The sequence below is a fragment of the Dipodomys ordii genome, unplaced genomic scaffold (assembly GCF_000151885.1).
Source record: "Dipodomys ordii isolate 6190 unplaced genomic scaffold, Dord_2.0 Scaffold5, whole genome shotgun sequence".
Lineage (NCBI taxonomy): Eukaryota > Metazoa > Chordata > Mammalia > Rodentia > Heteromyidae > Dipodomys > Dipodomys ordii.
The window spans coordinates 17040800-17112888 of record NW_012267221.1 but is presented as its reverse complement, the minus strand read 5'-3'; the positions used below and the strand labels follow the sequence as shown (position 1 = coordinate 17112888).

The 72089-nt window shown below is 36.7% G+C and overlaps 1 protein-coding gene across 2 annotated transcripts; it reads left to right on the top strand.

The window, feature by feature from the left end:
* The first annotated feature begins 25182 nt into the window (after positions 1 to 25182).
* On the top strand, positions 25183 to 62896 carry Galnt3 (polypeptide N-acetylgalactosaminyltransferase 3). Of its 2 annotated transcripts, none has more exons than XM_013030710.1 (11): positions 25183 to 25444; positions 38658 to 39281; positions 43140 to 43312; positions 48664 to 48813; positions 49541 to 49775; positions 50242 to 50359; positions 52300 to 52500; positions 56504 to 56635; positions 56846 to 56947; positions 59797 to 59949; positions 61155 to 62896. In XM_013030710.1, exons 2-11 carry the CDS (start codon positions 38767 to 38769, stop codon positions 61275 to 61277), a joined length of 1902 nt encoding a protein of 633 aa, XP_012886164.1. In that variant the 5' UTR covers positions 25183 to 25444; positions 38658 to 38766; the 3' UTR covers positions 61278 to 62896. The 2 variants fall into 2 exon arrangements, with proteins under 2 accessions (XP_012886164.1, XP_012886166.1); XM_013030712.1 differs by lacking the exon at positions 25183 to 25444 and adding an exon at positions 30342 to 30411.
* The last annotated feature ends 9193 nt before the right edge of the window (positions 62897 to 72089 follow it).

The following is a 72089-nucleotide window of genomic DNA, read 5'->3' as shown; positions in this document are numbered from 1 at the left end:
TGTTGAAGAATAGTTGAGTGGGTTGTTAACTAGCTTTTTAGTTTTACTACAGCCACTCTCCTATTAACAATAAACATAGAGAATATGTCTGCATGAATAACTCTGCATAAGTTAGATACAGATCTATGTATGGAATTACTAGAAGAAGTCTGTATTTCATTTTAAAACTCTGGACAGGAGATTTGGACAAAAACTTTTTACTAGATTAATTTTACAATAAAATTCTTAAAGTTAGCTAGATAAAATAGCAATACCAATGGGCAGCAATTAAGGTCAATAGCACACTCATATTTGAATCCAGCACCGAGATGTAATTACACCAGAAAGAAACACCACAAGCTTATGCTTCTTTCTAAAAATAAATCAAATTTCAGTTTCAGAAGGAATTTGTCACCAACTTGTAAAGTTGTGCCACCAAATTGGGGTGGGTTCTACAGCATTTAAGATCTCAAAGCAATTCATTTCAATTCTGTGAGTATGTTTTTTTTTTTTTTTTTACCAAGCTCTCAGGGACAACTGCACAAACCTGATGTTTAATGAAAGAGCCCTGTTTGGACTTGGAGAAATGTATATATTTTTTGGGAGGGGGGTCTGGTTGTTGGGCCTGAACTCTGGGCCTGGGTGCTGTCCCTCAGCTCTTCAGCTCAAGGCTAGCACTCTACCACTTGAGCCACAGCGCCACTTCTGGCTTTTTTCTTATGTGGTGCTGAGGAATCGAACCCTGGGCCTCAGGCATGCAGACAAGCGCTCTACCACTGAGACACCTTCCCAGCCCACTTGGAGAAATATTAATCCTATTGCTTCTGACATGAAAAAATGTATTATACTAGAGCTGATAGGAAAATTCCCTAACATCACTTCTCTAGTGATAAAGCTTAATGATAAAAGGAAGGGCACATTTTAATACATTGTAGCTAACAATAAATATGCTTAGGAGGAAGAAAGTAGGAAGGAAAAATAGGAGAAAAAGAAGAAAGAACATAAAAAGCAAGTCTATGTCATTCAAAAAGACTTCTTTATATTGCTCTCTGTCATCTGATGACCTCAATCACACATCATATGATCCATCTTTTCTAAATGGTTCACTTTTCTTTGTAACACACACACACACACCACACACACACACACACACACACACACACACACACACACACAGAGTCATTTCATGCTTTTGTGTATTTGAACCCATTGTTGGTTTTACAAGGAATGTCTTCCCTATCTTATTTAACCCAGTACTATCTTTAGCATCATTTTTCTTCTTTTTCTTCCTGAGTACTTATTTTTAGGAACTATAAAATACAGCAATGCCTGTTCTTTGCAATGGGTATCATATACTACTTTTATTATGATCCCTTGTCAATATTACTTATGACTAAGCTACATTTTCTTTCATTATCATTCCTAAAATTAGTAGTTTATAAATCCCCACAATATTAAGCATAAGGTATTATACTTAATAAAAATACAAGGCATACATGGTCCAGAAAATATACTAACTGAATGGCCTTCCTTACATCAATAGGCTTATTTATTTACTCTTTTAAGCATTTTATAAAATTAACTTTAATTTTTGTAGCAATAAAAGGTCAGTGTGTTTTATTATTATTTCCATTTTCCGATGGGTAAATGGAGGCACTGATAATTTTAGTAACTTGCCAGAGTTTAATAGATAAATGTTGGCAGCAGCCTTCAAACTCAGTCTAGATTAGCAGTTTGTGTCTCTGAGCCATTGTGTATCTGCCAATGAGCAGATATACACATCAACACTTCAGGCTGAGTGCCCCATTCCTACCGGAGGTGTGAGGCTCCGGGAAGTAAAATAACCCAATCAAGGTCACATAACTCATTGCCAAAGATGGATTCAACATTATATCTAATTCTGGAATCTGTGTGTTTTTTAATACCTGTGTTTCAACTTCAATAGAAGTCTTATTTCTTCCTGAGACATCGGACCAGTCTCAGTTTGCATCTTCCTACAAATTAGTTCTTCCTAGCACATGGTTATTTCTTCAAGAATATACCCTCTTCTCACTCTCAGTCCACCAAGGCAATATAAGAAGTATATTGTCGTTTTCTCTACGTGTTTCACTTAAAAGTATATGACGCTCCTAAAAACAAGAATTTTTTCTTTCTCTTTTTTCTTTCTCCTGAATGAAATGTCTAATGCATGAGTATTGTAGAGTTGAGAATACTCATTGGAGTATCTTTTCTTACACACGATACTTGAATGCCAATATTTATGCAATGAACTCTGTGGAATTGCATAAAAATTAAATAAATATCACAGAAATGTTGGAATATTAGTAGACAGGGAAAGATCAAATGTATGTCAAGCACACATTTCATTTCCTTGTACCATTCAAAGGCCGAGTATTTGAGCCACTAGACATTTCTAAGGCACACTTTTTTGTTTCTAAATTTAATTTTATTGTAAGATGTTGTATAGTGGGGTTACATTTACATGAGTAAGGCAGTGAGTACATTTCTTGTCGAGCATTGTTACCCCCTCCCTTGTTGTTCTCCCATTATTCCTTCCCTCCCCACTAGAACCTATGTACAATACTTAAGCATAATATGACTTATTACTTGTAAGAGGTGTGATAATACTGACAAATGCCACATCTTAATGAGTATTAGACAAAGTTGGACACTTAGAGTTTTAAAAGAGTTAAGAGTGATCACACCATCAATCACCCTTCCAGAAGTATAGTTAATATCAAGAAAAAAGCTTTAAGCCAAAAATCAATGTAACAACGTTCTGTGAAATTCCAATTCTCAACTCATGCTTCTTTCCTTAAAATGATCAAATACCAAATTCCACAAAAATGTGTTTGACAGAGCCTGCTCTGAAGCAGTTTAAGAACCACCTTAGTGTTTTCCTTTTTCTTTGGCTGTTGTATGCTGCTCCTAAGAAGAAAGAGATAGTGATGCAAGACCTGATACAATAATGAAAGGAGACTTTATTTTTCTCCTGGTGTTGCACAGTCACTCTGACTTGAGAACTGGTAAAGATAACTTTCCTTCTTTTTATTCAATATTGTGAACATACATTGTGTGTGTGTGTGTGTGAGCATGTGCACATGTATGCATGTGTGTATACATAACTCACTTTTTGTTCCCTATTATTCACAGTAGCATTGCTCTGAACATTTTTTTTTTATTTTGTCGGTTGTGGGGCCTGAACTCTGGGTCTGTGCACTGTCCCTCCGCTCTTCAGCTCAAGGCTAGCGCTCTACCACTTGAGCCACAACGCCACTTCTGGATTTTTTCTTTTTGCTTATGTGGTGCTGAGGAATCGAACCCAGGGCCTCATCCATTCAAGGCAAGCACTCTGCCACTGGGCCACCTTCCCAGTCCTGCTCTGAACATTTTATAAATATTTTAACAGATGGAAATACAGATGCAATATAGTACATGGATGCTTTGAGATCATTCACACACAGGCTGCTGTATCTCATCCATTAGGAATATCATAGCACACTGGTTATTATATATGGGAAAAGATGAACATAGTGATATTAGCTGATATTGTGATGCCATATTTATTATTAAAGAAACAAAAACTTTAAAAAGTTAATCTATATAGGACAGGTAGATCAGATGACTATGTTTAAATTATTCTTTCTAGTTTCATACCTGCTTTTAACCAAAAATGCTAATATTTCTGTTGGTTACTCCTTAGGCTAGTTAAGGATGAGTCTAGTTAAAAATGGCTACATTTGTCATTATGCTTATACCCAAAATTGTAGGAGTGAGAGTGACAAATTCAGGGACAGTGACACGTAATAAACTGAGTATTTTCCCAGAAAAAAAATGAGCATAGGTCAAACAGTATCTCACTATACGGACATTGAAGTTTCTTCATTTTCTAATTTTCATTTAAATTTCCCATTTTCTGTCTATCTGAAAGAACAACACAAAGAGAACCAGACTTTCAAAAGAATTAGTTTTAATAATGGATAATATTTTCTTTTTTCTTTTTCCTGGGGCCTGAATTCTGGGCCTGGGCGCTGTCTCTCATCTCTTTGGCTCAAGGCTAGCACTCTACCACTTGAGCAACAGGGCCACATCCAGATTTGTCTGCTTATGTGGTACTGAGGAATCGAACCCAGGGCCTCATGCATGCAAAGCAAGTACTTCTCAGCCCCAATATTTTCTTAATGCTTAGAATGGATTTATGGTGTCAAAATTCTTATCTCATTAAATCTAGTGCACTTTAATGCACATAGTATTGCAAAGCTGAGTTTAAAAATGAGGAAATGAAGACTTACATTGTTTCTAAAAAGTGTGTCAAAGTTGCATAGCTGTGCTGTAATCAACAGCCTAAAGTGACAAATGGGTAATCCAAGTGAAATAACCTGAGTTAAGTGGATGATTGAGTGAAATGGTCTTGGTCCAGGAATAACAAGGTTGAGAATGAAGTCTCATTTCCCATTTAACTTTCTGATTCTGAATGTTTCATTGGCCTTGTTACTCTTTTACAGATAAAGCAGAATACTTAGAATTAGGAAGTTCCCATCAGAAAAATGGAAGTTCAGGAATCCAGACTTCTTATGAGGGAGAAGAAAGTTGCCTGTGTGTTGAGATATTCCGATATTTGTCAAAGTTGGGCTGACAGAGCAGGGTACTTTCCAGAAAAATTAAAGAGGAATACCAAATGAAAGATGAGTAGGTACTAGTTGATATTGTGTGAATTTGTCTATATAATAAGCAGGAGAAAAAAATGAGAAGTTGAGTATAAGCAAGCAAGAGAGAGCAAGTCCAACCCACAGCTAAAATAGTATTAGGGGAAATAAAGTAAATGTTTTCTGACCACTGGATTTTCAAATGTTGCCTTTGTGCCTACTAAAATAAATATGTATGCTGAAAATCAGAACTATATTCTAATTGTTCTGAATATTTGTTTGGGAAACTCAGGATTTTTTTTCTTTTCTCCTTTCCATCTTTGGAGAAGAAGTTATGAATTTGAATTTGAGCATTTTTTCATCTTATAACAGTGATCATCCATTTAGTATGCATTAGCATTCTAGGATTGGTTCATAAAATTAGCAATTAAAAATAGAATATCAAAGCTGGGTATCTGTATCTCACCCCTCTATCACAGATAGGAGACTGGGATCTCAGGATCTCAATTTTGAAGCCAGCTCAGGCAGAAAGTCTGTGAGACTCTTTTCTTGAATTAACCAGTAAAAAGTCAATAATGGCTATGTCTTAAGTAGTCAAGTATCAGCGTTAAGAGAAAAAGCTAAAGGAGAGCACCCAGGCCCTGAGTTCATGCTCCAGGACTGGCAAATACAAAAAAGTGTTAAGCTAAATTTAAATATGAAATAGGCTGTAATTATTCTGAATATTTCAAGAAACAGATATATTAAAATTATTTTCTCTGAAATTCAAATTTATCTGTGTATTCTATATTTTATCTGGCCATCATACCTGGGGATTTGTTAAAAATGTACTGTTTCTATTTCTTGTTTATTTGTTTTTTTTTTTTGGGGGGGGTCCGGTCATGGGGCCTGAACTCTGGGCTTGGGCGCTGTCCCTCAGCAATTCAGCTCAAGGCTAGCATTCTACCACTTGAGCCACAGCACCACTTCCAGCTTTTTTCTTTCTGCTTATGTGGTGCTGAGAAATCAAACCCAAGGCCTAATGCATGCAAGGCAAGTGCTCTACAACTGAGCCACCTTCCCAGTCCCATACTGTTTTTATTTCTGTATTCTAATTCTAACATGGGTTTGAAATGGAACCTTGAGATACTCCAGATGATTCACTGTAATATGTTCTTAAACCTCTAAAACTATATTAATAAAACTTGGAAAATGCAGAATGGGGAATGAAAGATTTCAGGAGTACAAGAATAAACCCAGGGAAATAAAAGGGTTAAATGAATAGCTGTAGTGATCTAAAGATTTGTTGAAGAGCCTCATCTTTGATTGCCAGCAGAAATAGCCTTATTGAGTCCCCCAACTGTGTCATTTTGTCCTCTCAACAACCACAAGAGGAAGCTAACTCATCATCTCCATCTCTCTAGAAAAGTTAAAAGTCAGGATTATTCAACTTGTCCAAAGCCATAAAAGGAAATTAGGATTTGATCCAAGACCAATAATTATTTTCAATGCCAATGTTATTCTGAACCAATCTTAGGCAACAACAGTTGGTTTGAAGAATTTTGCCAATACATTTTTTTTCTCCCATTTTAGCTTTCCAAAGGTTTTCAGGTTAATTAAACTAATGGTCAAGAATTTGCCATACACCTTCTGAAAAGTGCTCAAAGACTTATTTTTAAATACATAAAGTATCTCAGAGACCTCTTTTGTATATAATCATTAGCAAAGATATATACATATATTTGAAAATATAAAAATATTGGCAGCTCAAAAAGTTGCATAACCTCTTAAAAAGGGCTCTATTTAATGAAAGCATTTTTGCCTCAGCCAAACCTTTATCTTGAAGGAGTGCACATCAAGAGATTCTCGTTTGGAAAATAGATTGGGGCTGGGAAGATGGCTCAGTGGTAGAGCGCTTGGCTTGCATGCCTGAGGCCCTGGGTTCGATTCCTCAGCATAACATAAGCAAAAAGAAAAAGCCGGAGTGGCACTGTGGCTCAAGTGGTAGGGCACTAGTCTTGAGCTGAAGAGCTGAGAGACAGCTCCCAGGCCCAGAGTTCAGGCGCCATGGCCGGACCCCCCCCCCAAAAAAAAACAAAACAAACAAAAACAAAACAAACAAAAAATAGATGTACAGGCTTCTCCCTGGATGACCAAGACAGGTGAATATGCTCTGGAAAGGATGCTGGGTGAGGCCACTACGTGCATATAACAGAGGAAGTGGATGAAGCCTATTAGAAAAAAAATAAAAATTAAAATTGCTGATGATTTGTAGGGTGGCAAAAAATAACAACGAACATGAATCATAGGTTGACTATTAGTCGGATAATGTGTTGAATTAGTGGATAATTAGTTGAATATGTGGCAAAGTATGTGATTATTCCAAGTATCCTCTGCCTTTCTCTGGATTGTCTTTTCACGTGTTCTTCCTTATGAGAGGAGACCATGTGACTTGTTTTGACCAATGAATGGCTGGACAGAAATGTCTTAAGTAGGGGCTTTCTATTCAGTCCGAATCCCAGAGGGAAGAAAAGGACTGCAATAACCACATAGTGTCATCAAGAAAGTCTTTTTGATTTTATGTCACTAATATTTCAGTGACTTTTTTTTTTACTATGGAAATGTTTGCATTGCACTCTATAAATTTCAGAATTGACAAAGGTTGGAGAACCCATTCCTCTCTCCCTACCCTGAAGGAATGAATTCCCTACACTGGAAATGTTCAAACACAACTACAAGACCACTTTGGATCTCATCAGAACAAAAATGAGTGGAGAAGTAAGTGTCAATCTTGGCTGAGTATTTGAACCTTCATCTTTCCAGATACGAGATACTATGCTATTAATAGGTGGTAAAGACAGGTACAAAATGAGCAAGGCCAACTTTACATATCCATGCTTCCAGTGGTGACATTAGAGTAGATTAACTCAATTTGTGGTTGGTGAAACTGAAGGCTAATGTGTTAGTGTTTGAAAACAAGCTTCTGGAATGTAACTAAAGGGAGAATTAAATATTTATATGGTATGAGATTAACCACTAAAGACTTTCAGGGGCACTTTAGAATACAAGAATTGCTGGAGAGGGTGTAAGTCAGTCACTAGCGTGAGCTTCTCCCCTGGAACGATACTAAATGTAGAGAGACGATGCCAAATAACATTATTCTTGGCAAGAGACCTGCGATCACATGTTCACAGTAATATCTTACTGTGAACCAGGTCAGTGCACCCAAGGTAAGACAAATACCCAGTGGTCACTTTCAATTTTTTTCCCTTCTCTGTTTATATTTTTCATAATCTCAGGCTTTTCCTCTTCTCTTCTAACCTTTTGTTTACCTTTGACTTTTTAACCTTATCTGTCTTCATAATCTTAATTCTTCTGAGGATATATTCAGTGGTTAGGTGATGCTTAGCTCATGTGAAACCCTGAGTTCAATTTCCAGGACATACACCAAAAAAAAATGTCTGAGATGATCTTGTTGCTACCTACCTATTTACCAAATTCACCAAGGAAAATATTAGAAATATAAAAGGGTCAAATGCAACAGAATATAAAATGAAGGAAGGTTTTTCTCCTATGAAATTATTTACTCAGTACATAGTATTGAGTGTATGGGCAAGTAGGTCTTTGGGAGAAAAGAGAATTTGTCCAAATTTTAGCTTCATGGCTGAAGGTCTTGGGTGATCTGAAACAAATTACTTTGCCTCTTAGTGTTTTGTTCCCTCATTCCTTGTGTGTGTGTGTGTGAGAGAGAGAGAGACAGACAGACAGACAGACAGAGACAGAAAGACAGAGACAGAGCGAGAGAGAGCAAGAGAGAGAGAGAGAGAGAGCAAGAGAGAGAAAGAGAGAAAGTGTCCTGGGGCTTGAATTAAGGGCCTGAGCACTGGTCCATGAGCATTTTTTGCACTTTATTGCTTGAGCCACAGAGAGCCACTTCTGGTTTTTGGGTGGTTAATTGAAGATGAGAGTCTTATGTACTTTTCCTGTCCAAGCTAGATTTAAACCGTGATCTTCAGAACTCAGCTTCCTGTGTAGCTGGGATTACAAATGTGATCTACCAGTGTCTGGTGATTTCTTCATTCTTAAAGGTATTAAACATCTAGCTTTGTTATTGGGAAGATTAAAGAAAGTAGAATATGCTACATTAGTAATACATAACAGAAGCCAGGTAACAGATCAAAGTTAATTATATAACACTTGGTTTCTCTTTGGATTTTATTTACAACTTCATCTCACCTTAAAGTAGATTAGAAGCTCAACTACCAACTTTCTGTTGGGAGTTATCAGTCTACAATTTTGGGTGGGGGGTTACAGGAAAGTATAATAGATGCCCTACGGTATGGAAGCAAAACCTACTCCCAGGCATATTCTGTATTTCTTTTAATTTCTTTTCATCTATATTATATCTTATGGATGAAAGTACTTGCATCCCTTAAATTACTATGCTGAGCCCCTAACCCCCAATATAATAGTATTTGAATGTAGGATCTTTGAAAGATGATTAGGTTCAGATTAACAGTGGAGAATGGGAACTTCGTTATGGGATTGTTTTCTTTATAACAGAGGAAGAGAAACAAGAGTACATTCTCAGCAATCATGTGAAAACACAGCAAGAAGGACATTGAAAATTAAGAAGAGGACTTTCACCAGAAATGGAGTTGGTTAATACCTTGATCCTGGATTTCTTATCTTTTAGAACTCTGAGAAAACGTTTTCTGTTACTCAAGCTGCTCCATTGGTGATATATTGCTATAGGAGCCTGGGTTGACCAAGAATATGTTTATGTATAGACACTTTCCAGTTTTGTATAACACCTGTCATATTAATGCAACAGAGTGAAATCTGGGACCCTTGGAGTTGATATATAGCATTTGTAGTGTCAAAATTTTTTGTTTTGACCTAAGTCGTGTATATAAGAAAGAGAATAGACACAATCCCAGTCTTTAATATAGTTTCATTTGAGGTGAATTAGAGCATTTTAAGAAAACATCTTTATTTTTCTTTCTGCTTTCTACCAAGTATATCCACTCCTTTGTCTTTGCCAAAATGACTTAATTTATTTGAATTGTCAGTATATCCGTCCCTGGTGATGTCTCACAATAGGCTAAGTCAATCACAAGAACCTTGTTTCTTGCTTTCCCAGTCTCCTTTGAAATTTGTAGTGGCTTTGAGATGTACCCATCGCTAAGGGTACTTGTGGGAAAGCTTTTACACATCTGAGAAGAAGAGAGAGATATGGCAAGCAGCCTTTCTTTCCTTCTCTCCTAGCTTGATCAGGCTCTCTTGGCTTGATCATGCAAGAATGATACATTAAAGACAATAAAGCAGAAATATAAAAAAGATTGTATTTCTGAATTTACTGAACCAAAGGCAGCAACCCCATATTTCAGAATTGTTACATTAGGTGGGGGAAAACCTCTCTTTAAGTCACTCTTAGTCAATTTTGGGTGTAAATTTCAGCCAAATATAATCCTAACAAATATCAGATAAGAGGATATGCATAGCAGAATTGCTGCTACTGTAAAATTTCAGGACATGAAAACAGGAGGTGAAATATCATTGGCATGGAAACAATAGAAAAAGAAAGCTTCTCTAGAAGCTTTCTTGCATAAGCATACATTTATTTAAGCAAAACAACATCCTCACATTGCTAAGAAATAGCGATGTGTGGATTCACCCAAGTGGATAGTAGCATTTAATTAGGGCAATAATTAAATCTTCAACATTTAGAATAGCCTTAAACTAGATATATTAGGGAAAATAAAATCTGCTTTTTAATTTTGTAAAAAGAAGGAATATAGAGTAGCTACATTAAAAAAAACAAAACATTCTGTAATGCTAGGTGTGTTTGGTTATCTGATGATGAAAAATGTTATTTTGGCAAATTTTTACAGTAAATATTAGTGAAATTGTATTGTCAATTAACATAATTTTACTGTCTCTCCATTTGTCAATATCATGTGTTGAGGTGTTTAAAGGAAAACATGCATCAGTATAGTCCATTTAAATGTTTTTACATTTAATTGCAGTCTGATTTCTCATTTCTAACTAATCACTCCCATCTAGTTATGTGAGCTTGATTTGTTCTTGGGATGCTTTGTGTACTGATAATTTCTACTGAGACACTTTATTTCAAGATTAATTCCATGATTTTTTTGTCTCTCTTGTTTTGTTGTTATTATAAAGGCGATACAGTGGGGTTAAGGTTATACAAGTCAGGTAATGAGTACATTTCTTTTGGGACAATGTCACCTCTTTCCTCACTCTCTTCCAGATTTTTCCCTCCCATCTCCACCTACCAACTGTATAGTTCGTTTTCAACATGATATCTAGTGAGTACCTTTGCTGCATTTGTTTACTTTTTATCCCTCTTTGTTTTTTAAGTTTACATTTCAAAATCTATAAAAAAAACCTTTAATATAAGCAGTTCTCATAGGGAATTTTAGTGGAAGGGCAATGTTAGATAGTAAAAATAGATAAATAGATAGATTATGGAGAAATAGACAGAGTGATATAGATACATTGTATATTATACATTGTACTATATTAGATATATGATGTATACTTGATATCTACTATCCATTTATGTATATTTGTAGCATCTTTTAGATTGGGCTTCTATATTTTTAATGCTTATTTGTTCATTATAGAGCTTTGCAATTCAAACACCCTTTGCTATATGCATAGAAATCAGAGCTGAATTCAGATCTGTGTAGTCACAGCATCATTTTTGATTGTGCAGCTAATAATTAATGTGTATATGTGTTTCCTTTCTGAAATTGTTCAGAATTCTATCATGGACTGGCACCTTAAATAATCAAATAGAAATTGTGATTGATTAATTATTAACATAGTTCTGAGGTTTGAACCCAGAGTCTCTTACATTATGGTAAATACAAGCTCTACCACTGAGATTTAGCTTCCAAACAACAATTTTAACAGTATTGAGGGAAGTTTTCTTTATTAGAAACCATTGTTGGGAAAAATGTTTTCAACTATGAACATTCTTAATGAAATTCAGGTACATTAAATTATTCTTTGAAAATATATTATTTAAAGGCAGATTTAAAATGCTAGTATAAACAAATTATTCTGAAATAAATGTTTACTTTTAGAATATGGATGACAGTACAGGACTAGGAAAGGTGTTAGGGATGTACACAAGTATATGTAAATGTATTAACCAAGACATTGTATTTGGAGGGAAGAAATCAAATGATGTAATTTCTTAGAAGGGCCAATTCACAGTCCAACAAAATGGGTACTTGATAAGTGGGGGGTGAGGTTACAGGGAGAGGGGTAGATAAAGGGAGAGAGGAAGGGGAAATGCAGTCATAAAATTTAATATCCTACAGATTTAAGAAACTTGAAAGAAGGGGTGGGGAAGGGAGGGATGTGGAAAATGATGAAATGAGTAACATTGATCAAGATGCACTGTATTCATAAACTGCTTTTGTGAATGGCAACTTCTTTGTACAACTATTAAAGTGGGGAGGTGGAGGAAGAAGAGGAGGAAGAGGAGGGGGAAGAGAAGGAGGAGGAGGGGTGGAGTAGGATGATGACGAGGAGGATGAGGACAAGGAGGAAGAAGAATAATTATTACAGTATGGAAAACTAAAACCAATCCACCAAATTCTTTTGCTATTCTGAATTTTTGTTCCTTTTTCATATAAATATACTTCTCAGGCTCAGGGAATATTAGTCTTTTTTCTCCCCATCATCCTAGAAGAGTTATGTGGAAGTGACATAGATTGGTCTCGACTCTGTCCTGTCAAAATCAGAATTCAACAGACTGTATGTAAAACCTATCTAAAGCTTTTTGTCCAGAGGACGTGCCTACTGCAAAATCCTGACTACTTCATCCTTCTCCTAAAGATTCATAGTATCATCTTTTCAGAGATTCATCCCTTCAGCCAAGAGAGTTTCTACCTATATACATCAATATAGTCTGTCTCTGATAACACATATGCTTTTGATTGTGTTTACATGCATGCCTTATTCCCCAGTAAACACTGTAAGGCCCCTGGGGAAGAATAATAAATGAGACCTGGCACTACTTGCCCATGGCAAAGTGAACATGAGGGCAGCTCATTTGGAGTCACATATGTAAGTGTTGCTTATTTCTTAGAGTTCCCAGATGTGAGGACAAGGCACTAATAGAATATACTTCCTATGAGAGTTGCACAGGGTGATTAAGGACACAGTTTCTTACATCCGTCCATGTGGGGTAAATTCTCACTCTGCTGGTCAATGGATTGAGTAAGTCACATAATTTTCTGAGTTTTGTACTTCTCCTCTGTAGCATGATATTAATATTATCTATTTCTGGAGCATTTTTTGAAAATTACATCAGATAAAGCATATAAAATACTTAGTATCCATAAAAATTTTCATTAATATTCACTCAATATTATTATTTGAGTTTCAGGTCTTTGATTCTTTAATGGCTGATATGCTTGCTTTGCAATATTTGATTATAGATTAGAAAGCATGGTTTACCCGAGTAGCTCTCCAAAAGCAAAGGAATAACAATGACCAAATAATTAGAACCCAATATATTTACTTAGAAAACTTAGAAAATTTCTGTGATTCTCCATTTAATTTGCAGTAGATATGTTTGTATTCATATTATTTAATATTCAATAAACTCCTTATTAAGTTAGTAGCAATGGTTGCTTACAAATGTCTCTGGTTACTTATTCAGTATGTATGTAGTATATGAATGCATGCACAGTCCTACTGAAAGGAACACAAGATGAAACATACAAGCCACTATATCTTAATTGCAGGATAAATTAGACCATTAGGCACACACATACTAAAAAGCAGAGCACAAGAATTAATAGGATACCACTCAAGAAACTTTCAAGATTATATTAGCATTTGCTCAATTCTAATTTACATGATTTGGGGCTCTTATAACATTGAGAAGTTTTGAAAAAATAATATGTTTACAAAAAGGAAGTATAATAGACACCCTTAAGTTATTTTTTGTATTTTGCAAAATGTTTTTTTAAAGAACAACTCATTCTTGCTAGCCTGCATTGATTAAAGAAATTTTATTAGATAAAAATGAAAAGTGTGTGCTTCTGGCGATATTGTACCCAGAGGACTTTAAGTAAAGTCTAAGGCTTTAGAGTATTTGAAATATACCCAACAGGCAGCTCATGAGTCTTCTTTAACTTCAAGTATGCAATTTTGTTAAAAGAGAATAAAAGTACCAAAAATTTTATGGGGTGATATACAGACAGACATACAGATAGATATTTAGATAGATATAGATATTTAAGCGATTATATACATAATATATCTATATATTTAAACTATTCTCCATTGTTCCATTACGGGTGATTTTTAGAAGTTACAGTTGAAGAAGTGCAGTCCATCCCTGAAATTGGTTTCTTGCATAGCACATAACTAAATGTGACCAATCAGCCTTTGAATGTATTTAGAAGACCAATGACCAAGATTGAAATGGAGTGATGCCTATGAAATGAAGACATCAACAGTATAATAACAGCAAGTGAAAGATAAACGCATTTGTTTTTCCATCTGTTAAGATACAACCAAAACATTCTTCCCATTTCTCCCTTATTTTGTTTCCTGGCAACAAATGACAAAAATTCCTAATCAACCACAACTTTCACAATTCTTGTTTCTGTGAGAAAGTACCTATAATGCTGCTATTTAGATTTCTGGTATATAAAATCTTTTCAAATTTTTGTTCACATACACATGTGTATGTAGGTGTATGGTTGTAATAATAAATAAGCCATTAAAATCATAAGAATGTTTTATATAACCATACTGGAAAACAACTGAGCAATATCTGGTGATATTGCTATAATTCAGCAATTTCATTCCTTGTTATTTTATCCAAGAAAATCTCTTTCATATGCTCTTTTACCAGAAGGCAAGCATAGCAATGTTCTTAACAGTACAGTTTGTAATATCTCTCACTTGCATGCACCTGGTAAATTTCTAAATTTCTAAATGCTCATCAAAAGCAGAATTTGCACTGTATTTGGCGACATATAACTATAATTGCAATACTATGGAGGCTGAGACAGAGGATATTGATTTTTGAAGCAGCGTGGGCAGCAGACACCTTGTCTTAAAGACTAAAACAGCAACAACAACAACAAAAAGAGCATGATATATAAACACAAGATGGTGTACAAAATAAATAATTACAGTCACATACCACAACATATATAAATCTTGTGTATATAATGCTGAATTTTAAAAATCAGGAAATGAACACTGGATGCTGGTGACTCATAACTAGTAATACTGTCCACTCAAGAAGCTGAGATGTGAAGACCACAGTTCAAAGCCAGCCTGGGCAGAAAGTCCATGAGACTTTTTTCTGCAATTAGCCACCAAAAAGCCAGAAATGGAGCTGTAGTTCAAGTGGTAGAGTACGAGCTTTGAGCAAAAAAGTTCAGGGACAGCACCCAGACCCTGACTTCAAGTCCCAGAACCAGTAAAAACAAACAAAAATTGAATAATAAAACATTGCTAATACACTACATTTGATTAATACACAAAAATTTTTAAAATGTACAGAGCTAACCAGTATATAAATGTATGTGGAAAAAAGGAAAGCAAGAGAATGATTAAAACACAACTCAGAATTAGGAGTTAATAGTAATGAGAATTGCTCACAGGACATAAAAAAATCTTTTACTTTCAGCAGGCCATAGATTTGTAGATTTCTATTGCATTACAATTCTTAGTATATTGTACGTATTGAATAAATGTTCCTTTTAAAACTGCTCAATATTTGGCAAAAACAATAGGAGGGGAACTAAGCAATCACTATAACATCTAAGCAAAATATTTAAAAAGTAATGCATCTTTGAATGACCTGAGAAATCATTTCCTCATTTCTATGATATTATGACAGTATTTAATTGCTGTGAAGAAAAACAGCCAAAGACAGGATTGTAAAACTAGTAAGTCCAGTTCATTTTGGTCCATAATGCTGTGAAAGGTCAAATTCCATAAAATATGGTGACAGGTTTTCCCAGATGTTTTGTTTTTTTAACAATCTTTAGCAGTGAAAAGCTATTTTGAAATCTCATGAAAATTTTGTAGAAACATTTCTATATACAAGGATCCTTTTCCTAATTTGATCTATTATATTATGGGATAATTTTTATATTAGATTCTTAGAGAATCAAAGGCCATCTTCTGAAATTGCACATATCTAGGAGTTCTGTATGTGTTTCAATAAAATTATAAAAGTCACCATTCCATCCGTACATGAATTAGCTTTATCACAATTTCTTATTTCACAGTTTTGTTTCTGTTCTGAAACTAATTAAGAATAATTGGAATAATTGGTCCAAACCTTTTTACTCCCAATATTTATATATTATTTTAAAGAAAGATACTTATTATAACAATCTATTTGAATTTTTTATTTCAATTTTACTAGTTATAACTTCATGTACAAAATTATGCTATTAAATATCATGAAATATTATATTGAAGCATTTTATGCCTTACAATACCACATACTGCTTTCTTATATACTTATTTCAAGATAAAATCATCTGGGAGCCGGTGGCCCACGCCTATAATCCTCCCTACTCAGGAGGCTGAGATCTGAGGATCATGGTTCAAAGTTAGCCCAGGCAGGAAAAGCCCTGAGATTTCTTATCTCCAATAAACCACTCAGAAAACTGGAAGTGGCACTATGGCTTCAAGTGGTAGAGTGCTTGCCTTGAGCTGAAGAGCTGAAGGACAGCACCCAGGCCCAGAGTTCAAGCCCCATGTTCCACCAAAAAAAAAAGAAAAAAGATGCAGTCATGTTTACAATCCTCGTTATCCTTTATTTATACTATTTACAACACTACAAAATGTAATACATAATATTTTTTTGGTGTTGAGGATCAAATCCAGGACCTTGCACATTCCAGACAAGTGCTCTATTACTGAGTTATGTCCCCTGCCCGTAAGTTACATTTGGGTACTGAAATGAATGAACATGATCCTATTGTTAAATGGAACATTGTACTCATATATAGTTTTTTTACTCCCTTTAATTCCTCTGAGTTGTCTAGACATTAATATGTTTTTCAAAGTTTTTGTTGTAGAAATCAGTGGTTTTACATAGGATCTGTTTCATAGCATCTTACAATTAAAGGACTTTCTATATGGAACACAATTAGCAATTTTCATTTACTATGTTAAATGCATTGCAAAATTTATATGCAAAATCAAAACCTTTTAATTGCCCATAAAATATAAATGACATAACAAGTGTGAAAAGAGAAATTGTCAATGAATATCTAAGAATGAAGTACAGATGATAATTCATCTACTCATGGATTTGAGGGAAAATTACAACTTCTGTCATACAGCTTGTAGTGTATGATATTTTAGCTGGACACATCTGTTTTCACATTCCAGCTCTGCTAGCTGTGCATCTTTGAGCTTGTCACTGAGTTTCCTCACTTGAAGAATCACACAGACATGTTGTGGAGACTAAATGAGGTGATATAAGAATCATTCCTGGCACAGTGTTAGTGCTCAATGAATATTCTTGCCTCACATCACAGATCTAAGTAGGAAATGATTTTTTTCTCAGAATATGAGCTCATGGAAAAGTATTACAAGCCTCTTCCTTATTGTCTAAATCTCTTTAAAGAGACACACTGAAGACCTCGGGATATTTTCCCTGTGGTTTCCCCCACTTTTAGATTTGTTTTTATCCACTTGTCTTTTTTATCTTCAGAGTTTAGAACAAGAGAGAAAAACAACATATTTAGAGAATATAAAAGGGCACATGGAAGAGGTTAGATGGAAGAATCAAGAATGCATCACCATCATCACCATCATCATCATCACAAAGTTTATATGAGAGATGAGTGCAAATGACAATGCCATCATGAAGTTTTCAAGATAACAGAGGAAAACCCAGTATTGAGGCCAAATGTTCAACATGCATTTCTTTGGTACTGATTTTCCATTTATCACTAAGGGAGGCCTCAGGGTGGGTACTAGTTTCTGAAGGCAAAACTGCATATAAAAATCTTAATGTGTTATTACTTTCTATGCTTATAGCTATGATCAATTTATCTAATTCTATTGCAGCAATTGGAAATAATTAAATCTTGGTAAAAATCAGGGACTTGTTCTATCACTAAGGATGTACCTACACTCCAAAGATCCTCCCTAGAGCAAAGTATGCAATGAGATTGATGGGATGTATTTCATAAATACACTGGTGGCAATTGGGACCATACTGCATTCTGGTTCTAATGGTATGCCTTCTGATCACAGCCTAGATAGTTTTAGTTGTTTGGTGAGCATGTATGTGTGTGTATGTGTGTGTGTGTGAGAGAGAGAGAGAGAGACAGAGACAGAGACAGAGAGAGACAGAGAGACAGAGAGAGAATGGGGCAGGCTGGAGAGGCGGGGACCGGTGATGCAACTCAGGGCTTTGTACATGCTAGCAAAGAGTTGAAGATAATAATGAGCTCTATTCTAACCTGCCTTATTTATTTCAATTTTGTGTATCACACAAGATGTAAATTTTCTCAATTCTCTCTGTTTTATCTGGAACACTATTGTCTTTTTTCTGTAAAGAGCCACCCAATAAATATCTTAGGCTTTATAGAGTAAGAAGTCTCTGTCACCACTACTCATCACTGCCACTGTCATATCAAAGCAGTCATAGGTTAATGAAAGGGTGTGAATCTCTTTGAATAAAACTTACTTTACAAAAATGTGAATCTAAACTATTTTCCCTGCATTAGACCATGTATTTGGAGGTTACTCTGGCTGCTGCTGGATTATTCAAGATCTATCTGCCTCGAGATCCCATTTAGAAATATTCTTAGCACTGGGCAAAGAGTTCTACTTCTTGCCAGAGTAGGAAATATATGACTAAATTCTGTTTGGATCTAGGTGAACCCATACAGTATGAGGTCAAAATCGCTTTCCTCCACATTTGGTGTTTATGAATAGTGACTATGTAATATGATTCCAAAATTGTGAGAGATTACATGATTCTTCTCTTACCACCAGGCTTAACTCTAACTCTCTTCTCTTTCTCCATTCTGTAAACGGTAATCAACATTTTTGAGATAGGAATTGAAACCTAGTTCTAATTAAAAATATAATATTTTTCCAAGAATATCATGTTTTGTGTATGTTTTATGCACAGTGCTATAAGGATTAGACCTTTAAAATTCCAATAAATCCATATTTTTCATCTCAAAAGTTTCCACTATATCAACTAGAAAGGAACATGGGGTACACAAATGTAACAAGTACACAAGTGCTAATGTTTGTGAGATGCAGCAATTAAATGTAATAGTTTAAAAGTCCCCTCAACACTTAGAAACTTACTATCATAACAAATTGCTCTTTCTCCTGACTTTGTGGATTGCTCAGGTTGCTCATGTATATGCCTAGATTTTTCTCCAGGTTGCACTCAGCTGGCAGTTGACTGCTCTGAGCTCCACACATCATCTGTCTCTTTCCATAAGTCCTTTCATCCTCAAGGATGACCATCTCCACTGCAGGGGCGGGACAGTAACATGTGAAAAATCATCTCTGAGGTTTAGAATTCACATAGTACCATAGCTATGATACTGGGTAGGTCAAAGCAAATTTCACAAACACAAGAGTTGAAAAGTAAAAAAATAAGCAACGATGCCTCCAGATATAAGGGACCAGCAAAAATCACACTGCAGAAGTATATGCTTACACAAGAGAGGGGAACAAGAGGGCAATTTTGTTTGCCAGTCTCTCTCTTGTGTCTCTTTTTAATTTCCTTTCATTCCTTCCTTCTTTCCCATGCTCCCTCCCTCTCCCTCTCTCCCTTACTCCCTCCTCTCTTACTCCTTCTCTTTTGTTTGATCCTTCCTTCCTTCCTTCCTTCCTTATTGCCTGCCTGCCTGCCTTCCTTCCTTCCTTTCTTCCTTCCTTCCTTCTTCTTTTTATCACTCTTTTTGTCCCACAGCTATCTGAAGATAGCTGACTACTAGTGGATGGGGTTGATAACTTACTGAACATGGGATAGTTAGGTTGTGCCCTACATAAGAGGATTTAACGAAAGAGAAAATGGGACTGGAAAATAACCTAACTTCTAGTTAGCTATTCCTATGCCCTGGAGGGAATTTGCTTTAGGTAGGAGGAAAGAGTCATGAATTGGTTAAACCCTGGACCGATAGGCTGTCTTTGCCTAATGGTGACAGTTTTTAATTTATACAAATCCCTAGACAGACTTAAAAGGTCTGTCTGGACATCATCTTTCTGTGAATCAAGTACACATGGTATTGTGATACAGGCTAAGAATCTGCCCAGAATTTGCAAAAATTAGATGTTTCTCCAGGCATAATTCCTCTACTTCTGGTATAGACTCTGGAATGAAATCTTTTTTTGGGTGAGGGAAAATGTGTCCCAAAGATTTCCCCAGGCCTGGAGAACATATTGCTTGTGGATGATTCCCTTGTCTGTATTCTTCTTCTTCTTTAACAAGTTCTAAGCTCTTTACCTCCTTTCCTACTGTCCACATGCACGCCACTTTTATATCATCCACCAACACACTCAGAAATAAAGAACATTGTTATAAGTATTTTGAGATAAAGTCTGCCACAAAACTGTTTTCATTAGCAAACTTTGGAAGTGATCTGCACTGTCCAACAATAAGGATGAGGTTAAATGCAACTACAGCCAGTTAAACTAATGTTGTGAAAGGACTTATTGTCATGGAAAGAAATATCGAGTAGAAAATTTGCTACAACACATGTGCCTTTAATGATATCGTCTTTTTACAAACTTGCTTCTGTTTCTTTTTGTATTTACTATTTTACCTCCCCAATTTTTCAAGGCAGTATATTTAATAGGAAGAGTCAGAAGGACTGGAAGTATGGCTCAATGGTTAGAATGACTGCCTGGTAGGTGAAAGGACCTGGTTAAATCATACACCAACACAAAGTATGGGGATGGGAGTTATAGGTAAGCAGCCCTGAATTTTATCCCAAGAAACACACACACACACACACACACACACACACACACACACACACACACTCACAGTGGGGGAGAAAGGGAGAGAACTAATTGTTTAGAAGAGTCTGGTAGTATTGATCCATATTGATATAAGTAACTTTTGAGTATTCCAAAACTGGCTTGTCTTTTTTTCCAAAATGTTTTCTGTAATGATTATGAAATGTTTTGCAATAATTAAATAATTTTTATAGAAAAGGAGATTAATCTAGGAACAAGTATGAGTCCAGAGTACCAGGAACAGGTCTCAGAGGTCTCCATCATGTAAGACCATTACCATATTTTCCCAAAAATATCTTCAGTGCCACTGTAAGAATTTAGAGCTCAATAGATAAAATATTAGTCTGACTCAGCATGGCATTTCTTTTTGCTTTTATGCTAATGCTTAAAAGCTTGAAACTCTGCACTCTATTCAATACATTTCATCAAATATTTATTGAGCACCTACTATGTACCAAGCATCAAGGATACAAAATTAACAAGATGCAATTCTGTGTCAATTTAAGTCAATAAATATCCTCATAGGAATGTCAGTCACTTTGAAAATCTGGGGTGGCTCTTCAGGTAATGACAAAAAGAAAACTATACATAAAACAGTGCCCTCAAATTTCAGTAATCTACTTATGTTCATACTGTTTTAGCAATCACAAACCAGGATTTTGCTATATTATTATCTTTAAAAGCATGCATATAGGGGCTGGGAAGGTGGCTCAGTGGTAGAGTGCTTGCCTTGAATGCCTGAGGCCCTGGGTTCGATTCCTCAGCACCACAAAAGCAAAAAGAAAAAAGCCGGAAGTGGCGCTGTGGCTCAAGTGGTAGAACGTTAGCCTTGAGCTGAAGAGCTGAGGGACAGCGCCCAGGCCCAGAGTTCAGGCCCTACGACCAGACCCAAAAAAATAAAAAAATAAATAAAAGCATGCATATATGTGGTACTTCAGTAAGGCATTGCACTATTTTTCTCCCCCCCCTCCTCCTGGTCCTCCTCCTCCTCCTTCTCCTCCTCCTTTATCAGTTGTAAGGCTTAAAACTCTGGGCCTGGGCACTGTCCCTCAGCTCCTCAGCTCAAGGCTAGCGCTCTACTACTTGAGCCACAGCACCACTTCCAGTTTTCTGGTAGTTTACTAGAGATAAGATTCTCACAGACTTTTTTCCCAGGCTGGCTTTGAACCATGATCCTCAGGTCTCAGCTTACTGAGTAACTAGGATTACAGGCGTGAGCCATCAGTACCCGGTAGCAGTATTCGTCTTTTGAATCATTCACCTTTCAATTTTTAAAAATTTCTTTTGGTGAAAATGTTTCAATCTGTTTGGCCTTTGAGCCAAAATCTCTGTTTGAGACATCCTAGCTAGGATCTCATGAAGCAAAATTGTTTATAAAAGTCTAAATCTGGGCATATGTTTTCAACAGAGTTGCTAAGCCCTGTTTAAGCAGCAATTAAATAATTAACAAACAAAATACCTTAAGTCAGATTTACTCAATCTGCACAATTTTGCTTATTCTTTCATATGTGTGTAGGGGGTGGGGGTGGGGGATTTAAGTCCAAAGTGAAGAAACTTGCAGCAGTGTAAGTTACTTTGCTTTGCACAGTAACCTGTGAAACAGATAGGTCAATTTTGGTAGCTATAAAAGCATATCCCTGAAATTCTCAATCCATTACTTATACTTGCTATAGATTATTTCTCCATGCAATGTGTCACTTTTAATTTACTCAAGACTATGTTTGTTCATTTTGTTATTATAGTTGGTGGGTATGATAGTTGATGTATTTATTGAATACCTACTAAATGCTGGGGGTGACAGAGGTGACTACACAATTATTGTTTCAGATCAATACAAATGAGCATTGTGTAGCTAATAGTGTGTGTTTGAATACACAAGTATGAGGGGTGGGAGAGACCCTTCCTTCCTGCCATAAAATCTACCCAATTTTTTTAACTTCACTGCCATTATATGCCAACCACTTAGCATTAAGATGGGCTTATTTCAAGATCCATAAATACACTAAGACCCTTATTTATTTATTTATTTATTTGTCAGTCGTGGGGCTTGAACTCTGGGCTTGTGCGCTGTCCCTGTGCTCTTCAGCTCAAGGTGAGTGCTCTACCGCTTGAGCACCACTTTCGGTTTTCTAGTGGGTTTTTATTGGAAGTAAGAGTCTCATGGACTTTGTCCTGCCCCAGCTGGCTTTGAACTGCAATCCTCAGATCTCAGCCTCCTGATTAGCTAGGACTACAGGCGTGAGCCACCTGGGCGCCCCCGACAGACCCCTAAATTTTCTTTTGTGATGAAATGCTAATTTTACTTCTAAAAAGCAAATTGTATATTTTATAGTTGTGAATACAGTGGTAATTTCAAAAACTCTGCATCTGATTAGCTTTAGGGCATTAAACGTTTCAGAATAACAAAAAAAAAAAGATTTGTTGGGCCTGCAGCATAATTAATCTTATTGTGAAGTCAAAGAACTCCTTATTTTTCTTTCAGAATGGTATGAAATAACAGTACAAGTCATGGGTGAAACAGTACATGTAACACCAGATTCAGAAATACTGTGCTCCTTAGTTAAATTATCTGACCCCATTGTAATGTTGACAGCCAATTTGTTAGTAACTCCTGACTGGACATCTTGATGTTTTTGTTCTGTTCCCTCCCCAAGCAGCACTTTGGTCCTACTTGCTCACTCTCAGCCTTTTTGTAGGTCTGCTCCAGCTTTCCTTCTCTGTTGTTATTTGATGTCACTGCATCTCAGCTCCTGGATTCCAGATTGGTGCTCAATTTCTATCTGCTTTGTCCTGGTTGTCAGTAAAAATTGTTGCCCTTCACCTGTGCGCAACTTCAAAATTCTGACAATCTTTGGCTCCTGCCTCATTCAGGAATGGGTGGCACACGGCTAAAGGATGCAGACTTCATTGTACAGTTAGGATTTCTCCCAAATTCCTTAAAGTTCAGTGACAAATTCCAAACAGTAAAAGAAAAAGTTGCAAACCAAAAAAAAAAAAAAAAAGAAAGAAAAAGAAAAAGTTCTCAGTCCTGGTTGTAAAGTTAAACAATACTAATGAGTATGAATGTGTAATATAAACATGTGTAATGTTTACAAATGTGTGTATTCATACAGACACACAGATACGGCTGCTTCCTGGACTGTTTTTGGAGAGTAGGGCAGGGCAGGAAGAATGAGTTTAAAAATTGCTTTTAGGTGCTAATATTAAAATGTCACAAACACTCAAAGGTTCCTGATACACTAGAAAGAAGCATAACATGTAAAAGAGAATTACCTAAGTAAGGTTTTAAAACTAATTGTATATGTTGACATGTAAAATAGCGCTGTGGATGCTAAAACCAAGGTTGTAGATTCTACAAGAAATGTACTACTGAAACACCTTTCGCTAATGAGTATTTATGCCTTTCTTTTAGGTGACACATAAAACTGGTAAATCAGTAAACAAGCACCCTCACCGTCAAAATGTAGGCGAAAAGCCACAGATAATCTTTGCAGACAAAACCTGTCACCATGTCATTAAACATGCTACCCCCCCCAAAGTCTTTTTAACTGATTTGTCATTTGCATCCCTATGCACTTTTGAGATTAAAAAAAAACCCAATCACCGAGTTCATAGAAATGTATAAAGACAATTTTGAGTCCGGATTTGGGGTGGGCCAGTGTCACAGCTGTAGAAGGAAGGCCGAAACAGGAAACTGTAAATATCATAGAGGGAACGATGTATAAAATTATCTTAAATACAGTGGCGAAACCCATCATCTTCTTAAGAGTCTTGTGTTCTCACCTTTCCAGAATAGAGGCTCAGCTTTTAAACAAATCGACAGTACAAACAAGCCCTCTCCAGGAAACCGCAGCCTCGTTCCAAACAAGGACAGCGGGGGTTCTCCCTGGGGTGGCAGCTTTGGGGTAGTAATCCAGGAAAGAGGAGGCGCTCCCCAATTTGGGGGTGCACCGTCCAGCACCAGCCCTACTTTGGAAGGGAGAAGCTCCTCCTTTGGACGTGAGGCGCCCCTGCCAGAGCTGGCTCTTACAGAAACGGAAACCACTAGCCTTGCCGGAGTGAGTCAAGTGATGAAATCAAGACTACCAGGGGAGGAAGCCACCAGCCGAACCAGCGACAGAAGCTGCAGAGCCCTGCCGAGGAAACCACACAAGCCGACAGTTGCTGTCCCCACGAAGCGGTCCTGGGGACAGGGCACTCTTTCATTCTGACAAACCCAAGAGAAAGGAAATTAGTGCTGGGGGGGAAGATCGAGGTCGGTTTCCCCAAGGACCCAGACTGTGTTCCGGGTACTAGGTGGGCGATCACCGCCGCCAGGTCAGGGCGGGCTTCCTCACGCGCACTCGGGCTGGTAGGCAGGAGTCGCGCGGGACCCGGCAGCGCCGCGCACCGCGGAGCGCAGGGCCGCGCGGCCGCAGCGCTCGGCCGTGACGGCGCTCGGCCGGCCCCGCGTGTGTGTGTGCGTGTGAGTGTGTGTGCGCGCGCGCGGGGTCTCCGGCGCTCACCTGGAGCGCTCAGGTAGGACTTGGGCGGGGCCGGAGGCTGGCGCGCAGGCGCGGGACGGGGGCCTCGCCCCTGCCGACGTCGCCGGCAGCAGCTCACCTGGGAGACTCCCAGAGGAAGCGGAGCCTCAGTTCGGCCTCTCCTGGCAACGCAGGAGGCCCAGCGGGAAGGCAGGAGGCGGTGGCGGAGGAGGAGCTCGACTGAGCCCACAACTGTAGCGACAGCAACCGGAGTCGCCCGCCGCCACCTGCACCTGGCGCCCGGCCCACGTCCAAGCGTCCGGCCGCCCTGCCCTGCCCACCTGCCCGGTAAGTCGACGGGCCAGCGCCGAGGCCGGGGACTCGTCCGAGGGGGCGGCGGGACGGCCGCCGGGCTTCACGTGGTGGGCATCGCGCTGCGGTCCGGCGACCGGTTGGAGAAGGTCTCGAGAGAGGGGGTTTCAGTTGCCCTCCTCGGTGGAGGGCGAAAGGGGCGCCCGGGGCCGGGTGAGGGGGGCAGGAGGTGGGCACACAGGTCTCCCCTCTCTCCGGGGGGGGGTCCCCTCATTGGCTCTGCGGAGTGGCTCCAGACAGAAGATCCGGACTGGGGCCCCAGCGCTGGCGGCCCGGGCACGTCTCGGGGCGCTGGCGGAGGGTGGTGGTGTCGGTGAGGGGCGGCCGGACGGGGCGGCCGGGGTCGGGGCGGGGGGCGGGCAGCGGCCGCCTTGGCGCTTGAGCTTTGCAGGTGGCTCGCCTCCTCCCTGCCCGGTGCCCGACGGGGGCCAAAGCCGCGACTGGGAAGGGCCAAAAGCTCTGCCAGGCAACTTTCCCAGCCGGACCCCCAGACAGTCCTAGGCTGGAAACCGCGGCGTCCGGAGCCATTGAAATGGTTTCCGACTGGTTTGGAGAGGGGCTCTGTGGTCGGGAGGCGGACACCCCACTTTCTCTCTCTCTTTTGACTCTGGATGCTTTTTTTTCCGGGTACACGCCCCCCCCCCGCTCCCCAGCCACAGCAGCGCCCGCTTTCCAGTTCGATTGGGAAGAATTGGGCTCTTCCTGGCTGGAGGAAGTCCGGCTGCCACGCACCAACCGCACGGCGCCTCCTTGGACCTGTTGACTTAAGGACCAGTCCACCGCGCCTATGGTTTGCCTGTGGCAGATGACTCAAAGGTTCAAAAGAAAGAAAAAAAAATACTTTTTTTTTTTTCAGGATCCTGCCACGTCTGAACCTGGGCGTGCCAGGCCCAAATTCCTCTCTTGCCTAATTAGACTTTTCTAAAGCATGAGCATTGAGGCTAGAGGATTGGCTCTGGCCTTACACTTCTAGTTCCTTTTTTTTTTTTTTTTTTCAAAATCATCAAAGAACTATTTTTTGGTTTGGGAACCCCATCAGGTTACCCGTTGTTCTTTTTGGGTTTTTTTTTTCCTTCTGATTTTTAAAGACATGTTAATGTAACTTAACATGTTAAATCAACATACATTGCTACTGGAGTTACACTACACCATGAGAGCATTTAAAATCAAATTCGATTGTTGAAAGTCACACAACTGCTACGGTTAAATTTGAAAACTTCTGGCTGTGAGGGAGGGGGTATGACATCTGCGCTTTTATTATGTAATTTTTCTTCCAGTTTGTGGCTAACATACATGAGATTCAGTCCTCACCCTACAATTTTCTTTAAATTTAACTTTTGCTATTAATAACAGAAATCTACCACGCATATTAAACACTCTCAGCAGTTTATTTGTACCAAGACTCTTCCTATTGATATTATTTTAAGCAACGTTTTACATCAACATTCTAATAATAAATACTAATTCCACTCCCTGTGTTGAGTTCTCTTTCCTCATTTCTAAAACATATTTTAAATTGTACATTGAACTTAAAATGGCTTCAATGGCTTAAGCAATAATATGCTTTTAAGAAAGTGTAACTAAAATTTTAAAAATTCAAAACAGCCACAGTGTAACAGGACATAATTAAATTCAACCAGGACTTTTCTGCTTTTCTCAAAAGAGTCTTACCCAGCCTTACCAGCCCAATTCATCATTAAATGCTGTCTTAAAATTATAGTCAGTGTTGTTCCCATAATTTTGAATATTAATCTTCATTTGTTATTGGACTCGTGTTGTCAGATTATCTTTACCCTTACTTTCAGGGAGAATTGTAAGATGTTCTAATTGACTAATTAGCAATGGGCTTCAATTTCTATCTATAAAATAGGGAGAAACATGATTCCCTGCATTATGATAATGAGGACTTCAAAAATTAGATTGTCTCCTAACCCCAGCATTTTCTGCTCCCTCCTGCTGTGTATGCCCAGCCAGTCCATCCCAGGTTATAACACAGGAAGCTGAGAGGGGTCCTCTGCCTTCAGTGCACTCTACAAGTTAGTGTGAAAGATAGCATCATTATTCTAGTGCCTTGTTTCAGAACTCCTGTATCATTATATTTCACCACCCACATTCACACTTATAAGATGTTTATCTTTATCCTTTCATGTAGCTTGTAAGGCCTTTGTAATTATAGAATGGTCCGTTGTTCTCTGTCCAGCTCTGATTTACCCTAATTCCTACTTGTCCAAGGATGCCTGGCTCTGTGGAGACGCAGCTAGGCCATCATATTCTTGCTGGGATGGTGGATCACATGGATATTTAAGAACATGCCACATGCCTTAAGATTTTAAATCCTTTGTGGGTATTTCAGAGCCACAATTATTTTTTGAGCCAATTTGGGCAGCATTATTTAGTTTTCTCATCTTTTATTATATTGGCTTAAACTATATTTTACGAGGCATTGCCCCAATGTCTCCTGTCTATTTGTAATAGTCTAGATTTTGGGTTTCAAAAAATGTTTTAAAAACTAGGTTTTTCAAAAGAATTTTTACCCTGAAATTCTCAGTCCAAAATAAAAATGCATTCTATGCCTCAACACTTTGCACTAAAGTGTATGTGTATACATATGAAACAAGTTTCACAAAATAATATTTAACATTAATACATGGTGGTTTATTTTAAAAATTTGATCTCAATGAATTAGCTTGACTTGATGACAACACATAAGCTAGATTCTAGAATGTAGAAATGGTACCCATTTTTTTCTATCATTAGCTCATTGCCTCTTCCATATGTGCTTATATACACACACAAAAAATAGTTTTTGCTTTGTTTTGTTTTTTCTTTTTCTTTTTGCTTATGTGGTGCTGAGGAATCGAACCCAGGGCCTCATGCATGCAAGGCAAGCGCTCTACCACTGAGCCACCTTCCCAGCACCTCAAAAAATAGTTTTTCACAAAATCATATTGGAATCCCAATTAAGCATTTGTTGGAAGGTTTGAGGCTCTAAGAACTTGGTGCTAGATTAAACCTCTAAACATTAGAAGCCACATGAAATCTCATTGTACATTATTGTATTTTAAATGGGCTCTCAGCATGCTCTAGTGCATAATGGGACAGAAAAGTCTAGAAATGTTTTGTGAGAGGATTTTTTATGGTAATGAAGGTTTGAAAGAGAGAAATAATTATCACACTCACACCTATTTTTATTCTCTGTTTTATGGCTGACTTTTCATTCTGAGTGAAGACTGAAACAATTATTAGAGAATACATAACTCTTCATTATTTTGTTTATAGTCAATTAAATTTTATATTTTAATCTTTACTGTGAAATATGTAGAAGATATGAATTATAGGGATCATCCCCCTCAAAAAAAACCGTTAGATTAAGAAATGATATTAGATCCCTGAATACCTTGTAGAAATTTAATCTTGGAAGCCCTTATTGGATAATTAAGCTTTCCATAGAAGTTGTAAGTTTCAGCCTCCTTTGACATTTGCAGTGGAAGGAATTTTTCTCCTAAAGAAAATATTACATATTTAATATTCCCAACTGATTAATACCTGAATCATCTTCAGATATATTTAGTCCTCTGATATGTAGAGTACAAAATTTCTTATCTTTTATGACTCTGTCTAAAAGCTGAACAAAAAGAAAACTGCTATTCTCAATTACTTGTCCAATTGTGCATCTGGTTGGTATCATAATAATTAGTGTTATATAATTTGAGTAATTTTAACATAATTAATGTACTGCCAATGGCAACATTGAATTCAGATCAGCTCTAGCAATGCAAGAGACAAAAGTGCACTAATAGGGCTGGGAAGGTGGCTCAGTGGTAGAGCGCTTTTGCATGCATGAGGCCCTGGGTTCGATTCCTCAGCACCACATAAGCAAAAAGAAAAAAGCCGGAAATGGCGCTGTGGCTCAAGTGGTACAGTGCTAGCCCTGAGCCGTAAAGCTGAGGGACAGCGCCCAGGCCCAGAGTTCAGGCCCCACGACCAGACCCCTACCCCTAAAAAAAAAGTGCACTAATATATGGTGAAGCAAAGAGAAGTAGGACTAAGTTCCAGCTCATTAATGACTATTGACAATTAGATGAAACTTCCTTGAGTCATTCTCTGAATTGGACTTGTGTGTCTGGCATTAGAGCATTTCCCTGAGCATATCTTTTTCCTGTTCTTGTTTCAATTTCAAGCTGTCCACACTAATTTGCTTATCTGTTTGACTGCCTGCTGGGCATCTTTCAGTTGTCATAATAACTGAAGATTAATATGTGTATAAACCAGGACCTTCATTGCCTCACAAACCTCTATTTTCTCTATTATATCTATAGATATTAGCTCATTTACCATATCTTATCCACAATTCCAAAATCAGCTTCTGAAATCCAAAAACACATGACTCATTTGTTAGGAAAACATGAATGAACTGTCAGGAGGCTATCATATTGATGGCATGTCTCACACTGCAGAAATAGTACAGAATAGTGTGATTATATAATGCCGCCCCAGGCCCTAAAAATGGAGGTAACAGTGTTATATTGGGTATATGAACCATGTCATCTTGGTTAAAATCTAAAATGTTCTGAATTTTTATATATTCTGCTCCAATAACAGAGGAATAGAACCGCTACCCAGTGTCATGCCAGAAAGTCAGAGGTCATTTTAACTCTTAGCCTCCACAATAACTCTGATCTGAACATTTCTGGCCCTACAAAATTCATATGTTGAAATCTAGTGCCCACGGTGTTAAGAGGTGACAGCTTTTGGGAGCTACGTATGAGGTTATCATGAAGCTTCTGCCCTTAGGAAGCCTAAGAGGATTTATTAGGCTTTTTTTTTTTTTGTCCCTTCTACCACCATTTGTAGGAGGTGCTGGTTATGAGGAATGGGCTGCACAAGGCATTGAGTGAAACAATGCCTTGACCCAGGACTTCCCAGCCTCCAGACTGTGAACAGTAAGTAATTTCTGTTTATGAATTATTCAGCCCAAAGTGTTTTGGTATAACCAGCCCAAGCAGACTAACATGGCAACTCTCAGAACACTGAATCTGCTTAACATTTTACACCTTTTTCCCCAACCTACCACCAGCACCACCACAAATTCCTCTACCACTTATGCTCCCCTAATTCAAGGTCTAATAAGCCCTTGAGAGCCACCACCATTGCCTTTTATTTGATATTGCATTGATGTCTTCTTGTCTTCCCTAGTTCCATGCAGAACCCCAAAGTGATGACTTTTGTAAGACATCTACACTGGAATTACCCTCCTGTCTGCATAAAATTACTCCTTGCTCACAGTACAGAACCCACAGCCTTTAAAAGTTTTCCACCACTGCCTTAATTCTATATTTATAGTTTATAAGCCAAAAATGTATATCCCAACAATGGATTTCATTGCTTTTCCTGTGAGCTTTGCTCTTGCTCTCCTCCCACTGCTGAGAGGGCCTTCCTTTTCTCTTTTTTTCTCCATAATACTTAAGACTCAATTTCCTTCATGTAGGAAATTGGACCCCCTATCTATCTCCACATTCTCCCCAGATAGGCAAGATATCTTGTGCATGTTTCTGTCAAGCATTTTATATGTGTCATGAAAATATAGTCTGCTTCAGCACCTGTCTGGGTATACATGTGCACACACACACACACACACACACACACACACATATATATGTATATGTATACGTACATATTTGATAGATTATTTGCAAGGCATACAATAATTTTCTTCAAGTCTAATGTGGGATAGAAATTAGAAGAGTTACAGAACACTTGCCTGTCATGCAACAAGCCTTGGACTTGATCACCAGAGCCAAAAGTAAATAATGAATAAATAAAAGTTCCACACGAGGGAAAGGGTTTTGGAAATGACCTAAGAAACTTCATTTTACAGTATTTAAGCCTCTTTAATGTGGATTGCTATTGTTTCTACCTCATTACTTTTGAATCCCATGCTATTTGGAGGCCTTTTGGTTCATTTTCAAGGGCTGGATCTAGAAGTGACCAAGTTAACTTTGTGATCAAAAGGTCACCCAGCTTTTCTTACCATCAGTGAGGACACTGTGAGGAGCTGAAGGAGAGCAGTCTTTACTTATAATTTGATTTTGGTTAGACTAAACTAAACAAAAACAAATAAAAAAGAAAATAAGGCAAATGGTGTTTTATTTTTTTTTCAAATTTGTGGCCAGTCGTTGGCCAAGCTGTTTGAATTTTGCCTCCTAAATAAATCTTTTTGAAATCCATATATTTTCTCTATCGGATTACCTTGATGTATATGTGAGTGTGTGGTACCAGGACTCGAACTCAGGGCCTGCTATTCTCTCTCAGCTTTTCTGTTCTACCCCTTCATTCCAGTATTTTGTTGGTTAATTGGAGATGGAGTCTCCTATACTTTTCTGGACAGGCTGATTTTGAGCTGTGAACCTCCTTGTCTCAGCTTCCTGAATAGCTGAGATGATGGATGTGAACCTCCTAGGCCCAGCTTTTTGCTTCGACTTTTGTAATGACCTCTATCTATCTGAATTATTTCTGATTTCTTTCTGGGGGCCCCTTGCATTACACCTGGAGTGATATTTTTCAAAATATTAAAGGTCATTATAATCCTTGCTGAAAGACTGTCACACCCTTAGGATAAGGCTCACCTCTTCACATGGCCTAAGGGCTTGGCATGAGTCAGCTACCCAAGTAAACCAACCTGATCATTACTGGTTGGTGGCTTTACCAGTCTTTTTAATTTTTATGGCTATGTTCTTCTTGCCTCTAGGTCTTTGCCAAGTGCCATCATTCTCCCTACCTGTAATATGCTCTGCCTTCCCTTTTAGTTCACATTAAACCTTCTGGTCCCAATCTCAGCTACCATATATTTAGTGTTATAATAATTGAAATTCATCATCAGTCTCTCCCCACGGTTTCCAGGCCCAGCCATGGATGTGAGTGAAAATTATAGCCTGAAGATATTAGTACTTATATGCCTCACCCTTTAAAATTAAAGTTTCCTTTAAGGGAAGCAGACTTTAATACAGAGATCATAGGTTTTCGTTATTTATATAGGGTTTGGTTATTTGGAGGTATTTTATTGAGTTATAGTATATATTTATTGTCCAAATAAATATTGGTCGTTATTATTTTACCCTTTTTGCTTTTAGTTCAGTTTAACCAAATTATATTCTTTAAGTAAAAGCTATCCTCTTTTATGTTTGGTGTGTCAGGTGTATTTTGAGCATTTTGCATATGTTAATTCAGACAAGGTACTATTGTTTTTGTTTTAGAGGTAAGAAAATTGAGTGATTAAGTAATTTGATTTCATCTGCAAGGTTAATGAAATCACAGAGCCTAGATTCAAATCCAAGGAAGTCTGATTAATAATACTGTGCTTCTGTCCTACTTACATATAGATAAAATTAAATAGATTTTCAACAACAACAATTCATCGCACTTGGTCCCTTTCTGTTATCTCCCCAGTATTGCTGGCTACAAGAGACAACTTTAATCTGTTGCTTCTACTGTTTACCTTTTGACATAATATGCTGTACTGCTGTGTCTCATTAATCTATCAACATTTGGCATGTCTATTGACCTCCCATGATGATAGAGCAATATTAATCTCTCTCATGCATAGCCCTTTCTTTTTTCAGACTTAACATGCCAATATAATGCTAATATTCTTCTTTTTGCATTGTGGTATTTGCTATGGTTACATAAATATTGTTCATTAAATAACCAAACAATCACATTATTGTAGATAATATTTATATGTGATTTTAACACGCGTCTTTAGTGGTCTGCAATGCTTGGGTTCAAGTGATCTTCCCAAATAGCTGAGACTGCAGTCATCTATCACCATGCCAGGGTTAGACATTTTTTGATATTAAAGTTAATAATTCATTCAAGAGAAACAGCTTGCCTGAGAGTATAATATCCATGTTCTCTAACATCTCGTTTTTACCTCCTATAATCTATCAGATGTTTTGGGCTCCAGTTTGGATTGTCGCTCTGCTCCGTGGCTTATGCTGGGGATTTTCCTTTATTGTTACCTCTGATTGAGTTTCTGTTCTTCCCATTATATGACTTTCTTGTGTTTGTTTACTCCTGCATTTGTATGTGATACATCCTGAGAAATGGCTTATGGACTTATGAAATTTGCATTATTGAATGTAGGAAAATCTTTATCTTATGATAAACATTTTTTCTGGTGCATTCTAATAATTACTCTATTCTTGGGGCTCACAATTTTGAAAGTGAAGAGGAGTAAATGATGGGTCTTTTCTTTGTGGGTTGAGCCCTGATGCCCAGTTTCCCTTCCAGGACAGAGAGTACTTCATGAGCTAGTCCTTTTTAACAAGTTCGGAATCTTTAATACACATTATATCCTAGCAACCTCCCCTACTCCAAGTCAATTATGTGCTAAGTTCAGCTAACGCTGCTCACAAATCTCTTTTGTAAGCTTCCATCTCCCTTTTACTTATTTCTTGCCTTCATAGTCTCTGCATTACCTCCAGCCTGCTATCAATCCTTCTCTCCATTCTCTAACTCCCTGTTCAGCACAGCTTTCAAGGATTATCATTCTAACTTTTAGTTTTAGTTAGGTCGTCACCTTGCTTAAAATCCATCAAGCCTCTCCCTTTTGCTTGAAGAATTACTTATAACTCCCACAGAATTAGATATCCCTCCCTGCCCTATTTGAAGCTTGGCATTCAGCATATCTCTAATAGGCTTCAATGTATGTGGAAACTGACTGCAGGTTCCTGATGAAAATTGCCCTACTCAAAGTTGGATGTGGAAAAAAACTAAAGGTTTATTTCCATCTTAAACTTATGTAATGAAGGAATAAGCTCTTCATTCCTTAGCCATAAAAAGTGGGTAATGCAGGAATACAGAAGTAGTTGGAGAAGCCAGAGGATATTTAGTGTTTCAAATTAACCATTTTAGATACAATTGCTGTGTATGACAAAAGTAATTTTATGTTATAACTTATTTGTGATATACTCAGTTTTATTGTTTTACTTCTAAAGAAGTAGTAGAGAAGGTGTAAATATCGGGAAATTTTTACTGTTAAAACTGAAGTCTGTAAGCTTTCTGTTATTTTCTGGTGCTGGGATTTTGAACTCAGGACCTTATGCTCTGTTTTGCTCACTTGCTCAGCTGCTACTCTACTATGTGATCTATGCCTCCAGCCCAGCTTTTTGCTAGTTATTATGGACATAGAGTCTCTTGAACTTTTCTACTTGGGCTGGCTTCAAACCTTGATCCCTCTGAATTTTAGCCTCCTGAGTAGCTAGGATTACAGACATGAGCCACTGGTGCCTGGCTGCCTTTTAGAATTTCTAGAGTTGGTGTTGGAAACATATACAGCTCACTGGCTATTTCCTAAAACAAAAAAGTATTAGCATATATTAATTGGACAAAGATGTTTTATTGTGATATATATGTATGTCCACATAATGTCCATCCATCAAATCTATCCCTTCTAATACTCTTTCTTATCCACCCTTGCCCATATACCCACACTTTTACAGTTTCCATGCATTTCCTTATGTGGTTGTTAAAATGGTGGTACTGGGGCTTGAACTCAGGATATCATTTCTTACTTAGAGCATTAGCACTTTTTCTAATGCCTCTGCTTCTGGCATTTTTATGGTTAACTGAAGATAAGAGTTTTTCACATTTGTCTGCATGGGCTGGCTTCTAACCTCAGTATTCAGATCAAAACCTCCTGAGTAGCTAGGATTGAAGGTATGAGTCACCAGCACCTGTAAGTGGCTATTTTTGTAAACAAAGTTCAAATAGAATACACCTATATTAATTGATTTATATATTATTAGTGTCATAAGTAGAATAGCTATAGAATTAAGTCATTACAATAAAAACCATATAGCTAGCATAGGGGAAAAGAATTGCAGACTGCCTCTTTTCTGAGAGTTGCAGACTTTTTCTACAGGGCAGTTGAAGTTGAGGGGTGCAAATAGAGTTGTAGTAGATAGGTGAATGTTACTTCCCCATTTGTTAATCTTCTTTGAACTTAGATGAGAGCATGAATGAGCTGAAATGGACTTCTACTTATGAATCTGAGTTTATGCAGTTTGTAAGAAAGGCCCAGCCAACATTCCTTTCTCTAAGGTATTGGAAAATGCATTAGTGAAAGGCACCCTTGCTTCTGTGAAGACATGTTGTAGGTCATTGAGATTGGCTTCCTGATTTCAGAGGAGATAATGGGATCCCGTAGTAGCAGAGGCCAAGTAGAAGTAAGCACTTAACCACTAAACAAAACATAGGTTCTTCCTCCATAATGGAAAGGAGAGACACAAAGCTATCCGAAAGCATTGGCCTACAGATGTTTCTGGTATGAGATAATGTCTTTGAGAGACTCTTCTCCTCATGGCACTTAATGAATGATATAGGCAGTACTACAGTATTACTTACTTATATAAGAGCAAAAATCCTAGCTCTCTTAGCAAATATATATATATATATATATATATATATATATATATATATATATTTTACTTGTTATAGACAAATCACAGTCTCACTGAGTTTTCAAACTTGTGTGAGTTTGCAGATTCACAGCACTTCCCCCAAACGAGCCAGCCATTTGCTAGAGACTGCACTTTGCGGAAAAAGAAGTACTCATATGCTTTCCCAGGATTCCCAGATATCACAGTGGCAATTTATAGTGTTCAAGTAAGAGAGCGAGACTCACAGTGGGCCCAGGTGACCTGCAAACCAACTCTGTGTTTATGTCTCCACTTTCTTAATGTACAATTGAAAAGGGCAGACAACTGGGAAAAAAAATCTCTGCAATGTCTCTCAAGTGAGGATCCTGTGAATGGGAAGTCAGAGGTAACTGTAAGTCAGAGGTAATACTGGTAATACTTTTGAAGTAAAACTTGTTCTATTTATAAGATCCCCATTTAATTCACCTTTTTGACCTGTGCAGAAGTTAGGTACATCTTAGAAAATGACTATGGACTATCATAAACTTAATCATTGAGGGATTTCAAATGTAGTTGCTGAGCTAGAGATAATTGTTTATTGTTGTTGTTGTTTTGGTCGATCATGGGGCTTGAACTCTGGGTCTGGGCGCTGTCCCTCAGCTCTTCAGCTCAAGGCTAGCACTCTACCACTTGAGCCACAGCGCCACTTCCGGTTTTCTGGTGGTTTATTGGAGATAGGAGTCTCATGGACTTCCCTGCCCTGGCTGGCTTTGAACTGTGATCCTCAGATCGCAGCCTCCTGAGTAGCTTGGATTACAGGCGTGAGCCATCGGCACCCAGCTAATAATTGTTTTTTAACCAAAGTACACAGCCCCTGGCAGTTGCTATATAGCTACTTGGCTAATGCCTTTTCCTCTGTGCTAGTTTACAAGTACCACCAAAAGCAGTTTGTTTTATCTCTCAGAGTCCATGTCTTCATCATAATTGAGGCATTTTTGGATTCATGGTGTCCATGGAAGAATGCAGAACGATCCAATTTGAAATAGTATAAGAGCTAAGTTCTGCCTGTTCATTCAGCTTCAGACTTCTTTCCAAATGCCAAAGAATCCATTCTAGATCCTGAGAGTTTCTTATTTTTAATTTAATGATAACTTTGGAAGAGAAGCTGAATAAAATGCCAAAGCTAATTTTCACTGATATGACATGTCCTTTAAAGTTTGTTTAAGAAACAAGTGTTTTTTTTTCTTTCTTGATATTGTTCCTAACATATTTATAAGGTGATTGTTTTGTTGCTTTGTATGTCCCTCCCCCACAGTATAATCCCTGTTTTCACTGTATTTGGTGTTGGTATAATTTGGGGAGGGGAAGGGAAAAAAAAGCAAATTGTTGAAATAGGGATACAGGTGGATCCATTGCAACAATGAGATGTACAAAATGCTATGTTGAAAAATGAACTTTACAACTTTGTCTGGGGTGGAGGAAAGATGGGGGGGAGGGAGAGTGTAGTCCTGGAGATGGGAGGGCAGGGATGGTAGGGGAAAAACAAAGGAGGAGGCAACAATGCTTGATAAGAAATGTATTTATTACCTTGCTCATGTCATTATAACCCCTCTGTACGGTATTTTCACAATAAAAAAAACTTATTAAAAAAAAGAATCAAGGGCAACAGGCATTTCTCTTCCCTTTCTCCTTGCAAATTATTTGGCTATGGTTTGTGATTATGTGAGACTCTTTCACATTATATTTTCTTAAGCATCATAAAAAAAATCAGCCTCTCTTTGATTTGAGTTGTCATTAATGTCAGTATTTTTTTTTCTTTTCTGTTCTTTTGTTTGTGGTAGTTCATATTTGGATTTCAACCTAGAGACACTTCAAGTAAAGCTGATGCATTTTCCTTTTGCTATTAGATTTTGTATTTGTGTGTGCAGTTGAAAAGAGTTGATAGGTGACAGTGAATTCAATATTCTTGATTTTCTTACTGAGTAAGTAGGTTTCGTCAGGAATCACAGGTACTAACTACCATGTGAGCATATCTGAGAGAATACTGAACACTCATAGGGCAAAGTTACTTTATTATCTCACTTTGGTTAGCTGGAGTCTACAAGTTAAGGGCAAACTACCTAAAAAGGTCACTACATATGGATGGTTGGCAATGCATATTAGTACATCTTTGCTTCCTATGAATCCCTCCTTTTTATAACCCACTGAATAAAGTTCTTTGACTCTCCAGTTATCACATTAAGATACCCTTTTATAAAACTTGAAATATATGTTAAAATGTATTTTATGCATATCATATAGTATGTATTACCAGAGATAACAAAAATATTATTTTACTGGAGAGAAATCCTTAATGGTTTTTTTTTTTTTTTGGGTCCGGTCATGGGGCCTGAACTCTGGGCTTGAGCACTGTCCCTAAGCTCTTCAGCTCAAGGCTAGTGCTCTACCACTTGAGCCACAGCGCCACTTCCGGCTTTTTTCTTTTTGCTTATGTGGTGCTGAGGAATCGAACCCAGGGCCTCGAGCATGCAAGGCAAGCGCTCTACCACTGAGCCACCTTCCCAGCCCATCCTTAATGTTTTGTAATCCCAATAGATTGTAGCTAATTATAACAATTATTTTCTTCCAGAATTATAATTTCCTTGAGGGAAGCAAGAGTTAAGTGTAAGACTGCATTGTTGATGCCTTCTATTCAGTTGTTAAATGAATGTATTTTACGGTGCCTGCAGAAAAGAATAGCTACTAATACCATTTATCATTTCTATTTGTAGGTATTGCTATTTAAAGAAAACCTCTTGCCAGCCAATCTATGATAAAATATATAAATAACAGAGGAAATCATAACTGTTATTTATCAAATAACAAGGATTTAATGTCAGAATGGCTCACCTAAGGCGATTAGTAAAATTGCATATTAAAAGACATTACCATAAAAAGTTCTGGAGGCTTGGTGCAGTAATTTTCTTCTTTATAATAGTCTTAATTTTAATGCAAAGAGAAGTAAGTGTCCAATATTCCCAGGAGGAATCAAAGATGGAAAGAAACATAAAAAACAAAAACAAGATGTTTGACTTAATGCTAGAAGCTGTAAACAATATTAAAGATGCCATGCCAAAAATGCAAATAGGAGCACCTGTCAGGCAAAACATTGATGTCGGCGAGAGACCCTGTCTGCAAGGATATTACACAGCAGCAGAATTGAAACCAGCTCTTGACCGCCCACCTCAGGATCCTAATGCCCCTGGTGCTTCTGGCAAACCATACAAGACAACTAATTTAAGTGCTGAAGAGCAAAAGGAGAAAGAACGCGGGGAAAGAAAACACTGCTTTAATGCTTTTGCAAGTGATAGGATTTCTTTACACCGAGATCTTGGACCTGACACTCGACCTCCTGAGTATGTTGAAGAATATTCCTTGTTTACTGCTTATCAGTAGGATTTTTTCAGGGAAGAGTCATTAATTAAGCAAATGGCTTGTTGTTTAGCCACTTGAAGGCAACACACACACACACACACACACACATGTATGTACACATACACACACACACAACTTCAGCAATACTGTTTAGTCTGTAATCTGTCCTGTTTACTTCCTATATTTTGAGGCTAAATGCCCATATCTCTGCTTGGAGAAGCAGTACAGACATTTAAAGTTATCTGAATTTCTAGATGTGGTGTGTACACACAAGAAAATCCTTTATTCATAAATGCTATAATTTCCTCATCTATTTAGGAGGAAATATTAGACAGTCTTTATGGAAAATGTAGGAGGTGGAAGTTATTTTTATTCCTTTGTATTGCTATATAATAGAAATGTTAAAAAAATGTGACAAGACTTTGGAACTACTAGGTATTTTATGGGTTTATAAACTACTTCACAGACTTTGTGATTTTGTCAATGCATAATTATCGTTCAGAATGCCCTGTGTTCTGTAACCTTTCTTTTAAGGGTGAATATTGTTGGAATGTTGACATTAGTATTTCCACTATTACACCCCAGAGTTTTGCTGATCAAATTCTCATGTCTATAGAATTGGCTTCCTTTAGCTATCAAGAGGTTAATATTCCTTATTATTGAGTCACTTTCTTTCACGTTTGTATCAAATCTACAATATTTGATTAATTCTTTCCTTCAGGTTTGCTGATACCTTTTCTTTGTCTTTAATCATTTTGTTATCTGTAAAGTATTGTTTAAATGCTGCATTTGAATTGCAAAGGGTAAAATTAATTCTAGCATACTCTAGCCATCAGGATAGGCACACAGTAAACAAGCAATGCCAAAACATTTTTCTGATTACAGCTGATTAATTTGGTGGTGAACTTGCAGATAAGAATTTTTATGAACTGATTTACTGCTTTACTCAGGGTTTCCTTGATTTATGGTTGTGAATACCTGCTTCAGTATGTAGTCAGTGTAGAAGTTGTATAGATTAAAATTCTGTAACTTTAATCTATGTGCTCTAAGATTAAAGTTATTCATCATTATTAAGTGAATGTATAATAAAAGCAAATGATTGAATATATATTAGCCATTCAGCTAAAATAATGTATATATAGTATATAATATATATAACCTAGTTGTTTTATCAGGGCACAGTATAATTTCTTTATTACCTCAATAGATTCAAATGCAATGCTGCATATAACTAATTCACCAGCAGTCATAATTTTTATTCTTTGAAGTAACAATTTCTTTCAGCTCATAATGAGCTGTAATATTTTTCAGTATTGTAAATTATTAAGTGAAGATCAGCTAAGTATATTAACAACATTTTTGGTCACAACATTTTTTGGCTACAGTTACAGCTAAGTGTATTAACAACATTTTCTGTTTAGAATTAAAATTGTATGTATTTACTTATTTCTAAGTAGTGTTTGTGAAGACTGTATTGAAGGATTGTTTTTTATTTTGAGTATAACCTATATCAACAACAGTTTCTGAAAAATTGCTAGTCTGTTCCCATGTTTATTAGACACAAGGATCTAGTTTCTATAGAGACAAGTGATCATGTGACTGATGGTTTGAGCAAGCTTCTGCATTTCAAATTTTGTGAATGGTTTGATTAGAAATCACCAGTCACTGTAGCAAATTATTTTAATTGCACTGCTTTGGGTGACATAAAATGATTTTATAACATAACTTCAACAAGTTCATGGTTTCAAGATGGAGTTTATAAAATCATAGTGTGAAATTTTGTCCCTTTTACCCTCACTTTGTCAGGATTAATTAGTAACTAGTATCACTAGATCAGTGAAGCAAATAAAGCCTAGCTTAAATAGAGGGATATCCTTGCACAATGCACGTGATAACATTTTATTAATGTTATTAGTGTTATTTCTGCATTAAAATTTTTTTCTAACTCTTATCTAGTATTGCATTAATTACATTGAAAATTAGTTAATTTTTATTTAAATATCAAAATTCTCTTCCCTAAGAGGTAAGACAGAAGTCTTACCACAGTGGCGGTGGTGTTTCTCCTCTCCCTACTCTTCTATCATTTCTCTCCCTCTTTGCTGCTGAATCCACTTTTTCCTCCTTTTTTTTTAAGAAGGAATTACACTATTGAGTTTTTCAGCAGTTTTTATATATAGTTTATGTTGGTTTATAAACCTTTCTATATTGGAAATATGAACTTATATTTATATTTCTTTTTAATTATGATTCAAGGGTATAGATAAACATCTTGTGTTTGAGTTTTAGTTTCACCTTAGTAGTTTCTCTAAAATTCAATTTAGAATAAACCATTTGCTCTTACTCTAAAAAATGAGGAAGAATGTAATGACTTGCTTCTGACCATGCATTGATACTGTGCTTTGAAATTATAAAGACCAGAGAGCAAAATCACTTTCACTAGACTCACCCTTCTCTCTACTGCCTCCATGATATTGACACATTATTTTCATCCTTAAGCCCCCAATTCCTTTTTAATTACTATAAATATTCCTCCCTAAAGACCCTCTCTTAGTAAAGGATACCAATATTTCCATTAAAATATTGTTATAAAAATAATTAATGAGAGAATGTGTGATCCATTCTAGCATGGCTTTCCCAGGTCCCCATCGTCACACTGTGGGCTGCCATCTTTCAGTCCCCTGTCCACTGGTCTGTTGATCCTGGAAAGCAACTTAAGTGTGTTGGACTTTTATCTCTATGGGTGAATGATTTACTTCCCTATCCTTGCATTTGTGAAACAATGTTTCATTGTTCACACACTGTATTTATAGTGTGGGAGGATCTGACTTGATGGAAAAAAACTCATAGTTAGTCAAAATTGTATAGCTATTTATGGTATGTAAGTGACTTTGAAGATATAGCTATACAGTTGTTTTATTTGTCTGTCTTTTCCATAGAACACATTTTATTTTGTCCAAGTGTTTCAGATTTCTCTCTTCATCATACCTCAATCCATCAGGCTACTCTGATTCTACTGAGCCAGATAGTTTTCTTAGAAGAAGACATTGTTGTAACAATGACTTCTAAATCAGATAATAACAAATGAGTCTAGCTAGTGCATGCACATACCGCTAATCAGCTAAGAATTATCTCCCTGTGTCCCATTTGCCTTGTTATACCTGGTGACAGATACACAGGACTTTTAACATGGACTTAGATCTATATTTTAAACTTGTAAATATTTCCTGTTAAATAGAATTTAAAAAAAAAATACTAGGTCTTAATAAGAAAGTAGAATACATTATTGAACAAAAAATCTTAAACATACATAAAACTGATAAATATTTACCAGATGATAGCATAATAATTTAAATTATGTTAAGCATCCCATTTGATTCTTTATATAGATTAAATGTCTAAATTATATTAGGTAATAAGAAATGTAAATACTAATAAAAGTATTTAAAGTAATTTCTTTGAAAGTAATTAACAGTATAATTTAAATTGCAAATAAAGCAAGGAAAAAGAATATTTTGTATTCTAGCAGTGACCAAGATTTTCCATTCTTACATGTTGACTGACAGAAGTGATTTTTTTTCATTTTAAATGTTATTTGTTTCTGAAATCACACTGTTGAAGAAACTTACATACCAATGGGCATGGTCTCTAGGTGAACAGTCTTGTAAAAACTTATTCTGATGTATTTATGCTTATACACCATTAAGAGTATCTCATGTAGAAAGAAACCTATTTATTGTAATTTTTGGAGATAAAGATAAATCATGAAAATTTTAGCAATGGCATACTGTGCAATAAAATAAGAAAAGTGATAACTCTTCTGCTTTTTTGGCCTCTCCTAGATGTATTGAGCAAAAATTTAAGCGCTGCCCTCCCCTGCCTACCACCAGTGTCATAATCGTTTTTCACAATGAAGCATGGTCCACCCTGCTTAGAACTGTTCACAGCGTACTCTATTCTTCACCTGCAATACTGCTGAAGGAAATCATTTTGGTGGATGATGCTAGTGTAGATGGTAAGAAAGCACATGCCTTGTCAGATTTTGAATAGTTTGGATGCAACTGGGTATGGTGGCACCTTCCTGTCATCCCAGCATTGAGGAGGATGTGGAGGCAGGATGATCATCAAATGGGAGTATCGCCTCAGCTACACAGCAAGATGCTGTCTTGCTAGAAATAGTATGGCTGATATATAATGAGCGAAAGTAAAATCCAAAGATATCCATATGCAAATGTTTTGTACCATAAAAAGCTATGAAATGTCACTGCTTATAACTCTGCAGTTCTCACTTCTTATTCTGAGACACAGTGGTTAACAGCCTGGCTTCCAGCCTGGAGACAAGCTGCCTTAGCTTGAATCCTGGTCAAGAATTTGGTCAAGTTCTTTTTTTTTAAAATTTATTTTTATTGTAAAGATACTGTACAGAGGGGTTACAGTTACATGAGCAAGGTAATGAGTCCATTTCCTATTGAGCATTGTTACACCCTCCTTTGTTTTTCCCCCATCATCCCTTTCCTCCCCTGGTCAAATTCTTTTGCCTCTTTGTCTTGTAAGCTGTATTGGTAAAATGGAGGATAATTTAACATTTAATCAAATCTATTTTAAGATATATCATTATTTTATCAATCACTATAATTAAGAACATCCCACAAGCAATTAAACCAGTGTGTCATTGATTATTAAAAAACATCCAATTGTGTAGCTCAGAACTGAGCAAATATTGAAATAGTACACAACTCACAGGGTGGCTTAGCACAACCAATGACCTAAGATAAATGACATCAATTTCTTACTAAATCATGTAGATAACTAGTGAAGATCAAAAAAGAATCCCTGTGTTGTTTTATTTTGACTCTGATTTTTTTTTCTTTTTATTGCCATGCTAAGGATTGAGCCCAGGGCCTTGTGCATGCTAGACAAGCATCATATCACTATTGTATTAATGTACCATGATGGACACAAAAATATTGTACTAATATTTTTTAAACATTCAGCATTGTTTTCAAAATTAGCAGAATTCCTTAATGCATTTAAACTTAAAAGTCTATATCAGATACCAAGTTGTACCTTTTAAACTTGAATCATAAGGCTACTCTACAAGTACTCTAATTTTCTAAGTTACAGGTACCAAACAAATGACCTTCAATCATTACAGAATATATTCCCAAATGAATGAACGCAAAATTGGAACCAGATTCCCCAAAGCCCGATCACAGCCCCAGCACTGATTAGCTATCACTTCATAAATAAAATGGAAAGAACATCTTTTGACCAAATCCAAAGCAATATTTGTTGTTGTATACAGTATTCCCTTATGTATTTGAGCAAAGAGGAAGCATGCCTGTTAGGTGATCATCCATCCATTGTAGGATGTATCTAGATTCTAGACACAGTAATAATGTAAAATGAAGATTTTAACCTGATATATGGGATATTGGTACATAAGAGTAAAAATATTTCCATGGTCTCACAAATATTCTGAGTAAAGTGAACATGGGCTCTCAAGATCAAGAAACATTCAGGTAGAATAAAGTTGCTTAACTCCATAGATTTTTGACCTGAATATAAAGTGAGAAAATTTTATAACTTAAGTCTTCTGGATTCAGGTCATATGTGATAAACAGATAGCCCTAGAGGACCTCTCTAATTCCATCACTGGGGATGCTGGGCTACCTCAAAAAGAAAAGGTCACAGACTATAGATCCCTGATTTACATCTGTAATACACCTATGCAGGGTATTTCCATTTAATTGTAATTAGCTAATTTACTGTTAATGTGCCCTAGTTTGTTCTTATTCTTTCTATCTAGTTGGACGCACTTGGATTTTAAGGGATGTCTGGCTAAGTTCTGCACTCCATTATGTGTTTTACCTTAATAACCACAACAAACCACTGTACTTCACAGATCTTTTCTTCTCCTTTCATTTTGAATGCTTTCTCTCAGAAGATTTTTTATGTGGTTTGGTCTTCTAAGTAAGAAAGATAATAGGGGAGATAATAGGGACATGGTAAATGCATTCCCAGATGGCCTTCAGTTGATGATGCGATTTTTATTTGTAAGAACACAAAATTAAAGAACTAAAGGAAGCTGGTGCCAGTGACTCATGCTTGTAATCATAGATACTCAGGAGGCTGAGATCTGAGGATTGCAGTTTGAAAACAGCTTGGACAGGAAAGACAGTGACTTTTTCTTTCTTTACAAAAGTTTTATCAAGACAAACATAGATACTTTGGGCATATATGTACAATACACATGAAATTTATATGTGGTCATATATAGATTATGACATTTTAAAAGTTTGTTTGTTGTTTTTTTTTCAATATTTTTGTCGGTGAAACTTAATGTGTGCATTGGTCCTAGGGCTTGAAGTCTGGGCCTGAGCACTTACCCTGAGCTGATATTGCCCAAGGCTAGTGTTCTACCACTTGAGCAGCAGCCTTTTTTGGTTAATTGGAGAAAAGAGTCACATGGACTTTCCTGCCCAGGCTGGCTTTGAACCATAATCCTCAGTCTAAGCCTCTTGAGTAGCTAGAATTACAGGCACCAGCCACCAGTGCTGGGCAAAAAGTGAACGTGGAGCTGTGTCTCAAGTGGTAGACTACTAGCCTTCAGCTCAAGGACAGCATTCTAGACTCACCAGTGGATACACCACACACACACACATGCACACACATACACACACGGATACACACACACACACACATACACATATACACACGAATCAATGCAAATCAGAATGGAAAGAGGTACTTATTCACATATTCACAATCTTCCTGTTTAACCATTTTTATTTTGTTCATTTCCTTCCATAACCGTTGTTCAAAATATGTTTAATTATGTCAAAGACATCCCATTTTAAATACCGACCTTTATGCATCTTACTGTTATTAGTCCATGTATTATACTTTCAAAGACAGGTACAAAGAGAGAGGGAGCTGGGAGGGAGAGTATGTGTGTGGGTGGGTGTTAGTATCAGGGCTTAAACTCTGGCCTTGGGCACTGTCCCTTTAGAATTTTTTGCTCAAGGCTAGTGCTCTTATCACTTGAGCCAAAGCTCCACTTCTGGCTTTTCCATGGTTAATTGAGGATAAGAGTCTCTTGGACTTTTCTGTTCTGTTTGACCTCAAATCTTGCTCCTCAGATCTCAGATTCCTAAGTACCTAGGATTATAGAAGTGAGCCACTGGCACCTGCTCAAAGCATTATTTTTAATGGTTGATTAGACACATTTTACTTAAAGATTTATCTTGTACTTAAGTCACATTATACTTTCAAAAGCAAAAGAGCATTAGAACTTCTCTAAGGATATGAGTATTTTCTTCTAACTCTTTACATCACTTGACAGTAAACTTAGAGCCCTTAGTTTTCTTTTGTGACAGATTCTTACATTTTAGCCCAAGCTGGCCTTTGACTGGTTCTCCTCCAGTCTCAAATGTCCACATATTGGGATTGCCTGGCCATTGGAGCTGTTTTCTTAGTGAAAGCTGTCCTTTCATACTGTTGTAACCTACTGATTTGAATCAATTGAAGAGCTATCCAGGGAGTAGCCACAGTGCTCTTTGCTATAAAGGAAACTGTGAGGTAGATGTAATCCCCAACTCCAATCTGCTTAGGGATAATGCAGCTTAAATAGGTAGTCATATTGCTACAAAACGGTTGCAACCTGGTGTTAGTATTCTTGCACAACAGTATGTTTTACTATCTCCATCTTACAGATAAGAAGAGCAGCACAGGTAAGCACCTGGCTGAAGTAACACTAACAATAATGTTGCATCAATGGAGCCCTGTATATCCCATCTCCTGTGGCTTTGTGTGCTTCCAAAAGAACAGTGGGAATGGAAACAAATTTGGAGGGAAGACAAGAATATGTAGCCTATATCAAACGTTTTATGTAAAACATGTTTTAATAAATTAAAGCAATGAGGTGTATTGACAGGACTCAAAGTAACTTCATTTTTTAAAAAATCCAGTAAGACTTTTGAAACTTTACATCTTAAAGCAGAAGATTTTACGATTATCTATTGAATGATAATATTGCATATCTTTAAGAGAATCATTTCTGATGTACTTAGAAGAGTCTGAAAAGTTAAGAGTACTTCTCAGAGACAATAGTTTTCAAACAGATTTATTTTTCAGTACAGTTTGTTCCTGGCACCTTATCTCCTCTATGAGTGCTTTAAATAATTAATTCTTCCGTGTGAATTACTGGTGAACAAATCAAAACAAACAAACCCACCCACACAATGCCAAATAGAGCCACAACTCAGCTCCTCTTGGTTCTGAAATGTGATAGAAGCAATCTACTGCAGGGCCTTACTAATTTTCTCCATATTTCCAAATTTACTTGAGGCTCTGGGCCCAAGAAAGTCACTTAAATTTCACCTATATACTCAGCAAGAATTGGAGAATTCCACAGTGAGTGTGGATGATGGTACGCATCTGTAATCCCAGCACTCGGCATGTTACGGCAGTAGGATGGCAAGTTGTCAAAGCCAGCCTGGGATACTTCATGTTGACCAGGATAGCCAGGGCTACCCAGCAAGACCATATTTGTTTAAAAAAGAAAAAAAGCAAGACATAGGCTTAAGAAATTGTTTTAAAATATGAATAGAACCTTATTTGATAAACGGATTTTTCTTTTTATTTCCACCTCAATTTTTGTTTATTATGCAGCTAATCCAAATTAGAATGTTGTATATATGAAAGCATATACCCATTGCTACGGATTTGCTTATTTTAACCTTCTGATTCACATGCTTTCTTTTGCTTCCATATTTTTAGTGGACATAAGTCTGTCTGTAGCCTCCAAAGTATTAAGGAATTTTCTGTTGACATTGTAACAATGGACCCAAAGTGCTTTCTTTGCACCTTTCCTACTTGCCTTTTTCTTGACATTTTGGTCTTAAGTTATTTTGACCACTACTTAAATATCAGACAATCCTTTTGATGATAATTGGCATTTTGTCATTAAGATATCTAGTCTTAAATACCATCTTGAAAATTGTTGAATAGCTATGTGGGCCAAATTCCATTTCTTTTACTCCCTTAGTATACAGACCTGACAAGATACTTTCTTAACTCCTGGGTTCCTCTCTACTTCAATCTCTCACCCCCAAACACATATGCTTATTGACAGGAAGCACCTAAGATTAGTGTGTGTTATAATGTTTATGTGTTGTAGCAATTACAACTTGGATATGTAGCTCTTTTCCCCATAATGATTTAAAATAAGCATTTTCATATCACTGTGGGAAAATATGTTAACCACTGAACACTTTGGAGAGGTCACACATTGTGTGGTTTCATTGACTCTTATGAATCAAGATAAGTTTAGGAAGAGTTAATCCTGATTTTCTTTCCTTACAGAGTACTTACATGAAAAACTTGAGGAATATATAAAACAATTTGCCATAGTCAAAATAGTCAGACAAAAAGAAAGGAAAGGTCTGATCACTGCACGGTTGCTAGGAGCAGCGGTAGCAACAGCTGAAACGCTCACATTCTTAGATGCCCACTGTAAGTATGCAACAGTAAGTAGTCTAATGTTCCCTCCCTACCCCTTTAATTTAAAATTGATCCATAGTCCATTTTAAAGGAAAAAACGTCACCTGAACTTTAGAATTGCTTCACTTCTTCTTGGAGCAGAGTTTATCTTCATAGAAAATTTTTTCCTAACTCTGCTTAATCTTGCTTTATCTTTTATTGTTATTATTTTAAATAGTTGTACAAAGGAGTTACCATTCAACAAAGCAGTTTATCAGTACAATACTTCTTGATCAGTGCATCCCCTTTGAACATTCTTGCTTTAGTTTTTGAAACTACACTTGTCACAAGGAACCTTGAGGAAATCCTCCCTTTTCAAATTCCATTGTACAACATTGCAACTGTGGTTAATAATTTATAACACGCTTAATAATTGCTAAGAGTAGATTTTAAATGTTCGAACACATATGAAATGATATATATAGGAATTAATTTGATTGTGGGAAATCATGTCAGATGCATACATCTATCAGAACATTACAATGTATAGCATAATGATATATAGAGAGATTTTTGTCTACTATAACTCAATAATGTTAAAAAAATCACAGCTATATATCCATTCAACAGGAAACAAGTTAATTATCATTGTTCTGTGATCTGCTAGCTACCTGAATAACTAAAAAGAGCTCTCAGTGCCCTAATGTATATATACACATTTATTTTTTTCAGTGAATTAATGCAATTCTGGTTTTCACAGGCGAGTGTTTCTATGGTTGGTTAGAACCTTTGCTGGCCAGAATAGCTGAGAACTACACAGCCGTTGTGAGTCCAGATATTGCATCCATAGATCTGAACACATTTGAATTCAACAAGCCTTCTCCATATGGAAGTAACCACAATCGTGGGAACTTTGACTGGAGCCTTTCTTTTGGCTGGGAAGCGCTTCCTGATCACGAGAAGCACAGAAGGAAAGATGAAACCTACCCAATCAAGTAAGACAAATGGCTCTTAGTCTTAATTCATACCACAACATTGTGTGCTGAATATGTGCGTGCTTTTTGGTTTTTTTTTTGCATTTTGTTTTTGCAGTGGTTCTCTCTTATGAAATTCTTACAGTGAAAACAAGGAGAACAAATACATATCCTAAAAAGAAAGAATAGGAAAGTAATTAGGCACCTGCATATGCTATAGTCGGCTATAGAGTAAAATTAGGTGGGCTCATACATCTTCTTAAATCATTATTTAAGAATCCTAAGGCATGGTTAAAAATAATCTGAAAGAGGACACATGACTTATTTATTTACTCCCCCTTCAAAGATGACATTTTAAAGGTTTTTAAGTTAATCTTTAAAATTTTTAAGTTATGATATCTTGTTAGCATGGAGAGTTTATGTGTTTCTTTCAGCTATTTTACCTTGTATAGCTATTATAACCATTTTACAATGGATTATTTTTCAGAACTCCTACTTTTGCAGGAGGACTTTTTTCCATATCAAAAGAATATTTTGAACATATTGGAAGTTATGATGAAGAAATGGAAATCTGGGGAGGTGAAAACATAGAAATGTCATTCAGAGTAAGTTGTGGTGATAAATATAGCACACTTGTTAAACAGTGAATTGTAGTGTTCTAATTGGCTGGTATCGATCATTATATATCTGTGGAGTTTTTTGGTGCTGCCTAAAATTTAATAGCTGAAAATTTGGAAATAAGAATAGTTCCTTTCACATTGTAACGATATATTTGTTCATCATTGGCAAAGTAACAGAAGAAATTAAACTCCTGTGTTCAGGCAGTAACACCAATTAATAGACTGTAGCTACTGAATTCCAGCCAAGATAAATATCATTAAACCTGGTACTTCAGGAAATAAGTTGATTATCAAGGCAGTCCGTATGGAAAAAAATTTCAAAGGACATTGGACTTAACTGATTGGATGAAATGAGTGGTTCCAGTTTTTTTTAATCTATACATAATAAAAGCTATTATATAAACAAAGGCTCTAGATAATTTCTATCCATTTTGTATTTCATGAGTTTATTTTTTTAAATACGTTTTTTATTGTAAAAGTAATGTACAGAGGGGTTACAGTTACATGAGCAAGGTAATGAGTACATTTCCTATCAAGCATTGTTACCTCCTCCTCTGTTTTCCCCCTACCTTCCTTTCCCTCCCACCTCCACAACTACACTCTTGCCCCTCCCTGTCTAAATTGTAAAGTTCATTTTTCAACATAGTGTCTTGTACATCTCATTGTTACAATGGGTCAACCTATATCTTTATTTAAGTATTTTGTTTTTTCCCTTCCCTTTTCCAAGCTAGAGAAGTGTATATACAAGATGCAGGGCACTGACATCAAATACAGTGAAAACGGGTTATACCGTGGGGGAGGAATATACAAAGAAACAAAAAAAAATCACGTGGTACATTATAAATACGTTAGAAACAATAGCAAGAAAGAACAAAACCACTTGTGTCCCTATCTTGGGGTTCATTTCACTTAACATCATCTTATCTGGTCATATATTTATCCCTTAGAGTTTTTATCCCTTACCATAGATTGTAGTAGAAAAAATAAACTAAGTTAGAAGATTTAAATTTTCAACTCTGGCTCCATTAAACTTTGACAACAATTATCTTATCCAGATTTGAATTACTTAAGGGCAGGATCTTGATTTATTCACTTCAATAGTACTTCGTTAAGTAGTAGTAGGAGCAGCAGCAGTAGTTCGTTAAATAGAACATACCATTGAGATTTCTCATTTATTTAAAGAATAAAAAAGTTGATTGATCACTTATCTGATTACTAGCATATACTATTAATTATGACTTCCTTTCAGACTTTTGCTTAGTTATTATTTATGTCAGAACCACTTATTAACACATTTAAGTAAGAAGGTATCAGTTCACAATTTAGCATTTTACTTACAATTAGATTGAATGAGTATTTAAACTTTCTAAACAGGCATGCATTTTTTTAGTAATGATCAACTATTCAAACTTTTAATAGATTGTAGATTTGTAATAATGGCTATCTGGAATTTTTTTCTTAAATACCAAGTTGAGCACAGAGAGTCTAGGTTCACTTATATCTAGAATGCTTATATACTCTTTAAAAGAGAATCATATGGATTAATTGAAGTGACCATGTAAGTTGCATAAAATGGAAATAAATGCACAAGACCCTTTGGTCCTCTGTGTATGGAAGATTTACATAGTTGTTTGCAAAAGAAAAATTCTTGGAATTCATTTTTCTGAAAGATCCAATATACTTTGTTAACTTACTTTCTACAGGTTTGCTCTAAATGAATGTTTATAACCTCAGAAGAAGTCATGCTTTAAGTCTATGGAACCGAAGTTGAACTGGCAGGGAACAAGGGACTCTTTATGAATACATTGATACAATAAATCTCTTCTTTGTATTTTGTTTGATTAATATCTTAAAGGTGAACTTAAAAGCAGCACTTTGATTTCCCACAAATACTGTAAATTTAAACAAATATCATTAATTGTCAGGTTTGGCAGTGTGGTGGGCAGTTGGAGATTATGCCTTGCTCTGTTGTTGGACATGTTTTTCGCAGCAAAAGCCCTCATACCTTTCCAAAAGGCACTCAGGTGATCGCTCGCAACCAAGTTCGCCTTGCAGAAGTCTGGATGGACGACTACAAGGAAATATTTTATAGGAGAAACACAGATGCAGCAAAAATTGTTAAACAAGTAAGTTAGAGCTAAAATATTAATTTACTATTAAAAGATGTACCAAGTTCACATCTCCTTATTCTTGAGTCACCTAAAATACAGAGCATTCAAATATTTACTTTTAAAGCAAAGGTTGCTGTTGTTTCTTAGTTCTTAAAATGTGTCACTTAATGGATGCCAGGTCTCTCCCTTGAAAGGAAAAATTAACTAAACAGACTTTTAAGCATTCAGGCTTTCCATTTGATCTTGTCCCTTTCCATATGAAAGAAAGATACTTTGTATGACTGCGTTAAAAAATTTTTTTACTCAAGATAAAATTAAGTAGAACTGCTCATATATATACATACATATATGTATATGTATATATATATATACATATATAAGATGTATATATATATACACACACACACATCTTATTATCTTTAAGTAGTTACATGAAGGAGTTGCCAATTAACAAAGCAGTTAATGAGTTAATGCATCTTGATCAATGTCACCCCTTTCAACACTCTCATCCATTCTTCCCCATCCCCCTTATTTTGTAAGATATATGGGAAATTCTTTTTTTATTAATAAGTTTTTTAATTGTGAAAAATAACATACAGAGGGGTTACAATTCCGTGAGCAAGGTAATGAGTACATTTCTTACCAAGCATTGCTGCCTCCTCCTTTGTTTCTTCTTACCATCCCTGCCCTCCCATCTCTCCCACTCCTGTACCCTCCTTCCCCCCCCCCACCAAAGTTGTAAGTTCATTTTTCGACATAACGTCTTGTACATTTCAGTGTTGCAATGGGTCCACCTGGATCCCTATTTAAACAATTTATTTTTTCCCTTCCCCTTCCCAAATTATACTAACATCAAATACTGTGAAAACAGGGATTATACAGTGGGGGAGGGACATACAAAGCAACAAAGAAATCATCTTATAAATAATACACGCAATTCTTGATTGCTTTCTTTCCTTCTCTTCATTTGTTTGCTGCTTTCCCCTTGACCCCACCCCACTCTTTTCAAATATCTGTTTCCTGGTTTTTTATTAACGTTGCCTTGCTAAAGAATTATGCTATTTGGAGGGAAGGAAATGTTCTCATTACCTTGCTCATATAACTGTAACCCCTCTGTACAGCATTTTTACAACCAAAAAAATACAAAAAAAAGAATTATGCTATTTGAGTTCACCCTTGAATCTACCTTATTCCAGTTCATATATTTATATATACTTACATACCACCTAATGTATTAACTTACAAGTTTATAAGCTAAATCTAGCTTCCACATATAAGGAAATACATGCATCTGTTGTCTTTCTGAGCCTGACTTACTTCATTTAATATAATTTTTCCCAGGCCTTTCCATTTCTCTAAAAATGTGCAATATCATTCTTTCCAATGGATGAGTAAAATTCCATTGTGTATATATACCATATTCTCTTGATCAAGCAATCAGAGCCTATCACCAATCAGAACACATCAACACTTTTATCTCAGAAATGACTGCTTTTTTTTTCAATGTAGGTTCCAAGTAGCTTTTTGAACTGGATGTAGAGACAAGGACTTGATGTGCATGAGAATGAGCCAGAAGTATTAACATTTCCTTCCCTTTCTTTTGCTTTTTTCCCTTTCTTTTCATTTCCTTTTTCTTTCTTTTCTCTAAGTCCTAGTTCCACTAATCATTGGAGATACTGCTTTGGCAAAGCCCCTTTAGGAATAAAATTGGACAATATTATCTTTGTACAATAGCTACCAGGTAGCTGGGTGTGGGGTATGCTGTACGTGGCTTTCCTTTCTCCCTCTCTGCCTTGAAAAGAATATGTCCTATCTGTCTCTGGAATAGCTGTAAAGTGAGGAAGTAATAAGTTTTAACAAAAACATGATGTTACTACTAACCTCTCCTAGATAGCCTCTACACCTTTACACCATATTATCCTGACAATGTATTACAAGTGAGTTGTGTTGTATGTGGAAAACTAACAAAATAACAGCTTAAGAATGGGTTTCACAAAGGCACAATGCATATGTGCCTCATTTGTATAAAATTATATGTGTGTGTGTGAACTCTAAGAAACAAGAGATCTCTTTTTATTATTATTGTTTCAGTTTTCTGTCTGTATGGTTTATGTGTATTTGGCAGGTGTGGGGTACAGAACTTGAGGGGGAAAAAGGTGAAAAAGTGTATCACTGGATAGTGTTTAAATTGTACTATGCACCTCTTTGGTGGAGATGGGAAGGAGGGACTGGGAGAGAGTAAGGGAAGGGAAGATAGCATATAAAAGGAAATGTACTCATCATCTGACTTATGTAACTGTAATCCCTCAGTACATCTCCTTTATAATAACAATAAATAAAATGAAATAAAATAAAAAAGAATGGGATTCGTTGGATGTGGCCAAGTTATTTACAAAAAAAATAAATAATGCTAATTCAGGCGGGTAGGAAGGAATGATACTGGCAGTCCAGCACACCAGCATTTTGACTTGCACAATGAAGAAAGATCTGCTTACCGATCTCCATATTTTCTTTGGTCTCTAGTGTCTTCCTGTAATATGTCAGTAAGATACAAATAGAAAGCATTACTTTGGGTTAGATTACTATCTGTGTGCCCAAAACCACTAAGACAATTTGGGCAGATATGGTACTGCACAAGAGCACTTGGCTAGACAGGCAAGAATGTTCTAAATGGACCTACCACTCTATTTGTGACCCACAGAGACAAGTGATCCATCCAGCCACTCTTGGTTCTTACCAGAGGGCACAGTGCACTTAAAAATGCATTATATGACCAGAAATCCTTAAGAGTCATTCAAACAAACAAACAAACAAACCTGAGCTGAAAGCATTGAAGCTGACATAAAAAAAAATATTTTCCTTGGTTGAACTTGCAAGTTTTTTTTCATACATTTGCCTATCAAATATAATTTGTCTCTAAGTGTTTACCTGTAAACAAAGCATCTTTCTAGTTTAATCATTTAAGAATCATTTACCTTGTCCTTTAAAATAAAAGAAAATAAAATGCAATTCACTCGAGATTTCCTCTTTCTACTCAAGATGTAGTTGGGAATCTTGTTAAAAGGAAATTTCTAAATTGCAAAAGAATTATTCTTAACTGTGCCGGGATTTTTTCTTCTGATTTTTTTGGGGGGGTCAGGTTGTGGGGCCTGAACTCTGGGCCTGGGCACTGTCCCTCAGCTCTTCAGCTCAAGACTAGCGCTATACCACTTGAGCCATAGTGCCACGTCTGGCTTTTTTTCATTTTGCTTATGTGGTGCTGGGTAATCGAACCCAGGGCCTCAGGCATGCAAGGCAAGGGCTCTACCACTGAGCCACCTTCCCAACCCCTTTTCTTCTGTTTTTGACAGTACTGAAGTTTAAAGTCAGGGCCTTCTGCTTGCTATACTGATGCTGTATTATTTGAGCAATGTCCCTAGTCATTATTTCGTCATTTTTTCAGTCTTGCATTTTTTTGCCCGGGTGGCCTCACACTCTGATCCTCCATAATTGGGATGCCAGGTGCATACCTTCTCATCCTGCTTGTTGATTGAGGTGATATGTCTTTTAACTTTATTTCCAGGCTCTCCTTAAACCAATTCTCCCAGTCTCCACCTCCCAAGTACTTTGGGTTACAGATATGAATCACCATGTCAGCTGTGCTGAGTTGCAGTGGTTGGTTTTGCAGTCTAGACTAAGAAGAAACATAAATTGCAAAGTTGTTGGCAATTTCAGACTACCTTAAAGTACAAAGTGAAGATCCATTCTGTGTTCACAGGTTTCTATAGGGAGCTTTGTCCTGTGGGAGAAGTGTTGTGGCACAAATAACAAATAAAATAATATCTGGTCAGCGCTACAGTGTTACTTGATTCTCTGAACACAGAAATGAACAGGCATTTCTGAATGGGTGGTTGATAGTGCTGAACTGCATTGTGCATTTTGACCTAGAATTTATTTTTCAATATCCAAATACAAGTATTAGTCTTTGAACTATTTTCTGTTTTGATTAAGGATCCCTTCCTTTCTCCTCTTCCTCTAGAAATCATTTGGTGACCTTTCAAAAAGATTTGAAATAAAAAAGCGCCTTCAATGTAAAAACTTTACATGGTATCTGCACACTGTTTACCCAGAAGTGTATGTGCCAGACCTGAATCCTGTTATTTCTGGATTTGTGAGTATTTCCTGTTCCTTTTCTTCACTTGATATATGCCTTGCCACCAACATTTTGTGTGGTTCAGGAAAAATTGCTGGAATATTTTGCTTTGTTGCTTTTGAGATTTTTACATTATTGGTCTTAACATTTATTACTTTATTGGTATTAATTGAATATAAACTACATAGTTTAAAATGGTTTCATAGTTGGACTTTTCTTTTAATTTAGATAAAAAGTGTTGGTCAGCCTCTCTGTCTGGATGTTGGAGAAAACAATCAAGGAGGTAAACCACTGATTTTGTACACGTGCCATGGACTTGGGGGAAACCAGGTGAGTGTGTACACTACATAGAAACTCTCCCTTCTCCTTAGCAGGTGACTGACACAAGTAAAATAGTGCATGTTTCCCTGAAGCCCCAACTCAGCTCTATGCCCACCTATTCTGGTTTGTGAATCATGTTTACACAGAGCTTGGCAATCACCGTCCAAGTTGTAAGGTTTATATTCTGGCTCTAAAAATACTGCTGCTTACCCATTCAATAGAAAGAAAAATGAGACAACTTTCAAAAAGGATCTCTTCTGTATTTCATGGATGTTTGCATGTTACTATTGGCATGGTAACTTTATAAGATTACATCTGAGGGCCATATTGAATTGAATTTAATAACAAATTGCATGTCCTGTTAACACAAACAGAGCTGCCATTTTTACTTCCTTTTGTGGGCCAAGATATTACATAAGTATCTTTTCTGTCCCCCAACAGTATATGTTCTTGATTCTTCACTGGTGGTGTCTGACTTGTGGACACTATTTTACCAGTTAAGCCTCAAATGCCCAATGTTATTATCTAGCCCAATCTGGGTGGACAATGTCATCAATATTACGTTTCAGGGTATTCCCTTCCTTTCCTTCCGGTCACAAGAAAAAAAATAGTAATACTGATTATAAAGAAAAACAAAGCATATCAGAATATGCTATTAGTGGTAGGGGGTAAGGGATTATTTTCCAGGATTCAAGAGGACATTTCTTAGAGTAGAGGTCTAAATGAGAGAGGGGGAGCAGTACTCCCAGAAAAGAATATCTTAAGTGGCTGGGGGGAGCGGGGAGGGCAGGGGCGGGGAAATCTAACCAGGTGCCTAGGGACAGATTCATGCAGAGAACAGAAAGGCAGGGTGGTCCAGGAAGAGTGGTCAGGCAAGGAGGGGGAGGAAATGAGTCACAGACTGTGATAAGGGACCTAGTCATAGAGGGCTGTGCAGGCCTCATTAAGGTACTTGGATTTAATTCTGAGTTTGACAGAAGCCATCTGAAGATTTTGATCAGGAGAATAATGTAGTCTGGTTTATATTTGAAACTGAATCTGGCTTCTGTCACCTTAACATGCCATTTTGGTTTATATCCTTTAAATTTTCAAACAAATGCCACATTTCAACTGCTTTGTAAATTTTAATTCCTTGAGTGCCAAAATGTTGAGGTTGCATGTAATTTGAACATTTTCTCATGCTCTCTTCTGTTTTGATCATGAAACTATAATTTCATAGCATGTAACTCAATTATAGCAGTTTTGTGTTTGCAAAATAACAATTATTTGGGTTATGTGGTTAAATTGGATGATATTCTGATACAATAAACCTTAAGCCATTATAACAATGCTTAGCTTCTTTTACTCTCTGCCAAGGTATTTGTCCTGGTTTTGAGTTACAGTTGGTCCAGCATTCTGCTGAGCTGGATTATTACAAAAAATCTGTTCCTAAAATGTTTTCAGCTATTTTCCATTTCTTCAAAGGTCCATTTTAATGACTTTTTATTAGCACACATTAATAATTCAAGACAGTTTCATTGTGATCATTCCATAGAAATATAATTCTGTACTTCGAAGAAATTCACTCCTCTATTATAATCCCTCCTCAAATTTTTCCCTTTTTGACAGTGTTTAATGAGCTTTATTACACTATATTTATGTATGTATGTATATATATGTATACTCATACATATACTATATATACCCCATATGCTGCACATTCATGCATACTCTATACATGTATATATGTACAACTTCAATCTTCAAATTCCCCCTGAGGATCCTCTGTTTCCCCCTTCTACTAATCTACTTCAAACAGTTTTCTTCTTAAACTCATGTCTCATCACCATCATTGTTGTCATCATCATCATCACCACCATCATTTGTAATCTATATTCCACACGTAAGAGGTAACATTTGATATGTCACTTTTTAATGTTGGTTTATCTTGCTCAAAGTGAAAATCGACAGTTCCATCCATTTTTCTGCAAATGATATAATTTCATTATCCTTTATAGATAAATTAGTACACATATATAATTTTCTTTATTCATGAATTGGTTGTTGAGCACCAGGCTGATTGCACAGCTTGGTTATTGTGAGCAAAGCTGCTATACTAATTTACTTTCCTTCAGGTAGGGTCATAAGGCAGGTCTATTTTTAAGTCTTGACAGAACTCCTTACTGATTCCTTAGTGGTTGCACCATTTTACATTTCCAGGGAGTATATCAAGGTTTCTTTTCCCCACATCCTCTCCAGCATTTGTTATTTGTTTTCTTGATGATTTTTATTCTGACTGGGGTGAGATAGAATCTCAGCATTAATTTTGGTTTGTATTTATTTTGTGAGTAAGGATGTTGAATATTTCTCTATGTAATTATTAGCTATTTGCACTTCTGAGAACTAGCTGAGCTATGTATTTGTCTCTTTATTAATTGTATTCTTTACTTTCTTAATGTTCAATTTTCCAAGCTCTTTGTATATGCTGGATATCATCCTTTATTCTGTCAGTTGCTGGAAATTGGCTTCCACTCCACGGGTGATCCCTTCACTCTGGTTTTCTTTGATATGCAGCTTTTAATCTGATGTAATCCCATTGGTCAATTCTTGGTATTATCTTGGGCAATTAGAGTTCTCTTCAAAAAGTAATTGCCTATACCTAGAACTTGAGATTTTTATCTCAAGATTTATCTGCCTGGGCTGTCTCTGAATTGAGATCCTCAGATCTCAGCCTTTTAAGTGGCTAGGATTAAGCCATTGGTCCTGCTATTGTATTATTTGGCTAAAATAAACATGTTTATTTCTCAATGAGTGGTTGACTTATTTTTGTAAATGAATATGCAGGTGCTTTTGTCATTAACAACCTTCTTTTTCCGTAGTACTTTGAATACTCTGCTCACCGTGAAATCCGGCATAATATCCAGAAAGAATTGTGTCTTCATGCTGCTCCAGGTCCCCTCCAGCTGAAGCCATGTGCCTATAAGGGTCAAAAGACAATTGTTGCTGAAGAACAGATATGGGACATCCAGAAGGTAACTAAATTTAGTTAATTTACTCAAAATGCTTAACTGAAAAAAAAATACATGAAATAATAGTATTTCAGTATGTTCTACCAGAATTTCTCTGCCTTTATTATTAACTTTATTAATATATAAATATATATAACACCAACATAAAAGGAGACTTTATGATTTAAGTACCTCTAGGAATCATATAATCATATTTACTTCTTTAGAGCCCATTTATGCAGCTCAAGTAAGTCTATGAATTATTAGTAATAATTGCTCTTTTTAAACCATGCAGGGGTTTTTACATTGCTTTTATATGACTCTTGCAAAAAAAAAGAGTCATATTTTTCTTCTTGCATATTTTCTTCTTTTTGCATAAAGTCATTAATTCTTCTTCCTCTATTTTGTTTTTTTCCCATGAAACTAAAGTTGAGAAAATACATGACAGATCACTTGTGTGTGTATGTGTAAAAACAATAATATATGTTTTATTATATATATAGTGTATGGTAGGTTATATGTTTAATATGTAATGTTTTATAATATATAAACATTATATATAATGCTTTTATTATCTTTAAGAAGTTGTACAAAGAATTTCAATTCAGTATGTCATTTTGGGAGTACAATCCACCTGGATCAGTGTCACCCCTTCCTTCATTTTCCTACATCTGTTTCACCCCCACCCATACCGGCAATTATTTGGTTCCATTTTCACATATGTATGTTTAATATCATGATGCTATCCATCTGTCCTTCCTCTGTCTATTTGTCTGATTTCTTCCCTTGTGACCTCTCCACTTCCTGGCAACATGTTTCAGCTAATCACTTAGTTTTAAGCAAATGTTTTAAGGTTTAGTCAGTTCTTCCCTATAAATTGTTTTGTGAAATGCTGAAATATTTTTAGACTAGCCTGTATGATTTATGATTATTTTTAAAGAGATTGTCAAATAGGTTAAGGGAATGTTTCTTGCTTGAGAACTTTGATTGATCTTACTCTATATACCTCTTTTTTTTTGTCTAATTCTTTATGTAATTGAACAGTAGTCATGTAAGTGATGGTGTTTACTGACATTTTACCCAATGTATTAGGTCTTAAGAAGATTAAAAGATAAAAATACTTGTTATGCATATTTCTCTTTTGCTTCAATGAGATTGTAAGGTCCTTTTCCATACATATTTGTTAACCAAGAGTCCTGAAGCTTACTGTTTGCCTTCTTTTATTCTAGGATCAACTTCTGTATAATCCAGCCTTAAAACTGTGCCTTTCAGCAACTGGAGAACATCCCAACTTGGTGTCATGCAATCCTTCAGACCTACTCCAAAAATGGATTTTTAGCCAAAATGATTAAGTGTTTCTTAAAATTAAGGAGTTTGAAAATGAGATATTGTTTCTCATAAAACTGTGACTAAGCATACACTGTAGTTTCCAAAATTATGCAAAAGCAGCTAATTGTAACTTATTCCAAGTGCATTTTTCTTATTTATATCTAAAAATGTCTATGTAGCACTATGTGGCACTGCTGCAAAAATCATAGACATTTCTGTCTTGAAGCACAATAACTAGTGTACCAAAGATGATTCCAAAATGTCCATATGTAAGCGAAGAAATGTTTACAGAGTGATGAAAATAATTTCCCTAGTAAGGTGATATCTGTGTTTTTTGTAATGCAATTGATATACATAGCTACATTTACATGCTCATAATTTAAAATATCTTCCCTAGGTTGGAGGGGAAGGGGAAAGGGAGGAGAAAGATTTGATACTGTATTTTTTTAACGACATAGAAGTGTATCAATAATGGTCATACATTGGCCTTTGTGCACAAACCAGGAAATTTTTATAGACTTAGAGTTTATTATTTTTAAATGCAGGTAAACTTCTTCTTTGTCTTCTGTTTACTTGTCTGTCAAATTTTTCTTGAAGCATGAAATTGAAGAAGAAGAGGAGGAGTATTTTTAACACTTAAATTTATTGACAAATTTTAAAATACTTTTTCATCTGAAACCCACTTTACTAGATGCTCTTCAGTCTTCCCTGGATGGCTTTTTCTAAGTGACTATCCTGTGTGTTTTCCCAGAGTGATTAAAAAGAAACGATTTATAAATTATTATCTATTAATAAGGGGTCCTTTTCTTTCCTAATCGTCTTTTTTTCTTACCAAAATTCACTAATCTTGAGTGTTTGTGATATTGAATTTACAAATGCAGAATACTTGACTCGATTCTAAATTTTTTTTGTTACTGATTATCTTTGTCATGGATTTTTCTCATCAAAAAGGCCTTATTTTTACATTTGTGGAAAACACAATAAAAGAATCCTAAACAACTTGTAACTACTTGTTTAAATTTTCTTCCTGTTAAGGATAAACTCTGTAATTGAATGTAGTTGGGGAAACATGTATTTCATGTACTGGATTACTAATCACTTACATGTGGAGCCATAGATTCTTGAACAAATTTCTGATAACTTTCCTTAAGTATCTGATAGAGGTTACTTTTTTAAATCATATTTTGCTAGGAGGCTTACCAATTTTTTCTTTTTAGTCCTTTTATATATAGATGCCTTGTGTAATTATTCCAGAAATAAAATAAAATGGACTTTATTATTTTAAACTTGAATTCTAAATTGTACAAAGAAAGCAGTTTTGATTATTGCCTCTATCTAATTGTATATGACTTTACAATTTGATTAAGAATCCCGCATTCCCAACTGATTACTTTGCCAACATTTGTTTACATTCGACTAACATTTATTTTGTGTCTGACTTTGTATTAAGTTATGCTGAGCTCAATAAGACTTGTCAGTGCCTTTGAGCTGTGTTTCATGAAATAGATCAACAATGCTGAAATCGAGCATGCCAGAAAGATGTATATTTTATAGTGCCAATGACACTTCAATTAATAAGTAAAAATATTTGTCTATTTTATAGCTAATAATATATATCATTAAAAATATAAGCAGTCACTTATATGTGCAATTTTTGTTTCTTAATTTGTTACACTGACATAAACATCTATGAGGACCTGATTCTTTTAAAGCGTGATATATATATGTATATAGAGACATATATGTATATATATGTATGTGTATATGTATATATGTGCATATATATATATATCCAGATATATGTCTTAAATGAACTTAAGCAATGTGTGTTTAATAAAACAAAACCAGTTCTAGTACCCTTTATAAGATCATATTTATCATACCATGACCCAAGTGAAATCTGTTCAGATTCCATTGATTAACTACTGTTGAGTTAAATGCATCCACAGGAAATTCTTCCTTACCTGACTGGCAATCTTAGGTTGTTGCTCAAGTGTCGTATCAATAATTAAGGATTGTCCCTTTTGGGGTGGGTGGTACCTTTTTAAACTCTGAGTTTTGGAGCAATGCTGTTAGCTATTTGTGTGAGCTGGCTGTCTTCCACCTGAATGATTTGCATGTACTCAAGTGTGAAATTGTGGTGCTCTTGCTCAATTGAAAGTTGCCAGGGCAAATGATGTAGTAGCTCCAGAAGACCTGGCATGCTGCCTTCATACCAGAGGACCAAGTTTTCGGAACTCTGCCTGCAAGCGTACTAGGTTCTACCCAAATGCACAGGCACGCTGAAAACTGAAACACAACTACACAATTAGCCATAGGGGAAAATGAGCTCTACCCTAAAATTGCCAAACTAAATTATTAAAATTACTATGCAGTGATGGTGAACTTTAAGTCCCAGAGAAGGTTCTTCATACACAAGTAAGCACTATGCAGACCATTGATACACAAAACAAAAAGGTAGAGAGCTACTATTTCTGTTAAAGAAGAAAAAGGCAAATCCCTAAAAGCAATGCTAAGTCATGGATGGATAAGAACTGTAAAATTACCGAAAACAATGTAAAACGACTCTGCCTGCAAAGTTCATAATTCACTTTGAAGATTACAAAACAAAGTATCTTAAAATATTTAAGATCTTAATCTTCAGCATGGCTTGTTCAGACCTATTCAGAAACTTTGCATATTCAGAAGGCCAGTTGGCCCTAACAGTGTATCTGTGAAAATAAATATGAACACAAGCATAGGTGTTTATATGTATGCATGTCTGTGCATATATTCATTTAAAATATTTGATGGAGATCTTTTTGAGCATTTTCATTTTCACTACTTTCTTCATATTGTCAACCATCAAGCCAGTTTCTATAGTGAAGAGATATCTCCTGCACACACAGCCTTTTATGGTTTAGATCTGAAATGTCCACCAAAAGCCCAGTGTTAAATGCTTAATCACTGGCCTGTGGCAAAATTGGAAGATAAAGAGACCTTTAGGAGACAGATCTTAGAGGAAGAAAGGTCCTGGGGCTGTACCTGACCTTGGTTTCTCTATCTCTCTGTCTCTGTTTCTGTCTCCTTTCTGTTTTTCTCTGTGTTGCTGTTTCTCTGCATCTCTCATCATTTGTCTCTCAGTTTTTCTATCTCCTCTTTTCTGCCTTCTGCTCTCTGCTTTTGCTCTTCCTATTTTTTTATGTCTTCAAATTTCTTGACTTTCTCTTTTTTGGAGGAGTACATCAGTACATTTCTGTGGAAGGACTCAGGTGAGTACGTTGTTTGAGCTATATCTGAAACAACTTTATCCTATTCTCATATATAAGAGTTTAGGTGAGAATAGATTTCTAGGCTGGAAATCATTTTTAATAAAGATTTTTAATCATCTTTATTTTTAAATTGCAATAGCACTGAAAATGTCAATGCATTTTTATGGTACTGGAATTTAAAATCAGGACTTCAAATGTGTTGATCTGGCATTCTATCACTTGAGCCACATACCCCAGGCTTGTAATCTTAACATTTTCCTCTGAGAATACTTAAGAATTTTTATTTACCTTTGAAATTTTCTCAGAAGTCTCATTTTACTCTGGGTTTAGTTCTGAGAAATTTTATAATTTATTTATTTTTGTCAGCCGTGGGGCTTGAACTCAGTCAGGGCCTAGGCACTGTCCCTGAGCTTTCTTCACTCAAGGCTAGTACTCTACCACTTTGAGCCACAGTGCCACTTCTGGTTTTCTAATGGCTAATTGGAGATGAGTGTCTCATGGACTTTCCTGCCTGGGCTGGCTTTGAACCATGATCCTTAGATCTCAGCCTCCTGAGTAGCTAGGACTACAGAAATGAGTCACTGGTGTCCAGCTTCAAATATTCTTTTTAAAAATTTTTTATTTTATTGTAAAGATGCTTTACAGAGGGTTTACAGTTACATGAATAAGGTAATGAGTAGTACAATTCTTGTCCAACATTGTTACCTACTCTTTTGTTTTTCTCCCACTATCCCTTCCTTCCCTGCCCCCAAGTTGTAAAGTTCATTTTTGACATAGTGTCTTGTGAGTATCGTTGTTGCAATGGGTCATCCTTTATCCTTGTTTCAGCATTTTGTTATTCCCCTTTCCTTCCCCAAATCAGATAAATATATATACAAGACGCAGGGTACCAGAATCAAAGTGATTTCCAGGGATAAACCAATGAAAAAAAATAAATTAAGAAAGAACTATATACAATACATGGAAGCAACAGGTTTGGAGTTTTTTTTTTTGGGGGGGGGGTTGTTGACCTTGTCGCCAGTTTCAAATATTTCTTCATCGCATCTCTTTTGGATTTTTTTCTAGAAATCTTGTTATATCAGCTCCCTGATATATGGATCCATTTGGAAAGTTTACTGTTGCCACTGTCTATTTTGAAGTAGAAAATAGAGCATTCTCTACTTACACTTTAAGCCTTGACCTGTGATTCTCTATCATTTGGCTCATTCTCTAAATGTGAGCCACTATATTATTTTATGAATGTAACTTTTTTTTATCTTTCCAAGAATATTAATGGCTTCTTAATTGTTTTAAAGTTTCTACCTATGTTCAATTCTGTTTTCTCCATTGTGACTTTTTTTTTCTATTGGTTTTACCCTCGGAATTTCATAATAAATGCTTTGCTCAAATATCTGATGATCCATCTCTGTTTCTAATAAAAGAGCATCGTGTCCTTTCTGGAAAGCTCAGTGGTGTGAAATGACTTGTTGACTCTGTTCTTTTCTGTAGGGTGCTCTGATTGAGGCCTTGGGAAATATGATGACAGGTTACCTCCTTTTCTTTCTTTTTGTTTCTACTATTTCTTTTTCTGGTCCTGGGGCTTGAACTCAGGGCCTGGGCTCTTTCCCTGAGCCTCTTTGTTCTCAAGGCTAGCTGTCTTCCACTTGAGCCACAGCACCACTTTCGGCTTTTTTGAGTGGCTTATTGGAGATAAGAGTCTCACAGACTTTTCTGCCTGGTCTGGCTTTGAACCACAATCCTCAGATCTCAGCCTCCTAGGCATGAGACACTGGCACCCAGCTCCCTGTTCTTTCTTGCTTTGGATTCACCCTATAAGCTCACTGTGATTTCATAGGATTTAGAAACAGAACAGAAGAAACACAGAGTAGAATCTACTATTCTTTTCACCACCCCTTTCCATCCACATTGAGTGCAGCAATTATAACAACTGGAAAGCCTTTAAAATTGTGAAATGCTCTCCTCTCATATCTAGGATGTGGTAAACTTCTGTGTCTCTCTAGTTCATCATAGTAGCCCATGTAAGCTTCAGCTAATCACTCTTGTTGAGCAAATTCCTCCAGTTGTTGTTGTTTCTATAGTAATGAGTTAAATTCTCAAATCAAGACCTTATTGCTCCTTGTTTTAATCTTGTACTGGCTTTCAGCTATTCTCCAAATAAAATTCACACACCTAGCTGTAGCCTTCGTAACCTCCATGGCCCTGTCAGCCTTGCCCCTTGTCTCCTCTCAGGCCACATTTTCTCTGCAGTTTCTACCTTTATTTGTGTCAGATGTTACCTTGCTTCTTGCTTCCCCTCCTGTAACACAGCTTCAAAAGAGACTGCTGTTGATAGAGGAACCAGATCACCAGATTTATTCCTTTGTTATATTGACTACTACCTGAAATGATTGTCAAATTTTATGTGTGTCTTTTGTCTCACCCAAAAGACATCTCAATGAAGGCAAGATAAAGAAACCCATGTCACATGATGATTCAGGTAGACTTAACCAGAGTTAATTTCTGTTGCTGGAAATAAGAACTGCGATGGGTGGAAAAATTAAATTGCAAATGCATTCTACCACAGAGTCACAGAAACAATGCTTGTCCTAGTTAACAAGATGTTATAAGAAGTTAGTCTCCTTTAATACAAAAGATATCAAAAAGTGTTTTATACTTAATGCTTTAAAGCATAAGACCCACTGGAAACCATTAGAATTCTCTTCTCATTCACACAGTGGCTGACAGGTTAGTTCCCTGAATATGAACATTTTTGGTATGTATTAAAGAGAATAAAGAGGGGAAATGAGAAAGACAGAAAGAGAGGGAGGAATTGAGAAAAATAAAAATGGTTTAGCTTGACAGATGATCAACTTTAACAACATCTTGATAAAAAATTATTGCAATATATGCATTATTTCATCAAAGTGCAATATGACAGAGACCACAGGCTTCTTTACAAAATTCTATAGTGTGAGAATAATAGAACCAAAAAGTACAAGTTCACATAGCACACAATAACTTTATACAACTTATTACCCAAAGGACATATGGGGAAGGAAATCTTGCATTACTCTCAAGCAGACCTTGTAAATCTGAGGGCTGAGAACCCTCAGTAAACAAGGACAAGTGGATTGTTTCCCTCATCTCCATACTTCAGAGCAGTGCCCACAGATGCCGCATTTCCTTGACTACTCTATCAGTCATGGAGACCATGCTCATTTGATATTAGTAATGAAAGTATTTACTTCTAGCTAACTCTATTGTGACTACAAGGTATTCCTTACAAGGGACCAGAACCTTTATGCTGACAAGGGCTATTTGGATATCATAACATCATTTTTGATCCCTTCAAAATTCTTAACATAGGCAGATGGGCCACAGGTAGAACATAAGAAGCATATGTTATATACCAAATGATTTTTAGGGCTTCATATACACCACAAGCTGGATGTTTTCAGCCTACAACTGTGTGAATGAGGAGAGAAATCTAGTGTTTTCCATTGGGTCTTATGCTTTAAAACAAGTATAAAATACTTTTTGATACCTTTTGTATAAAAGGAGACTAACTTTTTATATCATCTTGTTAACTAGGACAAGCATTGTTTTTGTGACTCTGTGTTAGAATGCGTTTGTAATTTTATTTTTCCACCCATCGCAGTTCTTATTTCCAGCAACAGAAATTAACTCTGGTTGATTTAAGTGGAAAGGAGTTTGTTGACAGGATATTGAATGATCATATTTTGTGACCCTTTGGGGAAGGATTAAGGAAAATATTACGGAAAGCAAAGTACAAAGCTTTGAAGCTAAGATTATGCTGTAAAACTTCACTGGTCAGGATCCTGTTTTGACTCCATTAAATACCAAATCCTGCTCCTTCTCTTGACACTGGCATGGCCAGCCTTTATTCTCCTGACATTGGCATCACCAGCTGTAGATATTGGCTACTGGATCATAATCCTTGCCATACCACCAACACTCTGGGCCATCTGTAACCAGATCATTGTAGTTGCTGCTGCTATGGCTGCCATAATGAATTTCCACTGCCTGCTTCTTTTCTCACTAGCTTTCAGTTGAATATCCAGGAGAATAACCATTCTCCAAGCAGATTGACTGAGCCTACTCATGTGCCCTACCTACTAGACAGCGGAGCCTAGGAAAGCAAGTGCATGGCTTCAAAGTTGCTACATTTTTAAGTTGAGTGTTTCACAGGCTGTAAAATTGATAGGAAGTTGAGATATCTTTAACAAATCATTTTATCATGAACCCCAAAATTTATAGAGTGTAATTTGCAAATATTTGTAATTTGTAAATATTTAAATGATTATACCTGTCCTTTTACACAGTCATATTGTAGGTATTTCCTCACTTTATTTTTGCTTCTCAATTAGGTCCCAGGTTATTTTTTTGTTTTGTTTTGTTTTTTTTGGGTCCGGTCATGGGGCCTGAACTCTGGGCCTGGGCGCTGTCCCTCAGCTCTTCAGCTCAAGGCTAGCACTCTACCACTTGAGCCACAGTGCCACCTCCAGCTTTTTTTTTCTGCTTATGTGGTGCTGAGGAATCGAACCCAGGGCCTCATGCATGCAAGGCAAGGGCTCTACCACTGAGCCACCTTCCCAGCCCACAGGTCTATATGTTTTTTAACTTTGTATTCCTCAGATTTAGATACTATATTAGTCTGTTTATTGTCACTGTAACAAAATACCCGAGGCTAGGTATTTTATAAACAAAAGAGACTTGTTTGGCTCACAGTTTTGGTGGCTGAAAGCCCATGATCAAGTGGCCCTAAGGGTTCCTCCTCTAGTCAGGCTTTATAGCTGGGTCACAAAATTGCAGAAGAGACGCTACAATGACACAGGAAGCCTGGGAAGGACTCAGCAATTGGGCAGGTAATAACTTAACTTTCATGAGAACCAGGTTATTGAGAACAGCATTAATCCTTTCCAAAGACAGTGCCCTTAAGGAGTTAAATGTTTTCCAGTAGGCACCTCTTCCGAAAAGTTCTATCACCTCTCCACTCTGCCACAGTGAGGACTAGTCTTGTTTTTAATATGTATTTTTTATTGTAATGATACTATACAGAAGGTTACAGTTACATGAGTAAGGTAAGGAGACCATTTTCTGAATCCCTGGAGGACAAGCTACATCTGAACCATAGTAAATGATATACGTTGGTAATTTACTTCCTCCCTGCAGTCACTTTTTTTCTGTTCATTCACTCATTTATATTTATAGTGGGGTTTGAACTCAAGAGTACCGCTAGACACTGCGGTTCTGTTGCTGAGCCATGTTTCAGCCCCCTTTTATTCTGTGCTGGTTATTCTTACTTTCTGCTGGGGAGTATCTCTGGATCAAGAGCTGCCTATTTTCATTTTTCTGTTATAATTCAGACGACAGCTATTCATCATATTTTTTTTGTTGTTGTAATAGAGTCTCATGGACTTTTCTGCCCCAATCTCCCCATCTCAGCTTTGCAAAAAGCTATGATGATAGCCACTGAGCTGGCTACGGGCTAAGAAGAGATCTTATGAAGTTTTCTTCCTGGGCTGGCCTCAATTTGTAATCCTCCCAAGTAATTAGGATTACAGACATGAGCTGCTGACACCTATTTTTTTATTATGGTATAAAATTCATATATAGTAAAATGCATAGATCCTAACTGATGATTTGACTTATAGTTGTCCTTATAACTGTCCACCAGATCTAAATAGATAAATTTCTGTCATACCAGATGGTATCCTTTTGTTTCCTGCCAGTTGAATTTTAACTCGGGAATTTTTCAAGCACTTCATGATTTCTGTCAGCATCTATTCATGCTTGTTAATCTTGTTTTACTAAAAGTGGAATCATATATTTTATATTTTAGTGTCTGGTTTAGGTTGTTCATTATGCATTCATGATTAATAAATGAGATGTTGTCTACTTGTAGACTTTCTTATAAGATGCTAGGTAATATTTCCTGTGCACATGCTCTGAAATATCACATTTTAAAAATCAATTTTCCACTGATGTATAAGTTGTTCCAATTTGATTTTGAATGTGTTTTCTATGAACATTTGTATGCAACTCATTTTGTGAATACATTTTCATTGTTTTAACGTTAACCCCTAGGAATAAACTCATTGACTTCATATATGTTTAGCTTTTAAAAATAGTGCTAAAGTGTTTGAATTTCCCTCCCCCCCCCTCTCTCTTTCTCTCTCTGCCAGTCTTTTGGTGGTACTGTGTTTAAATCCAGAGTTTTGTACTCTATTACTTGAGCCAGTTCACTGGTGAGATTTTGTTTGCTAGTTTGTGGCAGTGATATTCCTGTTGTAATGCATGAGAATTTGGAGTACTCAGTGGTTTCACATCCTTACCAAAGGATGTACTGTGGTTTTGGTCTCAGGGTCTTGTATTTGCTAGGCAAATACTCTAGCACTTGCACCATATCCTCAGATATTTTGCTTTAGTTTATCTTTCAGTTTTGCTTTTGTTCTGGACTGATCTCAGGTGGTGTTTCTCCTCTTTCCACCTTCTTCCTAACTGGGATTATAGGTGTGTCCTGCCATACCCACCTAGTTCTTCTAGATAAGATTTCACTAACAGGGTTTTTTGTTGTTGTTTTGTTTTCCTTCTTTTTTTCTTGGTGTGGGGATAGGCTGGCCTCAAACTTCTGTTCTACCTGTGCTTCCAAAGAAGTTTAGATTGCAGGTGTGAACTACTGCACCCAGCCTCAGAAGCTCTTTTATTTTTTTATTGTGAACATACTGTACAGAGAGGTTACAATTACATGGGCAAGATAATGAGTACATTTCTTATCAAGCATTGTAGCCTCCTCCTTTGTTTACCCTTCACATCCCTTCCCAGCCTCCCCCCACTCCCCCATCCAATCCAATCCTCCCCCCCCCCACCAAAGTCATAAAGTTCATTTTCGACATGACAACTTGTACTTCTCATTGCTGTAACAGGTCCACCTGTATCCTTATTTAAACGACTTGTTTTTCCCCTTCCCCTCCACAAATTATACCAACATCAAATACAGTGAAAGCAGGGGTTATACTGTGGAGGAGGGACATACAAAGCAACAAAGAAATAATCTTATAAATAGAAGCTCTTATTTTTGATGGTATAATTTGTCAGGTTTTGGCTTTTAATGACTGATATGTTATATGTCTCTTGTAAGTGCTTGTCTTCCCCCACTTTGTGAAAATAATTTTTCTAGTTTGCTTCTAGAAGCTTTCTTGTCCTAGCTTTCAAATTCAATACTCTTATCTTAAAATTGCTTTAAATATGCAGTGATGCAGGATGTAACTGTTTACTTATTTCATTCCATAAAACTCTTTCATTGTTCCAACAGCATTTGGGTGCTTTCTTTCCCAAAGGAATTGTCTTGACACCCCTGTTGAAGTCACTGTACTCTGTGTGTGTTTGAGTGTGTGTGTTTCCACATGCTCACACACACACATGCATGCACATGCACATGCATGAGCTTTGAGCACCTATTTGCTAGCATACTTTCAATTATTATCCATTTGCATGCTCTCTTAATTACAATAGTTGAACAGGAGAGCTCTTGGTCTATGTAAATGGGTGTTTTTCTATTTAGCTAGATAACCAATAACATTC

What these genes read in the sequence shown, in the direction of transcription:
- Galnt3 (XM_013030710.1), top strand. Translation starts at nt 38,767, where the DNA reads ATGGCTCACCTAAGGCGATTAGTAAAATTGCATATTAAAAGACATTAC. An exon ending in GATGAAACCTACCCAATCAA is followed by an intron (nt 49,776 to 50,241) that starts GTAAGACAAATG and finishes ATTATTTTTCAG; the next exon opens with AACTCCTACTTTTGCAGGAG. An exon ending in ACATAGAAATGTCATTCAGA is followed by an intron (nt 50,360 to 52,299) that starts GTAAGTTGTGGT and finishes ATTAATTGTCAG; the next exon opens with GTTTGGCAGTGTGGTGGGCA.